The 62,885-nt window shown below is 38.1% G+C and overlaps 1 long non-coding RNA gene across 2 annotated transcripts; it reads right to left on the reverse strand.

The window, feature by feature from the left end:
• Positions 1–24,919: 24,919 nt before the first annotated feature.
• Positions 24,920–59,998, reverse strand: LOC143887444 (uncharacterized). Of its 2 annotated transcripts, XR_013254185.1 has the most exons (5): positions 59,630–59,998; positions 41,949–42,303; positions 41,771–41,860; positions 25,398–25,482; positions 24,920–25,300 (listed from the first exon to the last, which is right to left on the reverse strand). It is a non-coding gene; the product is annotated as an uncharacterized LOC143887444 (long non-coding RNA). The 2 variants fall into 2 exon arrangements; XR_013254186.1 differs by lacking the exons at positions 41,771–41,860; positions 41,949–42,303.
• Positions 59,999–62,885: the final 2,887 nt, after the last annotated feature.

Consider the following 62,885-nt stretch of genomic DNA (forward strand, 5'->3'; position numbering starts at 1 on the left):
TAGCAAGCCGAGTGAACGGCTTCCGCCCAAAAGTTTCTTGGAACATTGTGCTCATTTAACATGGTTCTAGCCATTTCAATAATAGATCTATTTTTCCTTTCAACTACCCCATTTTTTTGGGGAGTTCTTGGAGCCGAGAAATTGTACTTGATTCCATTTTCATTGCAAAAGGTATCAAACTCAAAGTTCTCAAACTCGGTTCCATGATCACTTCTAATTTCATTTATGAAAACCCCTTGTTCATTTTGAATTCGCTTGCACAAGTTGACAAATTTCTTGAAGGTTTCATCTTTACTAGTTAAGAATAACACCCAAGTGAATCGAGAGTAGTCATCAACAATCACATATACATATCTACTTCCTCCTCTACTACTAGTCTTCATGGGACCAAATAGGTCCATATGAAGGAGTTGGAGTGGACAAGAGGTAGATAATACACTTATGGGTTTAAAAGAGTTTTTAGCATGTTTTCCATGAATGCAAGCACTACAAACTTTATCTCTAATGTATTTGAGTTTAGGTAACTCTCTCACAAGATTCTTAGAAGATAATCTTGAAATTAAATCCATATGAGCATGACCAAGTCTCCTATGCCATAACCAAGGGTTATCATCCATGGCGGAGAGACATTGGATGTTTTGATTTTCAAGGTCTTCTAATGCTAATGAATACATATTGCCATCTCTATATGCAACAAATTCAACTTCATTATTCTTGGAATTCAAAATTTTACATCTATCTTTTTCAAAAAGAACTTTGTGACCAAGATCACATAGTTGACTAATGCTTATCAAATTAAATGAAAGACCGTCAACGAGCAAAACATGTTCAACCTTAATGTCCTTAATTTTAATGGTACCTTCACCGAGGATTTTGCTTCTTGTATCATCCCCAAAGGTGACATTTCCTTGATGACTCATGGTGACAAAGGCGAACTTGCTTACATCTCCCGTCATGTGCCTTGAGCAACCGCTATCCAAAAACCATTTGTCCTTTGAGGGTTTTCCTTTCAAGCACACCTACAAGAATCAAAGCTCATGTTGAAGTTTTAGGTACCCACTTTTTCTTGGGTCCTTCAAGGTTAGCAACATCATAAAGCTCATTCTTTTTAACCCACATAAATTTTGTTGCTTTTGATTTCTTAACATTGCATGCAAACCTTAAGTGTCCTATTCTACCACAATAGTGACAAGTGGGAATAAAGGCACTAGTGTTAGCATGGATCTAGGAGAAATTTCCTATAGCTTTATTTTTGAATGAGGCTTTTCCTTTAGAAAAGGGTTGGTAACCAAGACCATTTTTTTCTAGAGAGACAAGCTTATTTTCAAGAATTTCATCTAGTTTATTTTTGCCACATGAGAATTTTTTAAATGTCAAATCAAGTTCTTTGCATTTCAAAATAAGTTTCTCATTTTCTTCTTTTAAGCTTTTGTTTTCAAAGATTAATTTGTCTACTTCTTCATTCAAAGCTTTGTTTTCCAAAAACAATTTTTCACTTGCATTGGTTTGCAAATCGAATTCCTTTTTCATGAACCCAAAATCCCTAGTGACATTTTGTAAGGACTTTTTCATTGTTTTGTTTTTGGCGAGTTGTAAATCCAAATTTTCATGAAGTTTTTCACAAGCAAAAATTAGTTCATCATTAGAGAATTCATGAGATATATCATCAACATCATTTACCTCGGATAAGGAGATGTCTTGTGTTACATCGGCGAGTCCCATGAAGCAAAGGTCATCTTCATCCTTTCCGTTGGATTCATTTCCGGATGAAGCACTCCCTTCATCCCAAGCCGCCGCACACAAAGCCTTTTTGCCATGTCTTCTATTCTTCCTATCCTTGTCATTGTTGTTGATGAGTGGGCAATTTGGCCGTATATGACCAACCTTGTTGCACTTATAGCATCTCATCTCCTCTTTGTTTGAGGGTCTATTTCTTCCTTGGCTAGAGTTGCCTCCTTTCTTGAATTTGAGAAATTTCTTGAATCTCTTGGTGAAGAGAGCAAGATCATCTTGTGTGTCTTCTTCACTCTCTTCCTCTTCACTCTCAACTCTTGCTTTGAAAGCTATTCCTTTCCTTTTTGTATCTTCCTTTTGTTTGTTTAAGGTTTCTCTTCCTTTTAAAATCATTTCATAAGTTGTTAAGGAACCTATTAAGTCTTCTAAGCCCATTTTTGATACGTCTTTTGCTTCTTCAATGGCGGTGACCTTGGGATCCCAATCTTTAGGTAAAGACCTAAGTATTTTGGTAACTAAGTCCTTGCCAGACAATTGTTTACCTAAGGATCTCAACCCATTTGTTATGTTTGTGAACCTAGTATGCATTTCGGCAATGGTTTCATTTGGGTCCATCATGAATAGCTCATACTCTCTAAAGAGAAGATTCATCTTGGACTCTTTCACTTGATTTGTCCTTCATGAGCTACCTCTAGCATATCCCAAATCTCCTTAGCGGTTTCAAGAGTAGAAACTCGATTGAACTCCTCGGGAGATAAGGCACAAATCAAGGCATTCATTGCTTTTGCATTGATAGTGGATTCTCTTCTTTCATTTTCATCCCATAGTTCCATATCAACACTAGGTTCATTATATCCATTTTGGATACTTCTCCAAACATCAAAATCCAAAGATTTTAAAAACACTCTCATTCTAGCTTTCCAATATGGATAGTTTGAGCCATTGAAGAAGGGAGGTCTAGTGGTGGATTGCCCCTCATTGCTATGAGAAAAGGTTGCCATTTGAATCTTTCCCTTGTAGGTTTTCAAAGAGAATTCCTATGTAAGAGCCTATGCTCTGATACCAAGTGAAATTCCACTTAGCAACCCAAGAGGGGGTGAATTGGGTTTCTTTTCTAATTTTAAGATTTTTGAAAACTTAGATTGCACTAGTTTTAGATTGAATAGGAAATCCAAAATAGTATTCAAAGCAATAGTGAAAACTTACCACACAAGAAGAGGAGAAGAGGCAAAGAAGCTTTGACACAAAGATTTTTATAGTGGTTCGGTCTTAGCTCAAGACCAACTCCACTCTTCTCAAGTTACTTTCCTTGAGGATTCCACTATCTTCTCCAGGGAACTTAAATACGGCGTTCCTTCCGCCTTGTACAAATCGAGCTCCACGCTCCAAGGGTCTTCTATGGCGCCCTTTGTGCCAAATACAAAGAAGATGAAATGAAAAAGCTTGCTTGCCTCTAGATAGGCTAATTTAAGGTAAAGCTCACTCACTCTCACAAGAACAAGATTGAACAAGTGAAGGTCCTAAGGTCTCTCAAGAATAATCTAAGGTAAATGGCACAAGAGAGAGATGGAGAGTGAAGATCTTCAAGAGAAGGAGAACAAATGGCTTTTTGTGCTCTTGAAATCTTTGTAATGTCCTTAGGTGAAAAACCCAAGAGTCCCTAGGTTCATATAAATAGAGGGGACAAAAAACACAAAATATTCGCACCCCAACGGTCGTCTCGGACTCCGGGCTCGGAGCTCCGAGCGGCTTTTTTTTTTTGAACCAGGAACAATTCTCGGAGCTCCGAGAATTTTCTCGGAGTTCCGAGCTCGGAGCTCCGAGAAGCCAGCAGATTTTCCTTATATTTTGCTGATTTTGTTTGGGCTTTTGGAACTTTGATTTTTCAAGATAAATGGAGTGTCATGAGGGTCCAACAATGTTGAGACACCACTATGAACATTCACAAACCCATTAAATTCTATCTAGGTTGATTTTAACTCTCCTTTGTGCCATAGACCTAGACTAAACATTGAGGACCATTTATATTCTAAATTTACTTGGTCTTCAATCTTGTTGGCACCTTGTAGAGGCTTTGACATGTCTTCACTCAACTCCATTGATGCTTGAGTTGATTTGTCATTCTTGTGCTTGAGTTCAACCTCGAGTTCAACCTTGAGTTCAACCTTGTCATGCACTCTTGAGGATGGTACACTGTGAACATTATAACTTTGCCAATGGAAATCATTAGTGTATAAAACCTTTAAAACAAATTTAGTTTGTTAATCATCAAAACAATTCAATAGGAGTACTTCTTGAACCCTTGGGCTAACAAGGTGGCTGAATAGAGGTGGAGGTGGTGCGGCGGAGGTGGTGCGGCGGAGATGGTGGAGGTTACAAGAGGGGAAGAAGATGGTGGGGCCGGAGGAGATGGCCGGAGTTAATGGTCGGAGTTCTCTTCCTCTATCTGGTTTTCTTCTCCCCCAGCTGCTTCTCCCTCTGTCCTTCGAACGAAAAAAAATGAGGCTCTTCTCTGCTCTGTTGTTCTCCAAAAAAAATGAGGCGCGCCCTCTCACTGCAACCCTATCTCAACGAGCTTATAAAGAAAAAGGGAGTGATATTCGACCCCCTTTCTCCCCCGGACAGCCCCCTCCAATGCATTTCTTACTGCTCTTTTTATACTAATAGGGGGGGCCAAGTAAAAAAATGGGGGCAAGAAACTTCTCTTCTCTCTCTTAATCCAAACCCTTTGATTTGATCTAATGGCCAATGACGATTGCTTGCGAAGGAAGCAATATAAAATTGCCAAGAATGCCCTCCTTCACATGGGAAATGACATATTTCACCCCCTCCCCCTCTGAACTTGTACCACGACACTGCCATAGCTCGTTTGCTAGGCAAACGTGCACAGATCTTGACGAAATTTTACAGGAGCCCTGGTGGGACCCTAAGCTAGCTTGGTAAGGAATTTGGGGTCCTATCTCATCCATTTAAAAAAGTTATGCACAAAACAAGGAGGTGTAGGGCACGGTCAAAATGGGGTGTCTACAGATGCCCCTCTTTGGCAGAGTGTGCTTGTCACACGAATGGCAAAGCTGACAAGACAACACATTTTGGCCGGCCCGAAAATAAGGAAAAACAATTTTTTTTTGAGTTTTGATTTTAAAATGGTATTCACAAGGGTAAAACAACAGAATAACACTACGAGACTCAAAGACTGAAAACAAAAGGGAGATAACCTCTCACCGACTCTTAACTCGGTGCTCGCATTGAAGAATGAAAATTTTGATTGACAATTTAAACCAAGAATCACTTGGCTAATTATCGGGTGCTAAAACGAGTAAAGAATACTTGAGAAGACTCAAAACCGGATTATGAAATTACCAAAACGGGTAAAGAAGTATTTGAGAAAACTCAAACTTTCAATACCGGACTACAAGACGGGCAGAGAACATTTGAGAAAACTCAAACTATCAATACCGGAATACAAGACGAGTGGAAAATATTTGAAAAGACTCAAATTATCAATACGGAATACAAGACGGGTAGGGAACGTTTGAGGAGACTCAAACTATCAATACCGGAACACAAGACGGGTAGAGAATGTTTGAGGAGACTCAAACTATCAATACCGGAACACAAGACGGGTAGAGAAGGTTTGAGAAGACTCAAACTATCAATACCGGATACATCGAGTTTTTATCCTGGAATCGAGAGCCAGATCATTCAAAACGGGTAAAGAATATTTGAGAAGACTCAAACTATCAATACCGGAATACAAGACGGGTAGAGAAGGTCTGAGAAGACTCAAACTATCAATACCGGATACATCGAGTTTTTATCCTGGAATCGAGAGCCAGATCATTCAAAACGGGTAAAGAATGTTTGAGAAGACTCAAACTTTCAATACCGGATACAAGACGGGTAGAGAATATTTGAAAAGACCCAAATTTTCAATACCGGATTTCAAAACGGTTAAAGAATGTTTGAGAAGACTCAAACTTTCAATACCGGAATACAAGACGGGTAGAGAATATTTGAGAAGACCCAAATTTTCAATACCGGATTTCCAAAACGGGTAAAGAATGTTTGAGAAGACTCAAACTTTCAATACCGGAATACAAGACGGGTAGAGAATATTTGAGAAGACCCAAATTTTCAATACCGGATTTCAAAACGGGTAAAGAATGTTTGAGAAGACTCAAACTTTCAATACCGGAATACAAGACGGGTAGAGAATATTTGAGAAGACCCAAATTTTCAATACTGGATTTCAAAACGGGTAAAGAATGTTTGAGAAGACTCAAACTTTCAATACCGGAATACAAGACGGGTAGAGAACATTTGAGAAGACTCAAATTTTCAATACCGGATTTCAAAACGGGTAAAGAATGTTTGAGAAGACTCAAACTTTCAATACCAGAATACAAGACGGGTAGAGAATATTTGAGAAGACCCAAATTTTCAATACCGGATTTCAAAACGGGTAAAGAATGTTTGAGAAGACTCAAACTTTCAATACCGGAATACAAGACGGGTAGAGAACATTTGAGAAGACCCAAATTTTCAATACCGGATTTCAAAACGGGTAAAGAATGTTTGAGAAGACTCAAACTTTCAATACCGGAATACAAGACGGGTAGAGAATATTTGAGAAGACTCAAATTTTCAATACCGGATTTCAAAACGGGTAAAGAATGTTTGAGAAGACTCAAACTTTCTATACCGGATTACAAAACGGGTAGAGAATATTTGAGAAGACCCAAATTTTCAATACCGGATTTCAAAACGGGTAAAGAATGTTTGAGAAGACTCAAACTTTCAATACCGGATGGGGTGATGATATCTCGAGTTTTTTTTTTTTTTCTGAGAATGACGGTCAGATCACTCCTAACATAACCTCCTAGAGGTCAGAGAGGAGGAAAAAGAGTTAAAACATATCATAGCTGGAAACGATTAGGAAAACATGACTTTTACCAAAGGTACAACTCGAAGAAATTTGATGAAATCTTGCGGGCATTGGCCCCTTTAAACAAGTAAACCAAAAACTCTGCTTATATTTTGAAAATTGCAAAACTGAATTCCAAATTCCAATGAGGATTTGATTATTATTTTTTTGAAAAGAAACTGGAAATTGAGGGTCCAGAGTAATAACCATGAAAAGCCGAGCAGGGAATCAAAGGTCTGTGGCATTATACCACGAAGAGTTAAGCAAACAGAAATCGAAGGTCCATGGTAATAGACCATGAAGAGCATAGCAATAAATCTAAGGTCCATGGTAATTAGCCACGAAGAGCCCAGCGGAAAAGGAATCGAGGGTTCACGACAATGAACCGTGAAGAGCCAAGCATTAAATCTGGGGTCCGCAGCAATAAGCGACAAAGAGCCCAATAGGAACAAAGATAAGCAATGGAATGGAATGATCATGGATAGTGGGTCTATGATATACCTTAAAGGATATATCACAAAGAGCCACTCATAAAGCAAGGGTCCATGTTGTACCTGACTGGTAGACCATGAAGAGCCAAGAATGAACAAGGATAATGACAAGCACTGGAGATGAATAGAATGAGTATGGATAGTGGGTCCATGATACAACTTGAAGGGCAGATGACGAAGAGCCAGGCGAGAAGCAAGGGTCCATGGTATACTTGAATGGCAAACCACGAAGAGCCAAGAATGCATAAGACCTACACAGAGGACTTACTGATTGGAGAATTGATTTTTCTGGGATTAAATGTCTCTTGCCGAGAAAAATGGGAATACAAGTTCCTTGCTGAGGATCGGACTCAAGTAACTTGCAGGGATTTGGATATTGACCCTTCTTTAATAGATGAAAAGCATTCTGCCGAGGTTTGAAGTTGCGGGAGCAAATTCTAAACTCCGCTGGAGAAATTGATATTCTTTGGAAATTGACTCTTTTAAGAAAGAGGGCTCACTTGAAGAGTTCAAAGATTTGGCTCAAGACGTGCTCGCATCTCTCTTACTTCAACTTGTTGTAAACACCGGCACTGATTGCCTTTGTATGCTTGATATCTTTTATGACGCAAGTCATAAAAGATGCCCCTAGTGTATTGTACTTCCATGACAAGAGTCTCAAGGAAAGTAGAACAAGGATAGATAAGGAAATTTTGGATTTGCATGGGTTCTTTCTTTGGAATAAAGATGGAAAAATGGCTAAGCTCAAAGACTTCTCCTTTCATTGACCACTATTTGAGGTTCCTTCTTTCCACCACCCACTACTTGAAACTTGACATATCCAACCTGTCCGAAAAGGATACATAAACCAGGATCTTTCATTTTGGAAGGTATACACTCCTTCCTTTCATTGCCTTACAATGTGGACTTTGAAAGAAAACACATACAAATGAGGAACAGACTTCCAAGGACTCTATCAAAGAAGATGTACATTATTCAAGGGACTCAACTCACTTTTGATTCACCTTTAGATAAAATGGGTTATTTTTTAAATGGTAAGGTCAGCCACCCTCGGAGTAATCTCGAAAACCATGTCAAGAGGATCTAATTTCCTCCATCAGGATTTCTGTCATGGTTATTACCCCCTTCGGATTGTTCTGCCTTAATGCCCCTAGTTTAGAAAAGTATCAAAGCAAGTCTTGCCGGCACTACTCGGATTATGGGATCCTGCTCTGTTTGAGAATGCTTCTCCGTCTCCTTGATTTCTCTCTTCATGGGAATTCTTTGCCTCTGACTAGATTGCCCCTTCAAATTTTCAATCCACCAGACCGCTGCCCTTACTTTGCATAAGCCAATCCCTTTGGTTATTGACTTAGCAAGAAAACAACTTTCACCTTTCTCTAGGCCGCCCTTTCGGGTTTTCAACCTAGTGGGTCTTCAGACTCTCGTTCTTTTTTCTGTTTTTGCTTTCATTTGCCTTGAACCTTTGCTTGTTTTACCAGAAGGACTTTCTAGGAAGGCTTAGGTTCAAAAGGGGGGGATATTTAAAGTTCAAACGATTTGGACCGAATCTGGTCTTGCCAGACTACCTACGTACCCCAAAAATGGAGGATCAGGTCCGCGTAGTTCATTATAGGTTTAACAAAGGATGGTTTAGCTTTAAGCTTCAAAATTTTGAAAGGGGAATGATTTAGCTTTTATCCCCAAGGCTGACCGAATCTGAATAAATCAGACGCCTACGTACCCCTGAAGAGGTGGGGATCAGGTCATAACGTAGTTCAAACATGATATCTTTTATGACGCATGACTTGCATCATAAAAGATGCCCCTGGTTTATATTGCGGCTAGAAAGAAAGGGTTTGATTTGACTTTTGGCCCAAAAGGTTTACAAATGGATTTTAAAACGTTAGGATTTTGGCTAATAAAGGTTCAAACGTCCAAGGATGGCCTCCTGATATATTTGATGTACAAGCTCTTTTGAGTGAAGAAGGTTCAAAGGCATTGAATATTTTTGTTGAGGAGTCTGGCGGTTTCCTGGCGAGACTACAACCACGGTGCCCATCTCTTGTCTTGAAAATCTCGAATCCATGTCTAAGATTCTCCGACTCTCATGAGTCTCCAAATGTTGAAGACAATAATTATATTCAATTTATCTCACTAACTCCATCATCTGGGTCCTTGATATTTCTAGGGAGTTGTCTTAGAGTCTCATTCACTTCTCTTTTTTTCTTTTTTTTTTCCTTTTTTTTTTATACATTAGAAATGTCCATACGCTTGAGATGGTGCGACTCAGAATCCCATTGAATACACATAGACCAAGTGTTCCTTTTCTTTAGGGCTAAAATTTGTGACTTCATTTTCTGAAAGTCTTCTCTCAATATCTTATCAGCTCCACTGGATGTCTGATGCTTCACTCTCTAAAATTTTTACTTTCAACTTGACGTCTAAAGATGGTGGAGCCCTGTCTTGCATCACACCAGAGCATTCACCCGGTTTATCCTTGTAGGATCAAACAAGACTTCCTTGAACCCCTCTAAATAGGTTTATCAATTCTTCACACTCCTCGGGAGATAAAGTTTTGCCAGTCCAACTTTCCCGAGTTTCGAATTTCGATACCACTATCGATAGCTTCAATTTCTTCTTCAAGTGGCTATACTAGACGCCCTTCCTCTCGTTTGACCTTTTCAGATCTCGAGGGGAATTTCGTCTGCAATCTCGTCCAAGAGGGTATCTTTAGTTATTTAAACATTAGATCTAAAGAGTGAATCATAAAACATCAAAGATTCGAAACCAACAACTTTATTGACTTGAAGACTCGTAAGTATATCAGTAACTCTCTTTTTTTTTTGACGCACCTCTATGGGCTCTACATTGAACTTGACAAAGGACGTAAACTACAGACTTTGAATGAACACGACTCGACAAACATGACACACATCCTTCCTCTTTTTTTGACACTAACATAGTAAGACTTACCAACTCCGAGAGAAGAAAGTTGGTACAAACTTAATGAAAGACAAACCTTAACAACACAGGACACATTTTTTTTTTTTTGATAATGATGAACTGGCACTGAAAATATGAGTAGTACACCTTCTTCCATGATGTCAATGACTTGGGGTTCAACCCTGGTATAAGTCCTGTTGACTTGCTTAGGTGAAGTGAAAGGAGACTGGTTCAACAAATGGGTGAGGTCAATTAGGTCAGACTCCTGTCATGGAATTGAAAAAAACTGATTTTAGTATGAGGCAATCTCAGAAAAATGATATACACAAGTTGAAACAAGAGATAATACAAACGCATCCCTCCCTTGGATAAAACTAACAGCAGAACTGTAAGGAGGATCATGGTAGGGTAAGCACATGACTTATCAATAACCCAAAAGGATAGCAATCACACTGAAAATGAGTTTAGTAAAATCCGGCAGCATGACGGCCCTAAAAGGATCGTGGTAGAGTAAACTCATGGCTTATCAATAACTCTGGAAAGATAGCAATCACGCTCAAGGTGTTTATATAAAATTCGGCAGCATGACGGCTATATAGGATGATCCTCACAACTCAACAGAAGGGTAAATAAATAGAAACTCAGTAATGTAGGACTCTCAGCAAGGATACTTGCACTCAAATAATGATGGCAAGATAAGCACACAATCAGCAAGCAGAATATAGTCACCACGGAGATGTAATCACATGAAGGACTGGCCATGAATGACGACAAGATGACAGATTATGGTTTCAACAATGGCAAGGGAAATGCCACCAACCAAATCAAGAGAATGTAGATAGGAAGAATTAGACCAGGAATACCCACCGAAAATGGGTCCTAATCTAGACAATCAACTCAACAAATGGTGTAGGTACAAGAAGGTAATTACAAATCGACTCAGCAAATAAGTCATGTACAAAGGAACGACACAACTGTACACTCGAGAGACAAAAGGCAAACCATAGTCAGAATAATGATAGAGGAAAATTACTAACCAGGTCCGAAGGCTGGGGAATGAAACAATGTGGCTAATGGATAGACCAGAAAACTTCATTGATAGACAGGCCCTGGTCTAACAGCTAGCAAGAAGAATGGATAACAAAGAATCAAGAAATGAACACAGGCTATAAAAGGTGGTGAACAAGAATCATCAGCCTGATCCAAGAAAGAAATAGTGAACAAACTCTAATCGGTGATAATAGACCAGAAAACCTCAGTGGAAAGTAGGCCTTGATCAGACAGCCGACAAAACGGATATAAATCCGAGATACAGGAATAATCATATGATAAAGATGACAGGGTAGACCGCGATCTGGATGATGACCAAGCAAGAGCAAGAGTCATTGACCGGGTCTGAAAGAATGGTATGACTGAAATAGATAAAGAAACCTTATTCGAAAGGATAAGCCCTAATCTAAGAATAATACACTATACACACATATATATACATATATATATATATACACACCCTAACCAGGGGCACCAGCCCTAATCTAGTCTAACGGAGTCGAGAAAGTCTCGACTCAAGACAGACTGATGAGTGTACTAGGACCGTGTTGTAGCCATATAAAATGAACTACCCTAGTCTACAAAGGGGACAAGGCTCCTAACTCTAGGCTCCACATGTGTGAGCAACACATGTTCGACCCTTATATGAATGCAATATACTTATATAAACACGGGTACTTCCTAGTTGGGTTTCACTAGGTCAGTAAGTATATACATAATATATAAAACAAAGTAGGGCTCCGGACTCAATCTATCGGGTACTATGCATATGACCATACCCTTGATGTATAACGCCAGCACGCCCAGCATTATACAGAGTATGTTCACCGCTCATCGGCTGCTGTAGAACACCAGCACACCCAGTGTCTACGGTTGCAGCTCCGGCGCATAGCTTGGAAATAGATTCAACAGCACCATCAGGGTGTAATAACATCCCAGTCGGGTACGCATTGAATCTATCCCGTGGAACCAATAATAAAAAACAATAAAAAACAATTAAAGAAATAAAAAAAAATGATTATGCATGATGTGCAGTGTGTGAATCCCTTGTTTTAATTACGCACCTATCTGGTGCCCCTGGATTCTAACGATAGAGTTCCCATTTAAAATAATTTTAGCTCAAATTTCTCCAAAGTTAGTAAAGATGGCATTTTTAAAGAGTTAGGCAATGTTCCAAGAACTCCCCAGCAGAGTCGCCAGCCTGTGGACCCCGATCCGAGGGCGGCGAGGGAACGGGTCCCTAACACCCTCTAGATCTCCACAAACGTGAAGGAGAGCTCTGCCAAGGAACTCTCGAAACGGATGCCACCCTCACAGCATAGAATGAGTGGCGATATAAAAAGAAAGAGATACATCCTGATCCGGAGCCAGGGCTCGAAACCAAGATATATCTGAAAAATAACTCAGAGTCGCCATCCATGGATGCGCCATGGAACCAAAACAAATGCTCTGTTTGCAATGGATAACCAGAGATACAAAGGTCCGTGCTTGATGACGAATGGAGAAGGTCTGAAGAGCGCCCCCAATTCGCCCGAGTGCGAACACTTGGTCTCTTATGCCATTTATTATTAACCTCGAAGAGGTTTGGGCAAAATCATGTGAAATGGGAACAAAATATCCCCGGGAAGACGTCTACCTAATCATGCATGACCAGGGGATAAAATAATAAGCACACACAAAATAAAGTAAAAGATGTGTCACCTAATGACAGCTAGGTTATGAGTGACATGCCTAACTGGTGTCTAAGTTCTGGTGAACAAGCACATACATGCTACAGCTAAAGGTATAGGTCTGCACAGGAAAGTAAGAAAACACAACAAAATATAAAATATACAATATAACACAACAAATCCTAAGACTCTAAACGATTTAGCCTGAGTCCTCGGATGGTCTGATGTTCATCCAAAGAAGCCTACGTATCCCCGCCTCCACGAGAATCAAGGCAACGTAGTTCTTCGCGCCTATTCTAAACTATGATGCCTAAGACACCTAGACATCTATATTAGACTCGATCTAAAAAACCAGACTAATTATTAAAGCTTCTTGAACGATTATTTAAATTCCAGTGAATTGTAGATTTTAGGACACCCTATATGCCCTAACTAAATGCAGGTTAGCCCTAAGCTAATGCAGGTGGTTCCTACTACCTATGTGTAACTAGGATGTATTTCCTAAGGAAAACAATGGGGTCACTAGCGCATTCTAGACCTAGTCATCAGTCGGCGATGTGAATCGCCCACTGACCGGACGGAGGCGCTCCTATAACTCTAGGACAAACCCCTAACTCTAAAACAAGCACACAACAAACAGACAACAAATCAAAGTCAAGACCATAACTCTAAAACTCTCTATCTAAGACAAAGTCCTAACTCTAGAGGAAGAATTTTTTCGAAAACAATATTTTGGAAGATTTTTGGTATTTTTAAAAGGGTTAAATGATTTATTTACAAAGGTTTGGTTGGACCTGGGATAATAATCCCAAGCTGCACTACGTACCTCGTGAAAGAGGATCAAGACAACGTAGTTCGAAACGAACTCTCAAACTACGCTTCTAAAAGAAACACTCAACACTTTAGATTTTTTTTAAGGTTTTTGATGTTTTCAAATGTTTTTGAAGTGTTTTTATATTTTTGATGATTAAAAGTGTGCTAACACCCTTTCGGCTAAAGGGGATCCGATAAAAGAGCCTCCTTACCCACCATACCGCGGTGGAGTAATTTAGAGGGAAACGGGATCCCTAAAGCCTAAGGGGAAAGAAATCAAAACAGGGGGGGCTAAAATCCCAAAGAAAAGAACAATCTCGAAGAGACGAAAACAAAACTAACGAGCCCTAATCAATCTCCAAAGAAGACGATATCTAACCCGCGAGGGGAAACCCTAAACAAACGATAGATGAAAAGCTTCCTAAACAAAAAGGGACCGACAAAAACTTTATAAGAAAATCTAATAAGCGATCAGTCACTTAGGAAGGGTCCTAACTGGCTGAACACTCTAAGAGGAGAGAATCCCTTAACCTCCGAAAACTCTAAGGCAGGAAGGGAAGAGGCTGGCTCAAGATACGTTCCATCGTCGCCAAACTCGAGAGGAACGTTCTAAAAAATCGATGGAATCCCTTGATCAATGAAACCTGAAAACGCACAAAGAGTAATCCTAAAGAACTGAGGTAGATCGAAAAAGAAAGGGATGATCCTAAAAATCCTAAGAAACCATGAATCTGAGAAGATTACAAGAACCCTAAAATAATCCCAAACACCGAGGCAAGGCCTGAAAGAGAGTCGAAGAGGAAAAGGCGAGGGGCTTGCCGCCTTGATTGACTTGTTCCATAGGAAACGAAGTCAACTCGACTAAGAGGGATCAACTATCCCGATCGGCCTATTCTACAAGGAATGAATTCTGTTAGAGTAGGGTGAAAAGATGATCCGAGCCCATACATGCACCTGTTAATCAAATGATTCGTCTGTTTGTACCCTCGACATGGGGCAACGAAACGAGATCAAATAATGCATACAATCAAACCCTCGACACGGGGTCTCCTGTGAAATCAGATGATACTCATACTCATGACATGGAGTAGAGTAATAATCTGATTTCCTACATCAATTAAGCCCACATCCCTCTACCATCCATTCATCACCAAAAATAAATAAAAAATTGTCATCTCACATTCAAGAGCCAAATTAGCACTCGATTCATGAATCGCTGCTATAATATCAGAAAACAAGGTAGATATCTATGCAGAATTTCAGCCATACAAAGGTTTAGAAGAGTTACCTTGTGCTGGGTTCAGAATAGCACTGCGAATTACCAAAATTGCTAGAAGCCCTCAACGAAGATGACCGCCATTATCATAAATGCCGACGAAGCCAACAAAGTAGATTTCAATGTTATGGACGATGATCTGAGCTCCGATTTACCAGAGCAAGGACATTTGGCCAAGAAAAATGACTGGAATTGGATCTCTACCAAAATCGAGGAAGAGAAAAAGCCGAAGCCTCTCTCTGATTTTTGGGAAATGAAAACCCCCTTCTCTCCTCTACTTCTCTTCCTCTCAAACCCTCATATAGCCAGACATCTTCCTTTAAAATAGTGTAATGAAAAGTAGCAGATTTCAACCCGGATAAATAGCAACCTAGGACCGTGAAATGGGTGGGTTTATGACCCATGCTCTGGTCGTTCTTGCGCGGCCGGTTTTAATGGCTTCTTGTAACATCCAAGCACATGAAACTCAAGCATTAAGTCTGAGAGAGGCATAGTAGGGCGGTGGGGAAAGAACAGGGGATCAAATAAATGGGGATACGGCACGGCATGGCGTGGGAGAGAGGGAGAGATACAGTAGTCCGGCGGAAATCCCAGGAGAAGGGTATGGCGAGAGAGAGCAAGGAGGTGTAGGGCTCAAAGGGAATAGGTTTTAGAGGAAGATTTTGGTGGTTGAGATGGATTTCCAGGGGAAGAAGAAAATGGAGGTCTTCGGATTTGGGTTTTGGGTAAATGAGAAAAAAAAAGGGTTGGTTGGATTGCAGAAATGGGTGGAGATCGATTGAAGTGGGTTTGTGGGGAAGAAGAAGATGTAGGTGGGTGGCTCGAGGTAGTGGTGGTGGCGACTTGGCCGGGTTCCGGCCGGAAGTTGGTCGGAGGAGACGGTGAGGGTTTACAGAGGTGGTGGAAAATGGGTATGGAGGTGTCTAAGGCGTACGAATCTTGAAGAAGATGGTGGTTAGTGGCTTAGCTGGTGGAGATTAATGGGTTTAGCGGGGGATTTATTGGGGAAATGGGAGATGAGGCCGTGGAGATGGCAGCTCCTCCCCTTCTCTCTCTGTTTTTCTCTCCCTTGCGGCTGCAGAAATCTAAAATGGAAGTGGGTTTTGGGTTCAAGGAAGAGGTTCAAGGAGGTGGAGGAGATGGTGGTGGGAAGATGGGTCGGAGGTGGCACGGCCGGAGTGGGGATCGGAGATGGGTATGGGTTCAAAGGAAAAGGTTCAAGGAGGTGGAGGGGAATCGGGTAGGGGTGATGGAAGAGGGTTTTGATGTGGGTTTGCAGAGGGGTGGTAAAGATGGGGGTATTGTGGCCGGTGGTGGCGATGGTGGTGGGATTGGAGGTGGGTTTGCCGGTGGTGGAGATAGGAGGTGGCTGAATAGAGGTGGAGGTGGTGCGGCGGAGGTGGTGCGGCGGAGATGGTGGAGGTTGCAGGAGGGGAAGAAGATGGTGGGGCCGGAGGAGATGGCCGGAGTTAATGGTCGGAGTTCTCTTCCTCTATCTGGTTTTCTTCTCCCCCAGCTGCTTCTCCCTCTGTCCTTCGAACGGAAAAAAATGAGGCTCTTCTCTGCTCTGTTGTTCTCCAAAAAAAATGAGGCGCGCCCTCTCACTGCAACCCTACCTCGACGAGCTTATAAAGAAAAAGGGAGTGATATTCGACCCCCTTTCTCCCCCGGACAGCCCCCTCCAATGCATTTCTTACTGCTCTTTTTATACTAATAGGGGGGGCCAAGTAAAAAAATGGGGGCAAGAAACTTCTCTTCTCTCTCTTAATCCAAACCCTTTGATTTGATCTAATGGCCAATGACGATTGCTTGCGAAGGAAGCAATATAAAATTGCCAAGAATGCCCTCCTTCACATGGGAAATGACATATTTCACCCCCCTCCCCCTCTGAACTTGTACCACGACACTGCCTTAGCTCGTTTGCTAGGCAAACGTGCACAGATCTTGATGAAATATTACTGGGGCCCTGGTGGGACCCTAAGCTAGCTTGGTAAGGAATTTGGGGTCCTATCTCATCCATTTAAAAAAGTTATGCACAAAACAAGGAGGTGCAGGGCACGGTCAAAATGGGGTGTCTACACATAATCACTTCCCAATGGCAAATAAGACATTTCACTTATTTTCCCATTAAAAAAAAACCCAATTTTTTGTACAACCAAATGGTCCCTTGCTGCATTAGAATATGATCAAACAAAAACTTCAACTTCGACCCTACCCTCACCACAGAAAAACAAAGTAAAGAATCCAGATGTGAGTCATAAACAAAAAACTTCACTCCATATGATGATCCAAGCCGTTCATTTGTTGCTAAAAACGATGTACCCCATAAATAAGGAACTAGTAAAAAAACCCCACTTGACTTTTTATCTTTTCGCAAATTTGAGAGGAAACTGAAACGATGATGTGGACCCCAATCCGAGAGAGAGGCGGGGGACGAGCCCCCAAAAGTCTTTGGATCATCCACGTGAAAGAGAGCTCTACCAAGGAACTCTCGAAACGGTGCCACCCTCATAACATAGCACGAGTGGCGATATAAACTAGATACCTCTTGATCCGGATCCAAGGCTTGAAACCAAGATGTACCTAAAATAACTCAGAGTCGCAATCCATAGATATGCCATGGAACCCAAAAACAAATCCTCTGTGCAATGGATAACCACATCATGCTCACTAGTATTCTCAGTATAAACAGATTCTTCACTCTCACGTTTCGGTTCTTCAACACGATCAGCTACAACACAAAAATCAACATATTAAAAAAGACAGAAAAGAACAAAACCAAAAAACATTGCACTTGAGTTTACTGAGAGAAAAAAAACCTGGTCGGAAGCTATCAGAGGTACGACCATCTTCACTGCTCCCGGTAGAAATCACACCATGAGGATGAACATCACCAACAACATAGTAGTCATCACTCCCACGACCAAAGATGAAATTCAGGAAGGGAGCTCCCTACGGCCATAAAATCATGAAACCACCTATGATAATGGTCATTTCCTAACCTTTCACGTAGCCAAGTGTAGACACCCTCATTTTGCTACATTTTGAAAAGCAAAAGATTCGGTAGTTTGTCAAGTCTCGAGTTTATATTCCGCAAATAGATTAAGCATCTATGCATTCTAGGGTAGATTTCATCTCATTTTAGGTGTTTGGAAGTTGATTCGCAATCCTAAAGGTTTCTAGGGTGTTCCAATGGAATCTGAAAGATGAAAGTTAAAGTTTCCAAGTAAGTGAAAAAACCTTCTATTTTTAGAAATTTCAGGGTTTCCCTCATTTTTGCATTACAGGGGTATTTTGGTCATTCCCGATGTGTCCCGTTTGATCCCCAAGTTGTGTCTGAGAAATCTTGAGCGATTCCATGAATTTTGAAAAAGCTGCTATTTTTAGAATTTCTCACGATTTTCCCTAGTTTCACCAAATTTTGTACCTCATGAGTAATCTGGTCATTTCCAATATGTTCATTTGACCTCTAGGTGTGTCTAAGGAATCTTAGATTGTTTCATGAATTTTGAAAAACCTGCTAAATTTAGAATTTCTCAGGGGTTTTACTTGACTTGGAAATTTTATGTGTCAAGGGCATTTTGGGTATTTTCAGGGGATACCAAATGATCATGTTTGAAGTTGCTCACCAAAAGGACTCAACTTTAAAAGTTTCTTTTTTTGAAGTTTGACCACAAAGACTTTCCATTTTTAACTTACCCATTTAGGGGTGAACCAATTTGAGGGTATTTTGGTTGCATTTGGATGTGTAATGGTCAAATAGGGGCATTTTGGTCCGAAAAGTTATTTTTCCAAAAAAGATGGTTCGATCACGTGTTATGGGTGCACTATAAATGTCATATGGGTTGGGTTCATCAATAAAAAAAATTGAATTTAAAGGATTTTATTGAATTTTCATTGAAAAAAATCCAAAATACATGTCATAAGGCCTATTGGGCTAAAGCCCACAAGGTGGGGGTCCACGTGGACCCACCCATGTGGGTCGGCTACATAAGTGGGTGCCCCACATGAGGAGGCCATATGCAAAAACGTCCAACATCAGATGAGGTGGTTGGTGACATCATATTTGTTTTAGAAAAATAATAAAGAAATGAAGAGTTATAATTAGAAAGGACTTGTATGGTCAGGTTACTAAAATGGCCATAACTTTTTATCTAAAAAATTTACTATTATACTTGTTTCGAACGTCTCAAAAAGATCTACAACTTTCTAGTTTATGAATTTGCCTGAATCAACCTCTAAATAGGTCAAAAATGAGGTTAAATGTCGGGTAGTCCTTTTTGGACGAAAATTATTCATAAAAGCTAGTTTTCTATGTGAGAAGGCTTCTATATTGATCTTGAAGGATCTTCATTGTGTAATTTAGCATTGCTTAGCTTGCAAGAAATCAATATTAGAAGTTAATCCAATTTAGAAGGTAAGGGAAAAGCAAGCCATATGTGAGAATATGAAACTAACTAAAGGTAAGAGTTCTCACATTGGAAACTTCCAAATCCAATCTAACCTTAACTTTTTCTATAAAAACCAAGCAAGCACAACCTTTGGCCTTTCTCTAGAAAATTCATCCATCTCTCTCTTCCTCCTTGGAATTCATTCATCTCTTTTATTGCTTTGGTGTTCATCTCTTCTACTTGGTTCTTCACAAAATGATTTCACATATTCAATACATTCAACATATTGGAGGCTAGTTTATGATTCTTTGGGATTTCTATAGCGTATAAAAGGGTGCAACAAAGCGTATACATCGGATCTACGTACCCTAAAGACAAGGAGCGCGATCAACGGTAGAATCTTTATCTTTGTAATATCAAAAGTAGAAAAGCATGCTAGGGTTTTACTTTTGATAGATCAAATCAATGAATTTTTCCTTAAAATTTCAGTATGTTATAATATAGATTATAAGTTTTCAAAATTCAAAATTTCACCAAAAAATTAATTTTCCTCCATTTAATAATGATTTTCTTTCATTTTTTTTCAATATGGATTTAAATCGGATTATCAAAGCAAGTGTTTGAAAACGTGGGTTTCTTTAAAAACTGATATTTTTTGGGTTTTATATAAAATAAAATACTACTGAAAACTAAATTTTCAATCGCGGTTTGGCCGTTTTATTTTTCATTCTATTTCTCGGGGTTATTTTTTGATGAACGAAGCCAAAAGTATATCAAACCAAGTCCAAAATTCTTGAAATCTTGTTCCAAACCAATTTTTGGATTTCCAGACCACCCAAAAATTTCAGATTTTTTTGAATTTTTTTAATCCGGTTTTAAATTATTTTAATTGTGGGCTATTTTTAATAAATATTAAACGATTTTGAAAATTGATGAAACTTTTCAGAATTCAAGTTTAATTATAAATTAAATTTTTCATGGAAAAGAATTTTCGAAAAAGATATTTTCTTTACTATTTTCAAATCGATTCTCTGTTTTACGTGCCGTAATTCTTTTTCATATCAAACTAAAAATTTTTAAAATTTTTCTTTACAAACCAGTAACTTAGGTTACTGGAAGGTTATAGAAATATTTTTAAAGGGTTTTATAATGTTTTGATATAGTTTTACAATTTATTTTAATAAACGGGTTTTGATTCCTAGAAAGCAAATTGATCATTTCTATTTAAAAATCAATTTTATGGAGGATCTTTAATTTTTAGGTTCTGGATTTTTGACAAAAAATCTTATAATTTATTTAATATCTACTGTAATTTTTCCTTTATTTTAGGATACCATTAAGTTTGACTTTTAATTGATTCTTTGAATTCATTCAATTTTTGTGTGATTTTTAATTGATATCGAAAAGTAATAAAAATCCATAAAATTGTTACAGTAGCTTACTCTCATGATGAGTTTTATACTGTAAAATATTGGATTAATTTGAAATTCATATGCTATAAGTTTCTGTGTTAATCTACAGTCTGAGTTGAATTTTGAAAAATCAGACATTGGCAATAAATCGTGATGAAAATTCATGAAAGTTTTTCAGTAAGCTAAAATAAGCCATATCTTGTTATTGAAAAAGTTTCAATTGATTTGGTTTTCAATTGCTAAGGGTTTCTGTGTAATCGTTGGAATCGGGTCTTAATGTTATTATATCACAACTTAATAGCAAATCAACACAAAAGTCAGTGAAAACTTTCAGAAAATCCTAATTTTTCATCATATATTTAATCTTAAACTTTTATGAAACAGAAAGCCTAGAGGTCATAGATTCCCTTTGTAAATTGACTATGCTGTGACGGTTTAACTGCTCAAACGGTTTAACTGACGGTTTGAGCATGTAAATTATAGTATGTTGTTGGCTCCGAGGTCCACTGTCCACGAAAATCCTGAGAAATATGCCAGGCAATAATATACTATAACTTATGTGTTAAATTATACAAGGATTGAGAGCTCAATGCCCTTCCATGGATGCAACTCAAGGCTAAAATTTGCCAACCATAGAGCCTTTGGTATTCCTTAGATGTTAGGAATCAAAAATCTTTGAAAAATTGAAAATCATTTACTTAATAAATTAAGATCATTTGATAAATGCTTTTGGAATTGTTGGATAACGGTATCTCTTCGTAAGGACCTTTAGAACCAATTAGAAACACTTACCTCGCGTTGTGTCCTAGGTTTTAAGGTGTCCTAGAGTTAGAGAGTTCAGCCTCATCACAACCGATTGCTATTATTAACAATTGAGTTATAGATCTAGTTACACTAATTACCACTTTTTCCCATAGGACAAGCCTAGTTACCTAGGATGTAGGTTCACCTGCATTAGTCTAAGGGATGTCTTGCACTTAAATAGGACCATATAACATCTTAGATGGAGTCCTAAGATAATAAAATCTACTCAACTTGAACTAAATAATCTTTCTTAAACTATTGAAACAGTCCTTCCAGTCTAGATCAGTGTCCTAGATGTCTTAGGCATGTAGCTTAGTTCAGGCACCGAACTACAATTGACTCTGATTCCAGTGAGGCTTAGATACGTAGGCAGCTTTGGATGCTTTGAATGGCATACCGAGCACAAGTCGGCCCACCACAAATGGTGGGATTTTGTATATTAGTTATTCCTAAATTCTTAACTAAATTAATTAAAACATATAGGATTTCCCTAAAATTAGAATTTTAGGAGAACATTCACTTAGATTGAATCCAAACAAATCAAGAAAATCAAGATACACATTAGGGAATACATTGAAATTAGATTTTAGGATGCATGTCACATAGTTCGCACCTTAATAAAGAGTAAAATGAGCCATTTAAAAAAAATTCAAGAGAGTTAACTTTTGTAATTTAAGACCGGATTATCGGGCAAGAATGGTGCTTGTAGTGGTAATTTTCCATACCTTCCATTCTCGTAATTAGGTAGCGAATCTAAATTTCTGGTCATTTACGGGTCCTAGATCCCTCATGTAGGTGGCGACTCTGTCATTCTCTTTTACGTGGAGTTCGGATTGCTTTAGTGATCCAAAGTTCATGCAAAAGACGAATTAAATCAATAATAAACGGCACACACCAACCGCGTGGGTACGAGAGACCAAGAGAGGGAGGCGGGCCGCGCCGCCCCTCTCACGGGATCGGGTTCCACACCAAGTCCAATGAGAAGTCCTCTAATAAAAAAATACACAAGTTTCTCGACCCACCAACCGTGCTTCTTAAGGACTGTTAGGCCTAAAATTGGAAACAGATACGTCGGTGATGAAAGAGCCGATTTGGCGGGCCCAAGGAGTTGACTTAAGAGTATTATGCCCTGCACAAGAGCGCACGAGGTCAGAAGACCAACCCGGAGTCATTTTCGGATGGGCCCTTCGACATTCAAGTCAGTATGAGCAGAAGAGTAAGGCCAAAACTTGGAATTATAGCTTAGGAATCTGATCCCCCACCTTATCATGAGTGAAGGCTATTTATAGTGAGAGCTCTGGGGTGGTTGAATTACCTACCCAGGGACAGGTGTCGGCCCATGTGTGGACTTATTTTACCTGCTCTTGGCATATTACCAGGCTACCCCTGGAGCTGGTGTCAACTTCATGGTGGGCCCTTCGGGGGCCACGTGTCGACAACTAATTGGATGTGGCTTTTCATACCCCATCAAGGACCACTCGTGCAGGAGTAGGTGGAGGAAAAAGTGTCTGCGAAAAGCTTCCTTGGTTGACGATGTGTTGCATCTCAATATCTGATGATGTCCCTCGATATGGTCATGAGTGAAGATATTTTGACAGGGAGGTTGTGGAGGTTTAACAGAACTTGCCGTAGGTGGAGTGCTTGCAAGCTTAGAACTGAAAATGGAGCCACCAGGTTGGGTTTTCGTAGGTTGGATAGTAGAGGTAGGTTTTGTTTTGGCAATGGAGCTTCTCAAGCTAGGGGTGGCTTTCCCCGGAATGGAGAGTGGACGATTCGGCGTGCTAGGAGTGGCTTGGGGGGAGAAGAAGGGGTACCTGGGGGTATCTTCCAGCTTGGGTTGTTTCGACATTGTTTAAGCTGAAAAGAAAAGGAAGAACAAGAGTTCAACTGTTTGGTAGGAATAAGATATATCATTTTGTCTTCTCAAAGAAGAATATAGGAAGCGTTATTTTGGGAATGCTCTCTCCCTCTGCAAAAAATACCAAAACAGGAAGAAGAAAGTGATATCTGCATAAGAAGCATATATATTTTCTATTACTCTATCGAGTAACGTTACAGTCCATGTGACTTGGCTTAAAGCAAGGTTTTAAGCTCAAAATAGAACGTGAAATGCATTTAAAGCCCCTAACCTCAGTTAAACCCAGCTTCATTTAAACTTTTCAAAGATAAATCCACGTTACTCACATTCAAAAGATTGATATTTTTGGTGGATTTCTGTCATGTAAACAAAGTATCACATAAAACATTGAAACCCATCATTATATCGATAATATTCCTTAGCGAGGTTTCAACAGGCCGGGGTGACCCGCGAGTATCCCAAATTTTTGTCGTATTTTTTAAGATTTTTTTTGTATAGGAATTTATTAGCCACCTTCTCCGAGGCCACTTGTCGGCTTGTGGCCCATCCTTTGATGCAAAGATTGGCAAAAGTAACATGGGTGCAAAGGTTTCAAGCAAAAACATAATAGCAAAAAATAGTAATCATTTCGGATTTGTGGCAGAAGTTTGAAGTTTTAAAAGAAAAATTACGGAAAAATGGAAGCAAAGTAGTAAAATTATGAAAAAAATACCGAAATGATGTACTAACATATGACAATTACCGAACTACAAAGTCCGACTGCCTTCCGTCGGAAGTCCGAACGTTTGTTCGGAAGTCCGACTTTGAAGTCCGAACAAACCTTCAGACTTCCGAATGGAACTAGTAATTTGGTTACGTATACTGGCTTCCATTCGGAAGTCCAAAGTTTTATTCGGACTTCCGACGGAAGCCAGTAGAATAGGGGTAATTCTAAGGATTTTTATCTTCAAATTGAGTAATAATTCCAAGGATAATAGGGGTATACATTGTGATCTTAGTGACATGCAGGCAACCATAAATTGAAGCTTGGTTTTGATGTTTTAGAATCCAAAAATGCAAAGAAAATGGATTTATCTTAAAAATGGGAAAAACAACAAAATTCAGTTTTAAGCTCAAAATCAATTTTCTTTGCATTTTGTAACACTGCTTCGATAAGTTTATCATGAATAAACCCTCGTGAATACGAAACCCTGTTGTAAATGGCAACCTTCAAAACCCTTCCATGGAGTTTTTCATGTTAGAAAAGCCTTGAGGAAGAAGAAGGTGGTAGGTGAGATGGTAATAAGTGCATTAGGATAGTTGCAAAAAAGGTGGAGGGAAAAAAGAGGTAGGAGGGGTATATTTGTCCTAAAAGCCATATTCTCTCACCTGACAACACCTTTTTTATAAATTAAATCACTACTCTTTATTCACAATTTAGACAAAACTTTGTATTTTTTAATAATTTTTCCTAAAAAATATAATAAAAGGGGCGCCTTTTATCATTTCTAATATAACACTGCCTAGTTGGGCACAAAACAAAATATTTAACCACAACAGGTTACAAAACATAATATCAGAACATAATATCACAAGACATAATATCAGAAATCCTATCATTCCGTAAAAGTGATATCAGAAATCCTATCATTCATAATATCCCAAAACTAGATAAAAGTGATTTGTCACAAAACATAATATCAGAAATCCTATCATTCCATGTATATCATGGGAGTACTACAATACTAGATGAGATGTGTAACAAAGTACCAAAAATAACAATTAAGATAGTTCAATGAGGTTACCAAACACCACAATACAAAAGTTAATATTAAGTCGACCACAAAACGAAACCACTATTGCACCAATGTACCAGAGCAAACAACCCATCCATCTAATGTGGGCATCAGATCGAGATCTTAACTACCCATCCAATGGCGGCATCATACCACATTCTCCATCATCTGATTCTGTAAAAAAACAAAATAAAATAAACGAATAAGAAAATAAGGAAATAAACAGAAATAAGTGAAGAAGGAGAATAAGAAAAAAGGGTGGGCATCTGACCTTCGTCCTCACTGATGGTGCGGATTTTGGCCTTGGAGGCAAATCCATCCATCGAGTGCAATCCATGACGAGAATGATGCACAAACTGTTCTTCACCATCACAAATAGAAAATAATAGGCAAAAAGATCAATAAAAGATCCAAAAAACAAACAACCAACAAAAATCTCATCATGCTCATTAGATCAAAAATCTCAACTCAAGAAAAATCAAACTCAGGTAAACAAACCAAGCAAGAAAAATCTCAACTCAATTGAACTCAAACAGAAAAAGATAAAAAAAACAAACAAGAAAAATCTCAACTCAACTGAACTCAAACAGAAAATAGAAACTTTTTCTAAATTGATTTCATCTAAATTGCAAAATATGCATAGTTTTTCAATAAATATTTAACGCATTAAATTTTCCCAATAAAGAATCCCATAAAAATAGGAACGTTTCTAAATTGATTTGTACAAATCTGTAAGTTCATAATTTTTTCTTCGCCCCGTGCATCACACAGGACTGCAAGTAGCTGCAAAATATAACTTGCATTTGGAAAATTTACAGCCCACAAATATTGTTACAATGGCAAATGATATATGTTAGCCCAAGGGTTCCCCATGGATTCATTCAATCACCTTATTTTGATGATTAACAAACGCAATTGATTAGTCTTTTATGGACTAATTGTTTGCCTTGAGTGTTGTGCTATGGATATGAAATTTACAGGTTAATCCATGCTAGCACACACCATTGATGGCCTATGCTTGAAGATGAACCAAACACATGTCAAAGGAGTTAGAGCATACAACTGATCAATCATACCTTGGAGGATCAACCAAGGAGAAGCTCAACATTAGTCATCTCAAAGCATTGAACAAACAAAGAAAGATCGATGAAGGCTAAAGCTTGGAGATCAATAACTTGTTAAGGAGCTTGAACCAACTTGAAGGAGTGATCCATGCAAGAGACCAAGACTTGAAGATGAGCTTTAAAGTTGAAGATGTGAGTAATGAGTCTTGTGTTAGATTGTATAATATAATCCCACTTAGGTATCCCTTGTTGAGGCATAATCAAGTCACTAATAAGGTCCCAAACAATATTAGAATATAAGGAAAAGACCCGTGGACCAAAGCCCTAGTGCCATAAATAGCTTAGAATTGCAAAAGATTCAAATCGGCACACTTAGCACTTGAATTTTGAGATCAGGTCATAAATCCTATCATAACTGATCCTAAATATTTTTAAATATTTTTGAAAATATTTGTAACAGAAAGAGCTCATCATTTCCGTTCAAATCGAGTATAAGAACGTTGAAATTCGACGAGAAACGAGTGAGATATGAATTTTACAAAACCGAGTCTGAAATCTGAAAAATGTCAAAAATGCCCTGAAATAGATCCGTTGGGAAGCTGCCCAGAATTATAGAAATGCCATTGTAACGGCTAGTTTTGGGTTTTCTCTATATATATGGGTTCCCTAAGCATGTGAACCAATCTCTCTCATTCCTAAACTTGTTGTAAACATATTAGAGAGTGGAAAACACCCTTGTGCCTCAATTTGAGTATATCTAAAGGGATTAGACCTAGGCTTATCTTTGTAATTATCTTTGAGAGATTCTAATGAGCTTTACATTGTATCAAGCCTTCAAGAGGCTAAAGAGTGTGCTTCAATCTTCTTCTTCATTGTAAACTTGGCAATAAATGGCGCCGTATTTAAGACTCTTGGAGCTTGGACGCTCGGATTGTACAAGGCGAAAGGAATGCAGTATTTAAGTTCTTTGGAAGATAGTGGATTCCTCAAGGAGACAAAACTTGAGAAGAGTGGAGTAGGTCTTGGGGTTAAGACCGAACCACTATAAATCTTCGCGTCTCTTGTGTGGTATTTATCTCTCTCACCCTCACTCTTATTTGTGCTTGCATTTATACACTTAGAATTGAGTGAGTAGTTAGCAATGGTAATTAACTTGCTTATCTTGTACCTTGCTAATTAGCCCATTTAATCTTGTTAATTAAGTTTGCATGAGCCTTCCACCAAGTGTTTGATAAAAGGCCTAAAAGAAACCATTCATCTAATTCCTTTACCTTATTGTGGGATTTACAATCTTTAATCAACCACCAAGTATTTTCATAGAAAGATTAAAAAGGGAATAATCAACTAGGGTTTTCAAAAGTCATCTAACAAGTTTTGACAAAAGGTCTAAGAGAGAATATTCATTTAAGATTTTGAAACTAATCTTACAAAAGTTTTTAAAGAGGATAATTTTTTTAAAGACACCCAATTTACCCCCATCTTGGGTTGCTTAGTGGGATTTCAATATATTCACCACTTTTTTCTTATTTGGGATCGCCCGTCTAGTGTAAAAGAGTTGCCATAATCACTTCCCAATGGCAAATAAGACATTTCACTTATTTTCCCATTAAAAAAACCCAATTTTTTGTGCAACCAAATGGTCCCTTGCTGCGTTAGAATATGATCAAACAAAAACTTCAACTTCGAAGACCCTACCCTCACCACAGAAAAATAAAATAAAGAATCCAGATGTGAATCATAAACAAAATACTTCACTCCATATGATGATCCAAGCCGTTCATTTGTTGTTAAATACGATGTACCCCGTAAATAATGGACTAGTAAAAAAAACCCACTTGACTTTTTATCTTTTTGCAAATTTGAGAGGAAACTGAAACGATGATGTGGACCCTGATCTGAGAGAGAGGCGGGGGACGAGCCCCCAAAAGTCTTTAGATAATCCATGTGAAAGAGAACTCTACCAAGGAACTCTTGAAACGGTGCCACCCTCATAGCATAGCACGAGTGGCGATATAAACTAGATACCTCTTTATCCGGAGCCAAGGCTCGAAACCAAGACGTATCTAAAATAACTCAGAGTCGCCATCCATGGATATGCCATGGAACCTAAAAAATAAATCCTCTATGCAATGGATAACCAGAAATATATATGGGTTCGTTCCTAATTACGAATGGAGAAGGTCCAAAGAGCACCCCCAATTCATCCGAGTGCAAGCACTTCGTCTCTTATGCCATTTATTATTAACTATGAAGAGTTTTGGGCGAAAATCATGTGAAATAGGAACAAATATCCCCGAGAAGGACGTCTACCTAAACATGCATGACCCGGAGATGGGTAAAAGAAAACAAACATCCCAATCCTAACTCAACACTTCTAATCCTGACTCATCACATCTAAGAAAACAGTAACAAACGCATGCACAACTACAACTAAGCAGTATATAGCAGATATGATAAGTTGGAAAAATGATAAAGCATTAAAAGAACTATAGCTAAGCATGTGATATGACAATAAAGAGACTACAACTAAGCATGTGATATGACAATAAAGAAAACAGTAAAGAGTTGTAACTAAACATGTAAAATAACAATAAAGAAAGCAGTAAAGAATATGATCACTACATCTAAACAGGTAAAGAGCAATAGAGAAAACAACTCAACACTACAGCTAAGCGTATGTAAACACAGAGGTTGTATAAAAATAAAGATAACCAGAAGAAAAGAGTAAACACACTAGCATGTACCTATGCAAAAATAATGCAAAACAACATACTCAAACCCTAAAATGCTAACAACAAACCCTAAACTCTAAACGTTGTCCTCGACTCTTGGATGGTCTGATGTTCATCCAAGCTGCCTACGTATCCCCGCCTCCACGAGAATCAGAGGGACGTAGTTCTGTGCGCCTATTCTAAACTATAATGCCTAAGACATGTAGACATCTATCCTAGACTCGACCTAAAAGACCGGACTAGTTATTTAAAGCTTCTTTAACGCTTATTTAAATTCAAGTGAATTGTGAATTTTAGGACTCCCTATATGCCCTATATAAATGCAAGTTAGCCTTAAGCTAATGCAAATGGTTCGTATATCCTATATGTAACTGGTTGTATGTCTGAAGGAAAACAATGGGCAGACTAACGCATCCTATTTTAGTAATCAGTCGGCAATGTGAATCGCCAACTGACCAGACGGAAGCGTACCTAGCTAGGACAAACTCCTAACTCTAAAACAAACACACAACATATCAAAGACAAACTCCTAACTCTAGAACTCTCTATCTAGGATAAACTCCTAACTTTAGAAGAGGATCTTTACGAAAATAATGTTTTAGAAGATTTTTATGTTTTTAAAAGGTTTAAAAGATTTATTTACAAAGTTTGGCTGGACTTGGGATAAAGATCCTAAGCTGCACTACGTACCCTCGTGGAAGAGGATCAAGCCAACGTAGTTCGGAACAAACTTTCCTAACTACACTCCAAAAATCTTTAAAGTTGTTTATTTAAAAAAAATTAAAATGTTATTTACAAAAGTTTGGCTGGACTTGGGATAAAGATCCGAAGCTGCACTACGTACCTTGTGAAAGATGATCAAGCCAACGTAGTTCGGAAACAAACTTTCCTAAACTACCTTTAAAAACTCTAAACTTTCAAATGTTTTTTTGAATTTTTAAGGTTTTCAAATGTTTTTAGATGTTTTAAATTTTAAACGTTTTTGGATTTTAAAATTCTTCAATGTTTTTTTTACCTTTAAATGTTTTCATTCTTAAAGGGAACACGCAAGCACAACCACAAATTAGGGTGAAGCCCTAAATCTAAAGGAAAAACCCCGAACAAACAACAAGTGTCTCAAAGAGACGATCCGCAACAAGTAAACTAGTGTCCCAAGAACAGCGAAAAATGATCTAAGATCCCAAGCAAGCAATGCTCTAATAAGATTATGCGAGCCTCAGATAAAAAAGAATGACAACAACTCTAAATGACCAACTCCTAAGCCATAGGACAAACTAACAGTCTATGAAATAGACTCCTAAACAACCAACACTAAAAATGGGTGCAAATAAGTCAAAGACTCTAGTAACGTTACCAAAGATGGGGGGTGCTAATGAGACTAAGCAAGTCTCCTGGACACAAAGGTGGGCTCCAAGTATCCTTATCATTGCCCTTGCAATGGTAAATAAGATATAAGGCAACTAGAAAGACTACATTAGTCTTCTACAAAAATGTTCTAATCATGAGCCTGGGCAAGCCTCCAAAGGGGTAACTCTTTAAATGAGACAATGCTTGCCTCATAAAGTTGGGAACTATCACTATGAGACTAAAGTAGTCTCCTAAAAATGAGGGCTCTAGATAACTCTTTCATTTCCCTTGCAATGAGAAAATGTTAAAATATCTAAAGGTATCTAAAAGACTAGATTAGTCTACTAAATGAGAGGGAGAAATGCTACTAGGACTTGGTAAGTCCCCTAAAATCATGGGCTTGGGATGACTCCTTCATCGCCATTGCAATGAATTAGGGACATAAATGATTTGGCAATCCCTAATAAGAATAAGAAAAGAGACACTCATGAGATTAGACAAGTCTTAGAAAGAGAAAGAATTGAATAAATTTGATTAAAAATCATCGTAATAAAAATACTTTCATCAAGATTCACACATCAATACTTCAATCAGTGTCAAAGATTTAATATTCCCAACATACTATAGAAGCATAAGTTTCAGACACTATTGACATTTTACAAAAAAACAAATCAGTAGAGGGACTTTATCAAGATGAAGTTGCCTCCATGATATAAACTATGAGCTAAGTGCATAGATATTCCCAAATTAAACAAGAAAAGAACAACAATAGATTTAAATGACAAACAATTCTTAGATAGTTCACATAACCCCACATACAGTTCCCTTTCCTTCTCTCTATACATTTACTAGTGCTTGGAGTCTAAAAGAAAATTCTCAAATTAGCTTGAGACAAAGCCCAAATCATGTAAACAAGTGTGTGGCACAAAATGAATACCCTTATAAGTTGTGAAGATAAGGATCATACATGCAGGGACATGAAGACCATAGGGGAAAACATTAAAAGGATGAGCACAGTATAAATTTCTAGATGGGTGGATCCAAAGCAACAAATGATCAAGAAAATTCCAAGATTCAGGGTCTAAATTTCTGCACTAGTTCAACTTGTCTCACTACTGTTGAGATTACCTCTTGCCTTGTACAAATCAACTTTAACAGAATATATAAGAAAAGTACCCTATTCAACAGATATTCTCATGTTAAGGGGGGTAGAAGCTGTCACAACATTATCATGCCAAGTGATAAAGACAAAGAGGCTGATCAAAGTGACAAAATAATTGCAAATGATGAGTTAAGAGTTAAAGGAACAACATGCAGCCATTAATCACTGGATGAATGCCTGGGATCTAAGACAAATGACTTGTATACTGAATAATCTAATTATACTCCTATTCAATTAAATCTTTTTTTACCCAAACATTAAATCAGAGATGATGACCATTTCTTCAATCATATTTCTTAAACAAAGACTGAATGCCTTAGAGTAAATAAAATAAATATAATAAGAAAAGAAAAAGATCTATTCATCATCAACTCTTCAATGAAAAATGATTTAGCTTTAAGATGAGAAAAGCCAACACACATGCTCACCGACTTAAGCTTGATAGTGAAATATAAGCCCTTGAGGTGAATGAAGTATACATAACAACATCTTGTATATTTTCCAATATTAAGTGAAAGCATATAAAGTATATTCCTTTGAGCAAATATGAATGAAAACAGGGAACGTTATTATCAAGGTACATGTTGAATTGATGTCTCATAATCTATCAGAATCCAAAACTTCTAAGAATCTAAACTACACAAAATTTATCTAAGGAATATGATAGAGCTGAGATGAACACAAAGTGGGTATACATGAGTGAATATAACAGTGGGATTTTACAAGGCAAACTCAGAACTGAATAATTAGACATACTTACTCTTTTTTTTATACCTTGAAAAGAGTTGAATGAGAAACTAAATAATGAGCTATTGAGACGAACTCTTTCTTTTGGTATTCCCAGACCATATAGAGAATTACAAGATTGATTTGAACAAAGAAAATAAAAGGGAATGACACAATTATATTAACCAGATGAGGCCACTCTTTCCGTTACCCTTGGGTTTATACACTCTCATTTGGATATCTTAAAATGGGATAAAAGGTTTCACTCCTATTAAAGAGAATAGACAATAGTCATAGTAGGATCAACATCATTAAAGTGAAAAAGTACAGACAGCCGCCCCTGTTATATATGTATAACTATACTGTAGAGAACTCCCCTTTAACATGTATCATACTATAAAAAAAATTATCTTGCTTTGCCAGTCATATAAATACATGAGAAAAAAAAAGTGAAAGCACAAACTAAAACAATAAAATGGTCAAGTTCCCAGACAAAATCATCATTAGAACGTAGAGATCAATCCATTATAGCAATTAAAATTAGAAGCTATAAATAGCACTGTAGACACCCCATTTTGATCGTGCCCTAAACCTTCCAATTTTGTGCAAAATCCCATCAAATAAATGAATTTGGGTTCCAAAATTCACCCTAAGCTAGGGTAGGATCCCACCAAGGTCCCTGCAAAATTTCGTCAAAATTCGAGCTCGTTTGACTAGCGAACGAGCCGAGAGAGGACCGCAGTGTAATCAGAACAGGGGGGTGTATTATCCTGGAAAGAGCAGATCGTGATCCGAATAGGACACGATTCGGTGGTGCGCTTATCAAAAATTTGCGCAAAACTGTGCGCCCATCAAGTGGTGGTGCCAATATCCGCACCCCTGGTTTATTATAAATGGGCTGATAATTTCGTTTAAAAAAAAATGGCATTCTCAGATCTGGAAAATTAGAAAGAGAGAGAGAGAGAGAGAGAGAGAGAGAGAAGGTGTTCCGATCATCTTCTCCGGGAGGTTTGCCGGATCTCTGACCTCTAAGTATAGATCTCTTCCCCTAATCCTTAGTTCATCCCTTTCATCTTCATTTTCCCCCATTTCTAGTAGGCAAACCCTACTTCAAGCCATTTCGTTGTCTCCGATCATCTTCGTCTTCTCCGGTGAGCTCCGGTAAGCCCCGGTCATATCTTCTATTCTCCTTCTCCTTCTTTCATTAAGTTGTTGAATTCTTTTTGTTAGACCCTAGTTTAAACCCTAGCTTTCAAAACCCTCACCATAGCTCCTCCTGCTCCGGTCATACTCCGATTATTCCTCCGGTTAGCTTTTCTTTTTGGATCTTCATTTCTTTTCCTCCATTACTGACCTGTTCAATCATGATCCTCTTCTTTCACTACATCCGAATCCTAACTTGAATCCTAAAAATCTCTAGATCTGAGTTTTTCTTGTGGATCTATGCTTTGAATTTGACCACATTTTCTGTTGGAAATTATCACCGGAATATGCTATTAGGTCCATCTTCATCCTTCGGCTAGCCGCTATTCTCTACTATCATCTCTGCAAGATCTGAGAAAGAGAGAGAAAACCTAGAGAGATAAAGTAGATCTCGTCACCGAAACCCTAAGATTCGATTGTTTATCTTCTCCGATCAACCTTTTCCGGTGGGATCGCCAAAGCTTCGGCAAGATCAAGAGCTCCGGCCGGCTTCAACATCACAGTTGTTTTTGCGCCTCTACCGGCTTCAAATTTAATCTTGATCCGAACCTTAAGCCGTTCATCTTCTCCGGACATCTCCGTTTGAATTCCGGCCAATTGCCGGCGAGCCTCCATTTCTTTCCTTGCTTGAACCTTCCTCAATCAGCTCTAGCTCACGTTTTCTACCTTGCCCTGATATTTCATCATTTTTATTTTTCTTAAACCCTAAATCTGCATCATGAAACTATAGAGAAAAGAGAGGAAGAGAAAGAAGATGTCTAAACCCTAACCTTATTGCTTTATCTGAATCTGAGTCGTTGGATCTGATCATTGTTTTTTACAAGCTAATGCAAATTTCAACCAAAAGCAAGCTGATTAAGCCTTTTACACTTCGATCTGTATATTTCGCTTCAATTCTCAGTTGATCTGTTCAATTAAATTTTGCAGGAGCTCAGGTATGTGTTTTATCAGCTATACCTTTGTAAACACGGTGTTTTGTGCATGTTTGATTGGCTTAACGATTTATGAAGTATATCAATGAGCTGATAATTAAGATTTGCAGATTTTTTTTATCAATTTTGTTAGAGCTTGTAGTGACGAAGTTGCAATTGAGTGTGATTTTAGTCTTGATTAAATAGAAGTATTGCTTATCATGAAAATGAAATTTTGTGATCCAATCCATGATCTGATAATGGCCTCTGGTTCATAGATGTTCTGTGCTAATTATATAATGAGGATACAATAATGCTAACAGTAACCTCTGCCAAAAGTCATGTCTGAATATTTACACAATTTTCTTGGTTTGGTTTCATCATGTTTAGTCCTCTGTAGCTTATGTAAAACCTGTTTGGTCTTTCATATTTGACATTTGTTCTTTTAAAATTTGTCTCTGATTCAATCTCTTGTTTTTGCATTAATTCAGTCCTTGATTCATCTCCTATTTTATACTAACTTAGCCTTTGATTCTACTCCCTGTTTTGCACTATTTTAGCCCCTAATTCAGCTCATATTTTGATATAATTATGCCCAATAATTGCCCAGCTCAGCTTATCTTTCATAGTAGAGTGAATGTTTGATATTTTGTTTATGTATCATCCTTTCACTCACTAATTCTAACTACATAATAGTTGCATAAAATTCATGTCTCTGTTCACGTATGTTTCATTAGTAGCTTAAATTTGGTTAAACTTTCCTTACTCATTCAGTGAGTGAACATTTATAATGCATCTTTGCGTAAGTAGATGAAATAGATTTGGTGCAATCATTCAAACAGGGCGTGGTCTATGTCATTGCTGATGGTTGTTAATATCATATTATCTTATTTTGGTTTCTTTTGAGAAATGCCTCAACACATATGTTTTGGGAGCTTACATGACCAAGACTTCTCTGTTCTTTTTTAATCAGCTTATGATCGTTGGTATATGTTAATAGAATCTTGTTATATGCTTCAATGAGTTGTTGGAATTTTCATATATGACATGAATGCTTTAAAACCTATAGAGATTTTATAGACGATAGATCTTTATCTCTATTACATGAGAGGGAAGCTTTATTACTTTGAAAAATTAGAAAAAGGAAATCAGGTGTTTGAATGATGTTTATATTGATAAATTTAGAAATGAGAGTGAAAATTATATTTTTAGATACAAAAGATATGTTTGAAATCAAGATTAAGTTAATTAAATTCATTGCTTTTTTTTATTCTTAACTTCTTACGAGAATCTTTGCCTTTCTTCGTTCTAAGGGCGATGAAGGCGCTAGCCCAAGCCCATCCTTTAAGGGACGTGCACAGTCCTTATAGCATTCTCCTTTTTATTAGGTAGACTTTCTTAGTCTTTTAGACATCCTTAGACATTGGTCCTCTAACATTGCAAGGGCAATGAAAGAGTTATCTAAAGCCCTCTTAGGAGACAAGCTATGTCTCGTGCAGAAATATCTTACCCTTTTAGGAGACAAGCTATGTCTCGTGTAGAAATGTCACACCCTTTGGAGGAGACAAGCTATGTCTCATGTAGGAAAATTCAAACATTTTGGAGACAGGCTTTGTCTCATTGGCCCTACTTATCATTTTATTTTAGGAGACATGTCATGTCTCATTAGAGCCTTCTCAGAGTCATTAGCATAGGAGTCTGTCCTTTAGTGCTAGGAGTCAGTCCTTTCGTATATGAGTTAGTCTTTAGCTAGAGAGTCTGTCTTTAGTTAGAGAGTCAATCTTTCAGGAGTCTGTCCTATCATCATAGGATTTAGGATTTTATCCAACCTCTCATCAAATCATGTGATCTTTATCCACTCTTGCAAGGTATATGATGCTGTCCAACCCTTGCAGAGTTGTTATTCTGTTCATTCCCCCGGAAAGCATAGGATGCTGTCCAACCTTTGCGGGATATCAGGAGTCTGTCCTACCCTTATGATGATAGGATGCTGTCCTCTCGAGTCAAAAAAATTCAAAAACATCTAAAAATTCAAAAATCTCAAAAAGCTTTGAGTCATTAGGAGAGTAGTAGGAAAATCTGTTCCGAACTACGTTGGCTTGATCCCTTTCAACAGGGTACGTAGTGCAGCTTGGGATCCACATCCCAAGTCCAGCCAAACCTTTAAAAATAAACATTTCAAATCTTCCAAAAATACAAAAATTCTTCAAAACCTTTTCAAAAAGATCTTCCCCTAGAGTGAGGAGTCTGTCTTAGATGTTTGGGGTGTTTTAGAGTTAGGAGTCTGTCCTGTTTGTTTTGATATAGTGTGTCATGTCGTGTGAGTGTCCCTAGAGTTAAGAGGCCTCGAGTCGATCGGTTAGACATTTAGTCGAACCGATGGCTAGAATAGGAAGCATATAGTCAGCCCGCGGTTTTCTTTAGGATGCACAGCCTAGATACACATAGGATGTAGGGTCCACCTGCAATAGCTTAAGGCTAATCAACTTGCATTAGTTAGGGCATATAGAGAGTCCTAAAAATTACAAATCACATGAACTTAAACAATTGTGCAAAAAACTTTAAAAATCAGTCGAGTCTAGTGGATCGAGTCTAGGATAGCGGTTCTAGAAGGTTAGGCATCGTAGTTTAGAATAGGTCATCGAACTACGTTGACTCCGATTCTTCCCGAGGCCGGGATACGTAGTGCAGCCAGGGTGGATGGCCATTCTGGTCCGAGTCAAGTCTTGCATTAGAGTTTTAAGATTTGTCTTGTCCAGTCATGTATATAATTGATTTGTGTTGTGTGTTTTGCTGTGTTTTCTTACTTTCATGTACAGATCCTATACTTTTAGTTGTAGCATGCATGTGTTTGCACACCAGAACTCAGACACCAATTAGGTATAACACTCATAACTTAGATATTCTTAGGCAACACTTCTTTCATTTATTTTGTGTGTGTTTATTATTCATCTCTGAGACATGCATGATTAGGTAGACGTCTTCTCGGAGATATATGTTCCCATTTCACATGACTTTCACTCAAAACTCTTCAAAATCAATAATAAATGGCATAAGAGACCAGGTGCTTGCACTTGGGCGGACAAGGTGCTCTTCGGACCTTCCAAATTCATAACCAGGCACAAACCTTCTTTTTATATCTCTGGTTATCCGTTGCAACAGAGCATAGTATGGGATCCATGGCCCACTTCCTTGGATGGCGACTCTTCTTTGTTTAAGGTACGCCTTGAATCTGGGCTAGTCCCCGAATCGAGAGGTATCTCCCTTTGTATCGCCACTCATACTGTGAGAGGCACATTCTTTCGAGAGTTCCTTGGTAGAGCTCTCCATTCACGTGGATGATCCTGAGACTTCGTGTGGGGGCTCGTCCCCCGCCTCTCTCGGATCGGGGTCCACAAGCACTTTTGTCAATTGATCAAGTACGCATTTGTATGCTAATATAAGAGCAGGATCACACAACAAAAGAAATTCACATACTCCTTATGCTTCCATAAAGGCACTACCCTCAAAGTCCTAAAAGAAATTCCCATAAGCTACAAAATAAAGTAAAGATTTCAAGCCCAGCTTATGCAAAGAAATAATGTTAGCACAATTCATACCTAACAACCATACATAGGCCTACATCTAAGGCTTGAATAAGAAGTTTAAGAACAAAATTTCAAAGGATCTTTACAGACAACAAAGGATTTCGAAAAACTACCTCAACAAAGAAACACAATCCAGGAACATATATATTCCCTTAAAATTTGAAATAACCTGTATCATTCTCTCTCTTTTATGAAAAATCAATGTACATATAACTCCAATAGTGTTCTTGCCTTTTGAATCAGTATTTCTCACGAAAGAAATGGATTTTCAATTCGTGTAACCAAACTTAATCTTTATCAATAACTTTTATTAAAAACATAAGCTAACAGCCAATTTCATAGCTCAAAACATTGTTAAAACTCCATTTTTTATCTATCACTTTAGCTCATAATTCAAATAAAGAAAAACTAATTCAGAAATATGAAAAATAAAACTCGTTTTTCATACAATAGAATCTAAGGATAAGAAAAATTTTGTATTTTTATCCTTACTGGATTGTTCATATATCAGTTCCTAAACAATTCCTAAACAAATTACTTCAGCAGTTCAAAATTATACAATATAATTGAATCAAAAGCATAATCAAATGAAATTGACCATAAATTTTGATGAAATAGTAGACACATTACAGGCAATCAACAAAGAGACATTGATTATCCATGCCTAAATGCTCTAAACAAAAAAAACAAAAATTTTAAATTACCTGAAATTGAGATGAACGAAGCTTCAGATTTTGAATTTCCTCACCAGAATTTGATAGAAATTAATACCAGAATGAGTATAGAATGAAGTTTTATATTCTTATCGCCCAAACGCACCTTGTATATCAACAGATCTGAGATTTGAGCCTAATACCTTCTCTTTCGATCTTCTTTCTCTATTTTTCAACAAGCAGATCTAGGCTCTTAACATATCATGGTCAAAACCTTTCATTCAAAGAGTTAGGGTTTGATATTTTTAGGCTTGGATCTAGGGTTTGAGGATAGTACAAAAATGAAACATTGATTATGCTGCTAAAAGCACAGAAAAAAATGATTGGACAAAGGAATATTCGGCTGGAGTTCCGACAACCACGCCAGAATTTGGTCGGAGAAGAAGGAAAAGAGGAACACAAGTTAGGGTTTCGAGGATTTGGGGATTTCTCTCTTAAGAGCTCTACTAGGGTTTGATTAGAGAACCTCAAAAATGTTGCAAAAGAACCCCCTCTCATCTATTTATAGATTTTTCAGAAAATTAGTAACCCCTTTAAGTTGTTTTAGGACACCCCCATATGTGATATTATACTTGGTTCTAAAATGATAGGGTGGTCCACTAGAAAAGTGTTTAATGAAAATAAAAAGTTAATTCACGCCTTTTAATTGTCCAGAGACACCCTCTTATGGCTATTTGGACAATTAATTAATCTGACATGACAACCCTCAAACTGGATAGGCTACCCTCCTTATGCTACACTATACAAAACTACAATACCTACTTCACTCATGTCACTAGGCAAACATAAACGGATTCTGACAAAAATTTAAAGGACCTAATTGGGACCCTAACCTATTCTAAGAAAGAATTTGGGACACTAATATACTAGTTTAAAGGGTTTTCATTTAAAAACAAAAGTTTAGGGTTCTGTCAAAATGGGGTGTCTATAGATGATAACTGGAAAAAATTTCTTGCCGACAAGGACGGTCTATGACGACCAAAAATTTCTTGCCGACAAGCACTAATGATTTGGAAGGGAAACATAATCTTGGTGATCCAAAACAACACCCCCATATCATATAATATAATAGTAAAACAGAATCCTGGAAAATGTGGTTGCGCCACGTGGCACTCCTATTACTCCCCATTTGTTTTTATCGAATTTTCATATCGAATTTTACTCTACTCAAAAATCGTGGGTTTCGATAAAGAAAAAAAGCTATAAATTTTCCTCTACTCGATCTTTATCCAATTTTCCTATCGAATTTTCCTCTACTCGAAAATCGTGGGTTTCAATAAAGAAAAAATAGCTATAAAATACACGGCTGAGATCTTTATCCAATTTTCCTATCAAATTTTCCTCTACTCGAAAATCATGGGTTTCCATAAAGAAATCATAGCTATAAGATACACAGCTGATTCTATTTTGATTCCCTGCGTTTCCTTTTCTTAGAGGTTTCTTAAGTAGTAATCTTCTATTACGAGAGAAAATCTCGCTATAAATAGCTATTAATATCGCAATCACTGAGTTTCGTATTCTCAGAGGATTCTTAAGTAGTAATCATCTATTAAGAGAAAATGTGTTGATATTATCCACTTTCTCATTCCTCAAAAGTTCCTCTACCTCTTTATTTCGTCAATTTCCTCTTCTTATGCGGTAACTTCCTCTCCATACGCATTAAAATTCCTAAATTTTGGGTTTCCCTATTAGAACTGGATTTCTTAATAAAAAGAAAACAGTTATCTCTCTCTCCCTCTCAAAATAGATATATACAAACCATATCTATTGTCCCATGATTTTTGTGCCATTTCTTCATTCTTAGATGTTTCCAATTTCTGTTACAAACAACCATCTCTCTTAAAAACTTTATGAGGTAGGACTCTTTCCAAACATATCACATCCATCTTTTTCTCACTCTCAAAGACTTTGGGAAGGAGGACTCTTTCCAAATGTATCCCATATCTATCTCTGCCTCTCTCAAACTTTAGATTATCTCCACCAATCGACGATATTCCAAGGTGAGCCTCTTTCTATCTCGCATGGCTTTATCATAAAGAAAAATAAGGTTTCATTCAACCCTGACAAGAATCTAGATAATACTCTACTTTCTCCTATCCACTTGCTCTATTTTTGTTCAGATGAAAACCTCATAACAACTGACCTTTTACCTTTTACTGAAAATTCTTTTCTCATACTTATTTGTGGCATAAAAATGTCTCTACTGTGCCCTACACTCTTACATCTGAAGATTATTTTGTGACAATCTTCTTGCACATATTAAAGATGGATTTTGGGGAAGGACATTAATTATGGCAATCCTTCTTTTTATAGCTTAGCCAAGATTTTGTTTCTTGTTCGATAGTTGGTACTAATTTATTTGGTAATTGTGCGCTCGAGATTTTTTTTGCTTCTAATATTAATTAGAGAGAAAAGGGAGATTGCACAGAGGAATTGGTGGAACATCAAGCAATGAAACTGAGTTTATATAATCCAATCTCTTTCATTTCGTGGAGCATCAAACAATGGAATGACTTTGTTCTTCAGCAACCCATATTTCCTTTTGTATCCAATCTTATATTTATAAAAAATTGCATCAAGCAATGGAATGCCTCCTTTGATTTGTCCATTATTAAGTTCATGAAACCCACGGTGCATTCGAAAATTATCCGAATTGAGAATACCTACGTTTTTATTTCTATCACCACAGCCTTGTACATTGTTTTTGCCCATATTACATTTATAAGAACTATCACTCTTTTTTCCCATATTGGATCTTCTCAACGAATGTATTTTTTCCTTTAAAATAATTTTAAAATTTTCTCTTTTGTCACCCCGTGCATCGCACGGGTATGCAACTAGTTCTCCATAATTTCAAAAGCATTCTGAGATTTTGGATCCATAACCCAATGATCAACATGTTAGAGTATGATACATCTCAGCCGTTGGATCATGAGTAGTTAGTTTAGATTAGGCAGCCATTTGCTTATCTCTTCATAAGGTTGATTTGATCTTATCTTCTTATCTGTCTTGTTTATCTCTTAACTGCTTTATATAAGCACACATTGAGATCATTATAATTAACAGAGATTTAATCAAATCAATTACTCTTTACAACAATACCACATTCTACATAGGATTTTCGAGACACGTAATAAAAGATCATAATATTCAATTCAACTGTAAAAAAAAAACGAAAATGAAAAATAAAAAAAAATACCTTGGATGGGTGTAATCACATCATGCTCACTAGTATTCTCAGTATAAACAGGTTCTTCACTCTCACGTTTCGGTTCTTCAGCACGATTAGCTACAACACAAAAATCAAAATATTAAAAAAGATAGAAAAGAACAAAACCAAAAAACATTGCACTTGAGTTTACTGAGAGAAAAAAAACCTGGTCAGAAGCTATCAGAGGTACGACCATCTTCACTGCGCCCGGTAGAAATCGCACCACGAGGATGAACATCACCAACAACATAGTAGTTGTCACTACCACGACCAAAGATGAAATTCGGGAAGGGAGCTCCCCACAGCCATAAAATCACGAAACCACATATGATAATGGTCATTTCATAACCTTTCACGTAGCCAAGTCCAATGAGAAGTCCTTCAATAAAAAAATACACAAGTTTCTCAACCCACCAACCGTGCTTCTTAAGGACTGTTAGGCCTAAAATTGGTAACAGATACGGCAGTGACGAAAGAGTCGATCTGGCGGGCCCAAGGTGTTGACTTAAGAGTATTATGCCCTGCACAAGAGCTCACGAGGTCAGAAGACCAACCCAGAGTCGTTGCTCCGGACGGGCCCTTCGACACTGAAGTCAGTATGAGCATAATAGTAAAGCCAAAACTTGGAATTATAGCTTAGGAATCCGATCCCCCACCTTATCATGAGTGAAGGCTATTTATAGTGAGAGCACTGGGGTGGTTGAATTACTTAACCCCGGGACAGATGTCGGCCCATATGTGGACTTGATTTTACCTGCTCTTAGCAGATTACCAGGCTACCCCTGGGGCTGGTGTCAACTTCATGGTGGGCCCTTCGGGGGCCACATGTCGACAGCTAATTGGATGTGGCTTTTCATACCCCATCAAGGACCACTCGTGCGGGGGTAGGTGGAGGAAAACTGTCTGCGGAAAGCTTCCTTGGTTGACGATGTGTTGCATCTCAATATCTGATGATGTCCCTCGATATGGGACATGGTCATGCGTGAAGATATTTCGATGGGGAGGTTGTGGAGGTTTAACAGAACTTGTCGTTGGTGTCTTGCCTAGTTCGGGACGACCAGAAATATGAAGTGGAATAGTCTGGCCGGCCAAGCCCTCTGCACGGCTTGGGACGACCAGAAATAGGGAGTGAAATATTTTGGTCGGCCAAGCCTTCTACACGGCCTGGGACGACCAGAAATATGAAGTGAAATTCTCTGGCCGGCCAAGCCCTCTGCACGGCCTAGGACAACCAGAAACATGAAGTAAAATTCTCTGGCCGGCCAAGCCCTCTGCCCGGCCTGGGACGACCAGAAATATGAAGTTAAATTCTCTGGCCGGCAAAGCCCTCTGCACGACATGGGACGACCAGAAACATGTAGTGAAATATTTTGGCCGGCCAAGCCCTCTGCACTGCCTGGGACGATCAGAAACATGAAGTGGAATGTTCTGGCCGGCCAAGCCTTCTGCGCGGCCTGGGACGACCAGATTTTTGTTGTTTTGTGAAACGCGCCATATCCTGGCCAGCCTGGGACAACCAGATTTTTGTCGTTTTATGAACGCGCCATATCATGGCCAGCCTGGGACGACCAGATTTTTATCGTTTTATGCATGCGCCATTTCCTGGCCGGCTGAGACAACCAGATTTTTGTTGTTTTGTGCAACGAGCCATATTCTGGCCGGCCTGCCGGCCTCGGACGACCGAATTTTTATCGTTTTGTGAAACGCGTCATATCCTGGTCGGCTTGAGACGACCAGATTTTTGTCATTTTATGCACATGCCATATCCTGGCCGGCTTGAGACGACCAGATTTTTGTCGTTTTGTGCAACGAACCATATCCTGGCCGGCCTTGGACGACCAGATTTTTGTCGTTTTGTGAAACGCGCCATATCCTGGCCGGCTTGAGACGACCAGATTTTTGTCGTTTTATGCACGCGCCATATCCTGGCCGGCCTGGGATGACCAGATTTTTGTCGTTTTATGAACGCGCCATATCCTGGACGGCCTGGGACGACCAAATTTTTGTCGTTTTATGCACGCGCCATATCGTGGCCGGCTTGAGATGACCAGATTTTTGTCGTTTTGTGCAACGAGCCATATCCTAGCCGGCTTTAGACGCCATATCAAAGACTTGGACAATTTTCCATACACATGTTGTACACATATACATACAAAGTACATACATACACTATACACGTATGTATTATACGTATCCCTGTACGTATACATACGCGTCGCCTCGCGTTGTGTACCCTGCTTCATTAATGAGGGACACGTGGCGACCCTTGGCTCGCGAATGTGAACCGCCTCAAGCCTCCAAGGCTATAAGAAGCGGTAAGTTACCCATTCACTCTTCACTTTTCACTTTTACTTTCCCTCTGCCTCGCTTTTGTTCTGCCTATTCGGGTTTGTGATTAGCTTTGTGGTCGTGGTCGTTACTGAATTAGGAGCCTTTTTCTTCGAACCGGTAATCTTCTTTTTAGTGCGTCTTTCCTTTATTTGACTTTCTCCCTCTTTTTTTGTGCTCTTGATGTCCAGTAGTAGTTCTAGTTCTGAGTTGGACTCTAGATTGTCCTTAGGGGAATCCGCCTCTGCTAGCAGTTCAGGGTCAAGTTCGTCGGAGAGGACCAAATCTAATCCGACCAAGGTGCCCGGCCTGTACATGGCAGGGCATAGGGTGAGTGTAGTTGCCCTTGATGAGCTCGTGGATAGTGGGGATGAGGTGATTTTAGACTCAAACACCACCCCAGTCCGAGCAGATAGCCCTTACCGAGCAGAGGTGAGTGAGGGGAGTTATATTGCCGAGGCGTCCACCTCTTTCATTCCGGGGCGGGCTGCAGAGGTTATAGCTGAGGCTCGGATGGATGCCAATCCTCTGTACAATATTCAGGCCCTTTATGAGGAGAACATCCTTGATGAGTCCAAACTAGGAGAGATTAGGGATAGGTATTGCATTCCTGAGCGGTTCAGGTTGAGAGCGGCAATAGAGGGAGATAGGGCTAGCAACGACACTACCGATGTTTGTGTTTACGAGGAGGCCCTAAGGGCCGGACTTAGGTTCCCCCTACCCCCCCTTTTTTGCTGAGGTTCTCCGATATTAGGCCTGGCCCCAGCTCAGGTTGCGCCGAGCTCATGGAGGACGCTGGTCGGCTTTATGTACCTAGTCCGATGTCGTCTCCAAAGAAACTTGTCCATACCACTGTTCCGTATGTGCGTGCATTTGAAGAGGCATAAGGACGGAGGTTGGATCTATATCAGCCAGAGTCCTGAGGTGAAGATGATCATTGGCATCCCAACCGCCATACATAATTGGAAAAACAAGTTCCTCTATGTCGAGGACAGCCTACCAGGCCATGGCCGGTTCCTTTAAAATGGCCCACCACCGACACGTTTGTGCTAAGTCGCAAGCCGCTCCTAGAGGGCGAGGATAAGCTCACGTTTGCCCAAATATGTGAGGAGCTGCATCGAGAGGGTTGATTCATTGTGCGGAGTTCTCTAGCGAAGAGATCCTGGTCGGGCTCAGCATTAGTACTGCAACCCGGGCACGTAGGTGACTTTAGGCTAGCCTTATTCCTGAGATTTTTTTTTCTTTCGTCGTTACTGACGCCGGTTTTATTCCTGGTGAATTTCAGAGTTACAGAAGCAGTCCGCACTGGAGAAGGTGAGACAGAATGCCTTTGGTAGGGGCCAGAAAAGGAAGGCCCTCGAAACTTCCAGTCCGTTACCAGTCCAGGACACGACGCCCAAAGGGAATAAACCAACGGTGAAGATCATCGGCGCTTATGGCTGGGGAGCCGGATCTGGCCAGAATGTGGTCCTTGGCGTTGCTTCTCCCTCTACACGGCCCGGGGACAACGTTTTTCGCCCCAACTGGGGCGTTCAGAAGAACGACACCGGCCTAGGAGATAGCCGGGTCGCCAGAGAGATTATCACCAAGGGCTTGCTGAAGGAGGACAAGCTCAAGGTTATGAACGAGCCTCCGGGCACGGCCAAGGAGACTATGTTCTCTTCAATCTACCAGGTACTGATTTTAGTTTGGCTCCTACTTGTGCGCTGCATGTCCTGTTATTCATATCCTTTCCTTTTATTCGCAGATCGGATGTTACTATAATGACATCTGAGAGAAGAGCCGGGGCTTTTCCACAGTGATTACCCAATCTGAGGCTGAAATCGGCAAGCTAAAGCAGGAAGTCGAGGAGCTGAAAAGTTCCATTGATGAGAGGGATCAGGAGATCAGGAGGCTAAACGGTGAAATGGCCGCCCAAGGGGAGAAGGCCCTTGACGCCCTCAACAAGCAGAGAGAGAGGGCCCAAAAGAGGCAGAAGGAGGCCGTGCAAAAAAAGAAGACGAGCTCATCAACCTATCTACCGAGTCCTACAAGTTGGGATTCTCAGACTGCCTTGAGCAAGTCAAGGGGGCTAATCCAAATGTCATCCTGGACAGCATTATCCTGCCTGAGCCGGAGGCCGGGGGAGGGGACGAGCAGAGTGCCCTTCCAGTCGTGGATGCCCCGGAGACGAACGAGCCTCAGGTGAACGATAGTCGCAAGGATTCCTGATCTTTTTGTTTGGCTTGGCCCTCTGGGATAAATTCTTTTTGTTATGGCCCTCGGAGGCCCATTTTTTGTACATCTACCCATCTGGGCTTTCATGAATAGAGTGGTTATATTCTGTCATTTATTGCTTATGCTTGTGTCCATCTCGGCTTCAATTACACTAGTTAATTCTGGCTCTTCAGGCCACTGAAATAAAAAAGATTCAGTTTGTGGGCTTGGATCTTAGAGCAAAGGTTTTCCACCCTGTTTTGTTCCGACCAGAAGTGCCCTTCCGGTCTTACTGGAGATGAACCGAGGTGACCCAAGAGGCTTGTATCCAAGTTTATAGAACTTGGATTTTTATTGGAGGTTGGTTTTCTACCCTGGTTCGTTCCCGACCAGAAGTGCGCCTCCGGTCTTACTGGAGATGAACCGGGGTGACCCAATAGGCTTGTATCCGAGTTTATAGAACTCGAATTTTTATTGTTTGGTTTTCTACCCTGGTTCGTTCCCGACCAGAAGTGCGCCTCGGGTCTTACTGGAGACGAACCGGGGTGACCGAAGAGGCTTGTATTCATATAGAACTCGAATTTTTATCGTTTGATTTTCTACCCTGGTTCATTCCCGACCAGAAGTGCGCCTCCGGTCTTACTGGAGACGAACATGGGTGACCCAAGAGGCTTGTATCCGAGTTTGTAGAACTCAGATTTTTATTGTTTGGTTTTCTACCCTGGTTCATTCCTGACCAGAAGTGCACCTCCGGTCTTACTGGAGACGAACCGGGGTGACCCAAGAGGCTTGTATCCGAGTTTATAGAACTCGGATTTTTATTGTTTGGTTTTCTATCCTGGTTCGTTCCCGACCAGAAGTGCGCCTCCGGTCTTACTGGAGACGAAGCTGGGTGACCCAAGAGGCTTGTATAACCTGAGCGGAAAAACTCGGAGCTTGGAAAATCGGTAACCTTTTCATTTTCCAGAGATCCAAGCGTAATTACAATGGGATCCACTCCCGGGCCTTCGAAGGTGGTAGGCTATTGGTAGTATCTTCTAAGGTTTTTCGAGTTCCAGGCATGGGGCAGCAGGTGCTCGCCAAGTGTCTTCAGTTTGTAGCTTCCTGGGCGTATGATCTCTTTCACTCGGTACGGCCCCTCCCAGGTCGGGGAGAGTTTGCCTACCCTCTTTGGCTGAGAGACAGCAACCTTCCTCAGTACTAGATCGCCCGCGCGGTATTCTCTTGGGCGTATTTTCACGTCGTGGTAGTTGGATACTTTCTACTTGTAGGTCGCCACTCTGATACGGGATTTTTGTCGGATTTCTTCCAGCAAGTCTAAGTTCACATGGAGTCCGTCTCCTATGAGCTGTTCATTGAAGTTGGTGACTCTAGGAGATGGGACACCAACATCAACGGTAATTACTGCCTCAGTTCCGAAAGACAGGTTGAAGGGTGACTCCCCCGTCACGGCACGCGGGGTGGTACGATACACCCATAAGACATGGTAAAGTTCATCTGCCCACTGACCTGCTTTTTCATCCAATCTCTTCTTGATCCCCTGGAGCAGGATTCTGTTCGTAACTTCAGTCTGCCCATTCGTCTGAGGGTGCGCCACAGAAGTGAATCTTTGTTCGATTTTCAGATCCAAGCGCTTCACCTAAGGGAATTAAAAACAACGGATGCCCTTTCCACCGATCGAATAAAGAAGAAGATAAAAGCTTTGCCTCTATGTAGGCTACAATGCAAGTTAAAGCTCCAAGGATGCTCTCAAGAATAAACAAGTTTATGCCTAAACCAATCTCAAATGATTTTCTCAAATCAAGGCACAAGAGGTTGTTGAGAGAAATTACCCAAAATTAGTTCACAAATGATTTTCTAGGGGTTTTTTAAGTTGGACAATGTTCATCTCTTGTTTTAGACCCATTAGATGGGTATATATGGTGTCCCAACTCAATATGACCGTTTGGGGGGCAAAACAGTCAAAACTGGGACAAATAATCAACTAGCTGTTGGACCACAACGGCTATATTTTTTTGAACAAAAACATTTCTCGGAGTTCCGAACAAATTCTTCGAGTTCCAAGAATTCAAACAGAGCTTTTAATTTTAGAACCTGGATCATTTCTCGGAGCTCCGAGAATAATTCTCGGAGTTCCGAGACTGGATTTCCAACAAACAGTGTCCCATTTGAAAAATTCATATCTCATTCGTTTCTCATTAGATTTCGATGTTCTTATACTCTACGGATATGAGAAAAATGAGAGCTATCTGTTAAAAATATTTTCAAAAATATTTGAAAATATTTTAAACAAGTTTTGATAGGATTTAGTTGCTGGTCCAGGTTGTTGCTTCGGAACTCTGTTTTGTTCATTCTTGTGTTGAATGTCATATGGGTCCCAACATGTTGGTAAACCACCATGGCTATTCACTTATCCATTTAAGTCCTTAAAGGGTGTGTTAGTCTCTTTGAAAAATATATTTTTAGGGGTTTAAACAATGTGCCTTGACAAGAGAAAATGCAAGAGAGATAGGAATACATTCTACCCTTTCTATCACCCTCTTGAACTCTTCTTTTGAGCTATGATCTTCTATGGTTGAGCTTCCATGCTTGACATCTTCAAGTTGTGGTACAAGCTCCTTGGTCCTCCAGCTTTGGCCTTCATGATCTTCTCTGTCTGTTCAATGCTTGATATGGATGATGTTGAGCTTCTCCTTGGTAGATCCTCTAAGGTGTGGTTTGTCCAAGAATGCTCTAGCTCCTTTATCCATTGGTTGGTTTATCTTCAAGCATAGGCCAACAAGGTGTGTGCTAGTATGATTTAACTTGTGTAGGACCAGTCTAAAGCACAACACTCAAGGCAAATGATCAGTCCATAAACGACTAATCAATTTGCGTTTGTTAATCATCAAAAGACGATGATTGAATGAACCCATGGGGAACCCTTGGGCTTACAATCTCCCCCTTTTTTATGATGACAAACCAAATTGATTAGATATGTGGGAGGAACCTCTTATGAGGATTAGATAGACAGTTTAATCATTACTACTCCCCCTCAACATATGCATGAATTATATTTAACAAGTTATAATACAAGAATGCATATGATAATGGATCTAATCAATTATACAAATTCCCCCATTTTGGCACTAGCAAAAAGGAAGGATTAAGCATTTAAGCACCATTACATAAAGCATCAAAGATATTCAATGAGAATATGATGCTCCCCCTAACTTCTTATCATGAGTTACCAATTAAAATCAAAGTATAATCCAAAGTATATATGGCATGATAAGAGACAATCAACATAGGAAATGAATAATCACAAAATAAATCAAGCCTATGTTGGCAAAACAAAGAGACATTTTAATTTTAGCACAAATTTTTAGGGTTATATATAAATCCAATATAAATCTACCCTATGACCCGTAATAGATTAGCAAGTTAAAGCTTATATTTTACTTATAATGAAAGAAAACAAGCAAGTGTATAGTTTAGCATGATAAGCCCCCTTTTGTTTTTAAAATTTCTATTAGAATCTTATCATGAGATGATGTGGAGTAATAGACTCATCATGATAAGCAAGAATATATATTTTCAAGTTAAAAATATTTTCTTAAATTGTTATGCAAATAAATGGGCATTTGATCCTAATATGGTTAACTATTAGGATATATGACATGACGGCTAGCTTTATCATGGACACAAGGATAGCCAAGTAAAAATACACATGATAAGCACTCAAATTCATAGAAACTAAGATTAGCAATTTTAGTTTACTCCTATGAATGTATATCTAGAAGAATATACAATTTTTAGCACTATTAGTTGGGATATATTTGAATGGACAATGTGAGCATCTCACAATGATCCATGTGAACATAAAAATAGCAAAGATTAGCTCTCCCCCTTAGTATTTGTCATTGGCCTTAGGTAAACTTAAGGTTTAAGGCATGACATGACATAATAGGCCAAAGATATGACAATGGAATACTTGACCACCAAAACTTATTCTCGGAATAGATGACATCATATTAGATCATCCTAAGTCAAAAAGCCTAGAAGAATATGTCACTAAGACCTAGGCTATGGGCTTCTTGTCTTAAACTCTAAAACACACATAAAGCACAAGACAAGCCCGAACAACCCATGTGGAGCAATCATGCTCCAAATGAGAGTACTTATCATATGTGAGGTGATAACCATATTAGGAATCATATGATAAGTAACTAAGGACAAATTTACCTTTAAGCTTCCTCTTTGAAAATGAATCATGCAATGCATGAATCCAAAGGGATGTCCTTGCATAGACTCCAAAGGTTTTTGGATATATTTTCCAAAAGATATCAAGTTAAACTCAACCCTTGGGCTACAATGACACTTGCTCTCCAAGTGTCAGTTTATCATGATAAAATGATAGCCATAGTCTAGCTCATCATGATAAACAACCATAGCACAAAAAAATTTCAATCTTTGGCTCATGCTCCCCTAAATGTAATTTAATATTTTTCAAATTCACGCTTTACTTCCCTAAGTATGTAATATACATAACTAGCTAGGGAGATCACATATAAATGTATACCTATTCATGTTTGAGATGTTGGCACATGACCAATTTGTTAGATATTTTAATTAATGTGAATGTATCATCTCCCACTTAGAATCTAAGAAGGCTAAGGGTACCAATTGAGTGACTTTTAATATTAAGGTTTAACATCTCATATGTGTAGATATTATCAAACAATGGGTAATAACTATAGAATATGTATATACCAATTTGAGTTCAATTCTATAAGACTAAGACATAGTGAGAATGGTCAATAAAATACCATGTCTTAGAGAGACATCCATGATTCATGAAGGTGAGAGTATACCTTATGAGAAGATATGATCATCAAGGTTTCTATGGATAATCTACCATGTTTGGACACAAATGCATGACACATAATGTGCATGGTCCAAACATTACATCTACATCCACAACCACATGTAAAATGACAAGGCATTAGGCACAAGGTGCATAAGCCCATTAAAAACCAAAAATGTGTGGGAGGCACATGTTCCCATTACAATCTAATGTATACAACCACCTTACTGAATTTTAATTTTACTCAAGTGAGTAAATGCCCAAATATGATTCTAGATTTCTATGATATTTTCATTTCAAGTCATTCATTGAATCTAGATTCATGATTTAATTTTCCTATATAATATATATCTTTTTTATGAACTTAGGGAAAGATCTAAGGATTTTATAATATATATGTATCAAATAATGCAAACTACCTTGGACACATGTATTCCATTTATGAACTTTCATGACTACTTGAACAAAATACATATATCATATCTATACATATTAAGGTTCATCTTAGTCTTGAGATTATCCAATTAAAGCTCTTTGGAAATACACTAATTTTTAACCCATCTATGATTCTTTAGATTTGATGAAAATCATTAAGCTTGTAATAGAATGGGTTTTGATAGGAGAACTAGGTGCAAAGTAATAAACATGTTTGTTCACCTAAGGCACAAAAAGATGTCCAAGAAGGGATTTGAGTTGTTTTCTTAGACATGACATTTAATACCTTAGTTTTGCTAGAAATGATATATTAGAACAATTCAAGTACATAATTATCTAGCAAGTGCCGTATTTGTCCAAAATAAAGTTTAAATAATGATACTTTGGCATTTTTTCAAATTTTTATTCAAGTACAATTTCGATTGCCAAAAATTTTCATTTAAGTTCAAGTTTTTAAACCTATGGGTTTCATTTCTTTTGGTTTTGCTAGAATGATGTGATCATTTAACCTAACTCCTAGCAACTACCAAAAAAAAAAAGGTTCAAGTTTTGAAGATGTACTTGAAGCTTTAATTTGAACACATGGGCAAGAGGTGTGGTTGAATATTCTATAAGCACAATTTATGGTTTTCACATTGAATGCTTTATTGTGGTTGTCATGTGGATGAATGACATATTCTAAGTGCATGATGATTTTTAAGTATATGTGGGCACTTAAACTAGGAAACTCAAAATGATATTCAATTAGGCTCATCATATCAAAGTCTCAAATTAATTACATTTAAGCATATAGACTTTGAATTTTAAGGTGATATATAGATATATGTTAAGCAAATATGAGCATATGATATCTATATACACATGTTTTGAAAAGATTTTCAATTTTAGGCACAACATGTATTGATACAAAAAAAAATTAAACAAGAATAAGCACATTGTATCAACAAATATATTTTTAAATGATATTCAATTAAAGCACATCCCCTAATCTAAAATTAACATAATATAGATCATGTTAGGGGTTTTGGAACCCAAACCATCTTGGTTCCAAGCAAGTTTGTCCTAGGTGATAAGTCATTTTTAACCCAAACAAACTTACTACTTTTTACATGTTTAAATGTACATTTAAACTTGTAATGTCCAAATCTACCACAATAGTCACAAGATGCATAAGAGTAGGTAGATGGACGGGATGAACATGATGAATTACAAGAGTGATCATTATGGTAATTGAATTTTACATTCTCTTGTAACTTATGATTTTTCAACCTTAATGTTTCATTTTTTATTATCAAATCATTGATTTTCATTTTGTAGTTGATTGATTCAAGAGATGGAAACATTTTTATCTTTTCTTCTTCTTCTTTAAGGAGTTGGTTTTCTTCTCTTAGTGATACAATAGTTTCACTTAATTCAATACAATTATTTTTAAGCATTTCATTTTCTTCACTAAGATGTGCATGATCTTTTTCTACTTCCCTAAACTCCTTATTAATACTAGCTAAATTATTTTTCAAGTTTGAATTCTTAGCTAGTTGATCCTCAAGTTTCTTATTCAAATCTTGAAAAGCACAATGTAGTTCTTCAAATGTGAAATCAATATTTTTCAATGCATTTTCATTAGACTTCTCAATTATTCCATTTAAGCATAGGATTTCACTTTGACAAGATTTTTCAAGTTTGTTTAAAATCTCTTTAGCATTAGTACATGAGGATGCATTCTCATAAATGTGTGGTGGTAATGCACAACATGTTGCAATTAGGGCTTTTGTATTTAGTAAAGATAATTTTTTATTATATTCATTTAATCCTTTAGATTTAGCATTTAAAATAAATCCATTTTCAATTATCTTTACCATATCTTTATCTAGACCTTTTAAGTATGTCTTTATATGGATCAACCATGATCCATAATCTGAACCATCCAAAATAGGTAATCTAGATCCCATCTTTTAAGTAGCCAAAAAAATTTAATCTTTTAACTCTTAACCGGTTAGGGTCTTAATCAAGAGCCCAAGCTTTGATACCAATTGAAATCCAAGTAGTGACTTAGTTTGGCAACCTAGAGGGGGGTGAATAGGATATTTATAAAACCTTTACCTTTTAAAAACTTTTCCTAAGATTTCACCCAAGACTTATCTATTGTTTAATTAAGTTTGAAATAGTTGAAGTTAAACAATATTACAAATTAATATAAGTTCAAAATCCTTGTTGATTAGCAAACTTAATTAGGTAATTTTAATAGCCTAGTTAGCAAGGTTAAGATATTTAGGTTGATTATCAATGCTAACTACTGTAGACCCCGATCCGAGAGAGGCGGGGACGAGCCCCCACACGCTAGTCTCAGGATCATCCACGTAAATGGAGAGCTCTACCAAGGAACTCTCGAAAGAAGTGCCTCTCACAGTACGAGTGACGATATAAGGTGAGATACCTCTCGATTCGGGGACTAGCCCAGATTCGAGGCGTACCTTAAACAAAGAAGAGTCGTCATCCAAGGAAATGGGCCCTAGATCCCATACTATGCTCTGTTGCAACGGATAACCAGAGATATAAAAGAAGGTTCGTGCCTGGTTACGAATTTGGAAGGTCCGAAGAGCACCTCATCCGCCCAAGTGCAAACACCTGGTCTCTTATGCCATTTACTTATTGATTTTGAAGAGTTTTGGGCGAAAGTCATATGAAATGAGAACGAATATCTCCGAGAAGGCGTCTATCTAATCATGCATGTCTCAGAGATGATTAATAAACATACATAAAAGAAACGAAAGAAGTGTCACCTGAGAATAACTAGGTTATGAGTGTCATACCTAATTGGTGTCTAAGTTCTGGTGTACAAACACATGCATGCTACAGCTAAAGGTATAGGATATGTACATGAAAGTAAGAAAACACAGCAAAACAACTCTATACATGACTGAACAAGACAAATCATAAAACTCTAATGCAGGACTTGACTCAGACCAAGATGGCCATCCATCCCAGCTGCTCTACGTATCCCGGCCTTGGGAAGAATCGGAGTCAACGTAGTTCGATGACCTATTCTAAACTCCAATGCCTAACCATCTAGAACCGCTATCCTAGACTCGATTGATTTTTAAAGCTTTTTTGTACAATTGCTTAAGTTCATGTGAATTGTAATTTTTAGGACTCTCTATATACCCAAACTAATGCAAGTTGATTAGCCTTAAGCTAATGCAAGTGGGCCCTATATCCTATGTGTATCTAGACTGTTCAACCTAATGAAAATCATGGGCTGACTATATGCTTCCTAGTCTAGCCATCGGTTCGACTAAATTTCTAACCAATCGACTTAAGGCCTCCTAACTCTAAGGACACTCACACGACAGGACACACCATATCAATACAAATCAGGACAGCCTCCTAATTCTAAACACCCTAAACAGCTAGGACAAACTCCTAATTCTAGGGGAAGATCTTTTTCGAATAAAATGTTTATTTTGAAAGGTTTGGCTGACTTGGGATGTGGATCGCAAGCTGCACTACGTACCCTGTGGAAAGGGATCAAGCCAACGTAGTTCGGAACTGAATTTCCCAACTACTCCTAATGACTCAAGATTTTTAAGATTTTTAGTTTTTAGATGCTTTTTTGGAATTTTTGACACAAGATGACAGAATCCTATCATCATAAGGGCAGGACTGACTCCTGATATCCCGCAAAGGTTGGACAGCATCCTATGCTTTGCGGGGGAATGAACAGAATAACAACTCTGCAAGGGTTGGACAGCATCCTATACCTTGCAAGAACTGGATGAAAATCACATGATTTGATGAGAGGTTGGACAGAATCATAACCCCTATGATGATAGGACTGACTCCTGAAAGAATGACTGACTCTTCAGCTAAGGACAGACTCGTATTCTAAAAGACTGACTCTCAAACAAATGACTCTAAGAGAGGTGCTAATGAGACATGGCATGTCTCCTAGGGATGGACTCACTAATGAGACAAAGCTTGTCTCTAAAGGATAGAACATTCTCTGTATGAGACATAGCCTGTCTCTCTAAATGGGTATGACTATCTGCTGAGACGTAACTTGTCTCCCTAAAGGGTAGGCTCAAGATATCTCTTTCATTGCCCTTGCAATGAAAGAGGGGATCTAATATCTAGGGGACACATATCTAAAAGACTAGGCAAGTCTTTTAAATAAAAGAGGGGAGTACTACTTGGCCTGAGCAAGTCCCCTAAGAATGGGCTTGGGCTAACTCGCCTTTGCAATGATAAAATGATCTAATCTAAAAAGGCCTACTCTAATTGAATTAACTGAGCCAACGTATCGAATGAAAGGCACCAATAATATAATAAATTGAAATCATGCCTGCATAGGTAACAGACATAAGTCATATGTAATTAGTCAAGCTCTACTAACAATCTCTATCTAATAATATAACTTGAAATGTTGAAAGAATGAGACAAAAAAGAATATCTACAAGGTACATAACCTTGGAATAAGCCTTAGAATAAGCCAAGCTAAAGAAAATTATTCTCATTAAACTAATTTCAACAAATTATTTCTCTCTTTTGATTAAAGAGGCTTTGAGAATTATAACTACCTAAACAATAGAAAAATAAGATGGGTTTGCGGAATTCTCAAGTCATAATAGAGTCAGTATCAACAGCTTCTCTTTTATGGCCTTTAGGATTTATCCTAAATTTGCCCAAGACTTCCCCAAAGATCTAATGGCAAATAGAATTTTTCACCACAAATAATAGCAACAGATTATAAAACCTGAATTAACCCCAAACAGCACTATTAATATATAAAAAAAAAACTAAAGAAAGAGAGAAATGTATATTACTAAAACAATAGTGGAATAAAGGCTGTCATTATCAAAATAGAGAAGTGGCTGCCATTATCAAAAGAGTGTGGGGTATTATTATAAAGATGAGGGGACTGACATCTTTCCAATAATTGCACATAAAGTTCGTGGGATGAGTTAAGGAAAAACAACAGGAAAACCACCACATGGCAATAATAGCATTATTGACAAAAACCAAAACCTGCAGCAAATGAGAAAACTTCCCATAATGAAGTAGTTTCAGTATAATTAGCATCAACTGATATAGTAAAACTCAAAATTTTCCAGTAAATAATACCAATGAGCCCACAAATGCTCAGACACATTCTAAAAAAAAATGAAGTCATGAAGTATAATCATATTCCAATAGTAAACATTGGACTCTAAAAAAAAGTCTCATAAAAAGAAATGTAAGTGCTATCTAATTTTAATGAAAACAACTATTTCTAGACTTTAACAAACGCTATACAATGCGAACATCATTAAGACAGACTCATATCTGAACATGTAATTCTTTTCTTAAAAAAAATGACATTTAGTTTGTTAAAAAAAATCAATTCTCATCTATAATGCTTGAAATGGACCAAGGGATGGGGGCTATCATGACTTGGCAACTAAAGAAAAGGCTGAATTATACAAGCGGTGTTGTAAACTGTTATATAAAAAAAATTGAACCATACTAGTGATAAAGTAAACTGTTATGAGGAAAACTGAACCACACAAGTGGTGATACAGACAGTTAAGAGGAAAAACTGAACCATACAAATAACAGTGTAAACTCTTATGGAGAAAACTAAACCATACAAGTGACAGTGTAAACTGTTATGAGTGAAACCAAACCATACAAGTGAGAGTGTAAACTGTTATGAGTAAAACTGAACCATACAAGTAGTGATACAAACAGTTAAGAGGAAAACTGAAACATACAAGTGATGATACAAACAGTTAAGAGGAAAACTGAAACATACAAGTGACAGTGTAACTGTTATGAGTAAAACTGAACCACACAAGTAGTGATACAAACAGTTAAGAGGAAAACTGAAACATACAAGTGATGATACAAACAGTTAAGAGGAAAACTGAAACATACAAGTGACAGTATAAACTGTTATGGGGAAAACTGAACCATACAAGTGAAAGTGTAAATGCTAATAGAGTGGGCTAAACTTTATACCTGTTGGTGTAAACACTCAAGGGATGGACAAAACTATATGCACTTGCTAATAGATGCATAGCTAGACTGTGAATATAGAAGTACTAATTTTATGAGCACACAGAAAATGAACTTGACCGTATCTGGATAGATTGATTTCAAAACAGATGAGCATACAAAATATGAGCTGGACTGTGAATAAAAGTAGTGATTCTATAAATTCACAGAACATGACCTGGACTACCAATGAATGTGCTGATTTCATAAGCACTCATACTAGGAATTGAACTTTGTGTAACCCGTAGTGTTAAAGGTGAAGATGAAAACTGATTTTAGATAATTTGTAGTGTTACAAGTGAAGTGAAGAACCAACTTTGGGCAACTTGTAGTGCCACAGGTGATGCAAGAAACAGAACTGGTGTAACCATATTATATTATATGCATGACCCGAATTTTTCTCTAGTTGCTGAAACATTGCCAAAGTAATAAATGCCAACAGGAAAGATCAGTTATAATGTGAGCATTAAACATATCCCAATAAACTGAATAAGTACCAGTACAAGTATACCGTAAACACTTAATGATAAGCTACTATAAATAATCTATAATAAAATAATTCAATGAACCTTTAACTATTGATTTCTTCAATAAAATCCTCAAGGCAATGCATTTGACAGATAATAGCAAAGATTATTAAATGCACTGCATTCAAATCACTAAATTATATCATAGAGTACTCATTAAAAATAATTCATTAGGTAGCAAAAATAAGAGAGTCTTTAACTGAGCACAATTACAGTTTTTAGCAAAGATTATTCATTGGATTTGAGAAGTAAAGAAGAATCACATTACAGCCACTAACACATATACGCATATTCACACACATATAAACCTGCACATACATATACGCAGTCATGTACAAGACCACACACACACACACACACACACACACACACATATATATATATACATATATATATATATATATATATATCAGACACATTTTAAAGGTCTATCTCTACCATCAAAATTACAATTTATGAACTGGCCACAACTCAAAAGATGATTACTAACGAATTTCAAATGGAGATGATAAATCTGTACAGATCTTACATCCAGTCTCATTATGAACACAAGCAAGCAAATAAAAAGAAATTGAATTATAAAACACTATGCACAAAACTTGAAATCTGAATTTCGAGAGATAAATTGAAAGAAACTTAGAGATCACTGAACTTAGAATCTATTTTAAATCTGAATCACTTGACGAATTTTAAATGCTCAAAATCCAAATCAAATCTTCTCGAATCAGTCCAAACATCAAACATATGAAAAAAAAATGTTTAAGCCTACAAACACTTGAAGAGTTTTTCTTGATCTACATACAATCATAATGATTCAAAATTGCATAACTTCTCTGAGACTAAAAAAAATGATTCCAATCAGATGAAGCTGATCGTCCACATTATCAACAGAATTATATTAAAGAGGATAATAAAAAAAAAACTTTCAATTACCACTTTGCAAATCTTTATCAAAGAAATTTTAAATTCATTTTTGTAATCTTGTTGAGGCTAAAGGAAATCATAAGACAAACAGAGGCTCAAAAGATTCAAGAGAAAACTTAAGATTAAGCAAAGAAACAAATTAACAAAAATACCCGAAGAATACTTTTTCAATTAACAGGATCTCCTCCAAACAATTATGCTAAGCTCGAAATCAATGATTCATTCGCCAATAGAATCATAAATCAGATCAAAACTCCTTCATATTTCTTAGATCTAAGAGTTTTCAAATGACTTTTTTCTTTTTTTTTCTTTTTTTTAAAAAAAAAATCTGAGTATTATAACATCTCACTAAAGCTATATGGAAAATTAAAACAATCTTAATTCCAACCTATCATCTTTTCCAAACAACGATTCCACAAAGATCAAAATCATTAACTGCAAATAATCTTTCATACATTCTCATGTACAGAGATCTATGCTAACACAAATTTATCAGCATATTCAACATCATTAACAAGAGATTTGAACATTGAAATGAATTTTTTTAGGAAAAATGTCTACCTGAACCAATATTGTGAAGAACTGTCACTCTTTTAAGAGAAGATCCACACCTATGCGATTTAGCTTCTTCTTTAAAATTCCAGCCTTGATGTGCTCTTAAACTTGAATTTCAGATAAAAAACTCCTCCAACAGATCTTTAATCGGAGGAAAAGAGATAGGCCGGAGAAGAAGGAATTTAGACCGGATAGATCAAGCTAAGAAGTTAGGGTTTCAGCTCCCTCATCTCCTCTCTCTGTCTCTCTGCTAGGATGTGTAGCAGGAGCTAAGGCCGAAGAAGATGAGATGATCAGAAAATCGGAGAAGAAATGGCAGAATAGAACTAGGGTTTCGCATGAGATCTACTTCTTCTCTCTAGTTTTCTCACTCTCTCTCTCTCTAAAAAAGGAAAACGAAAAAATTCTAGATCTGAAAATGAGGGATTAAATTGCTTTTTATAGGTGATTTGAGATATTGATAAAGGCACTCCAAATTTGATGGGTGCGCGGTTGCACGAAAAGAAACCACGAAAAGCTGATGGGCGCACGACTGAATCGTGTCTTTTTTCAGATTTGGATCACACCGTTCCAGGATAAATTCGCCCCCTCTTAGGATAAACTCACCCCCCTTTTTCGAATTTGCACCATGATTTTGCTTGACTTGTTCGCTCTCAGATTTTGACGAAATTTTATGGGGACCTAGCTGGGACCTTAAGCTAGCTTGGGGTGAAATTTGGGACCCTACCTCGTTGATTTGATGGGATTTTGCATGAAAACGGGAGGTTTAGGGCACGGTCAAAATGGGGTGTCTACAACTACTCACTCAATTCTAAGCACAAATAATCAAATAAGAGAGTGAGAGGGAGTGAGAGAAATACCAATCACACAAGTGACACAAAGATTTATATTGGTTCGGCAAACGGCTTACTCCACTCTTCTCAAGGTCGCACTTGAGGATTTCCACTATTGAGACCTCGACGACGCCCGGCTCCAAGGCTTTTACAATCCAAGGGAATTAAATAAGGATGCCCTTCCACCTTTACAATGACTCTCCTTCTCCGCCGAGTTCTAAGCGCTTCACCCAAGAAAATTAAAAACAACGGATGCCCTTGCCACCGATCGAATAAAGAAGAAGATAAAAGCTTTGCCTCTATGTAGGCTACAATGCAAGTTAAAGCTCCAAGGATGCTCTCAAGAATAAACAAGTTTAAGCCTAAACCAATCTCAAATGATTTTCTCAAATCAAGGCACAAGAGGTTGGTGAGAGAAAGTACCCAAAAATAGTTCATAAATGATTTTCAAGGGTTTTTTTAAGTTGGACAGTGTTCATCTCTTGTTTTAGACCCATTAGATGGGTATATATGGTGTCCCAACTCAATATGATCGTTTGGGGGGCAAAACAGTCAAAACTGGGACAAATAGTCAACTAGCTGTTGGACCACAACGGCTATATTTTTTTGAACAAAAACATTTCTCGGAGTTCCGAGAATTCAAACAGAGCTTTTAATTTTAGAACCTGGATCATTTCTCGGAGCTCCGAGAATAATTCTCGGAGTTCCGAGACTGGATTTCCAGCAAATAGTGTGAAAAATTCATATCTCCTTCGTTTCTCATCGGATTTCGATGTTCTTATACCCTACGGATATGAGAAAAATGAGAGCTATATGTTAAAAATATTTTCAAAAATATTTGAAAATGTTTTAAATAAGTTTTGATAGGATTTAGTTGCTGGTCCAGGTTGTTGCTTCGGAACTCTGTTTTGTTCATTCTTGTGCTGAATGTCATATGGATCCCAACATGTTGGTAAACCACCATTGCCATTCACTTATCCATTTAAGTCCTTAAAGGGTGTGTTAGTCTCTTTGAAAAATATATTTTTAGGGGTTTAAACAATGTGCCTTGACAAGAGAAAATGCAAGAGAGATAAGAATACATTCTACCCTTTCTATCACTCTCTTGAACTCTTCTCTTGAGCTGTGATCTTCTATGGTTGAGCTTCCATGCTTGACATCTTCAAGTTGTGGTACAAGCTCCTTGGTCCTCCAGCTTTAGCCTTCATGATCTTCTCTGTCTGTTCAATGCTTGATATGGATGATGTTGAGCTTCTCCTTGGTAGATCCTCTAAGGTGTGGTTTGTCTAAGAATGTTCTAGCTCCTTTATCCATTGGTTAGTTTATCTTCAAGCATAGGCCAACAAGGTGTGTGCTAGTTTGATTTGACTTGTGTAGGACCAGTCTAAAGCACAACACTCAAGGCAAATGATCAGTCCATAAACGACTAATCAATTTGCGTTTGTTAATCATCAAAACACGATGATTGAATGAACCCATGGGGAACCCTTGGGCTTACAGCTTGTCTAGGCAGAACCCTAAATTGAGCCTAATAGACAAGGGGCTAGGATCATCCAATCAAAGAGTGACTAATGGAAATGGGCTGAACTTGTGTCTAACAATTGGATCAACGGATCAGATCACGTCCATGTGGCAGGCATGATGAGCCCAAGCTCTGATCGTTTTAAACATATTTTGTCCATTTAATGTTCTTCGTCGACTAAATAAGAGCAGCTGATTAGTTTTGGTTAACCATCCATTTGAAGCCCATAAATGTATGGATGGTTAGGATCGTCCAATTAGTATACTTTTGTATGTACTAAGGCATATAAATAGCAGGGCCCATCATATCAATAGTTGTGGCCAAGGTAACTGTCCCTGTGGGTAATGGGAAAAATGATATCGGCACTTCCTTTTCAAGAACTAGAATTGTCGGAGATGAAAATCTCGATATATTGTTACTATGTTTCCATTTCTACAGCAAGCAGAATGGTCAAAGTTTTAATAGACAGCAAAATTCTTGTCTAGATGTCTTTGTTATAGAGTCAATGATGGTTGACCGTCAGCCCAATGAAAACAACGATAGAGATGAAGAGGGGCACACGTCCGTTGAGACATATTGAGGTACTAAATAGGGTGATGATATTTTCATCCCCCCTACGGTACTTGCACACCTTATAACGTGATTTGACATAAAGTTGCCCACTGTTCACGTCAAATCAGGTTATAAAGGGGGTGTGCATGTAATGCAGGAGGGGATGAAAATACCATCTCCCACTAAAAATTCATAACAGGCTCGGTTGGCCTTTTTTAACTTATTTTTGTCATTTTCCCTTTATCCGTATATTAAAAAAGGAAAAATTATTTAAAAAAATTCAAAGTTTTGTCTAAATTGTAAATAAAGGGTAGTGATTTGAAATTTATAAAAAATGTGTTGTCAGGTGAGAGAA

The sequence above is a fragment of the Tasmannia lanceolata genome, unplaced genomic scaffold, assembly GCF_043159265.1.
Source record: "Tasmannia lanceolata isolate RefF3 unplaced genomic scaffold, GAP_Taslan_0.1 ptg000012l, whole genome shotgun sequence".
Lineage (NCBI taxonomy): Eukaryota > Viridiplantae > Streptophyta > Magnoliopsida > Canellales > Winteraceae > Tasmannia > Tasmannia lanceolata.